The sequence below is a fragment of the Helianthus annuus genome, chromosome 11, assembly GCF_002127325.2.
Source record: "Helianthus annuus cultivar XRQ/B chromosome 11, HanXRQr2.0-SUNRISE, whole genome shotgun sequence".
Taxonomy (NCBI): Eukaryota; Viridiplantae; Streptophyta; class Magnoliopsida; order Asterales; family Asteraceae; genus Helianthus; species Helianthus annuus.
In genome coordinates this window covers 4,051,200-4,116,699 of record NC_035443.2, presented here as the reverse complement: position 1 = coordinate 4,116,699, position 65,500 = coordinate 4,051,200, and the positions used below count along the sequence as shown (strand labels likewise).

At 36.1% G+C, this 65,500-nt stretch overlaps 3 protein-coding genes and 1 long non-coding RNA gene across 7 annotated transcripts; 2 read left to right on the top strand and 2 right to left on the bottom strand.

Moving 5' to 3' along the window:
* Positions 1 to 12,114: 12,114 nt before the first annotated feature.
* LOC110889237 (E3 ubiquitin-protein ligase CIP8) lies at positions 12,115 to 13,619 on the bottom strand. The gene has a single exon (XM_022136742.2). The coding sequence runs from the start codon at positions 13,475 to 13,477 to the stop codon at positions 12,278 to 12,280; it is 1,200 nt and encodes a 399-aa protein (XP_021992434.1). The 5' UTR covers positions 13,478 to 13,619; the 3' UTR covers positions 12,115 to 12,277.
* A 398-nt stretch (positions 13,620 to 14,017) lies between these two features.
* On the top strand, positions 14,018 to 19,316 carry LOC110889238 (putative indole-3-acetic acid-amido synthetase GH3.9). Of its 4 annotated transcripts, none has more exons than XM_035979499.1 (10): positions 14,018 to 14,566; positions 14,712 to 14,829; positions 15,334 to 15,397; positions 15,470 to 15,667; positions 15,782 to 16,003; positions 16,287 to 16,430; positions 16,603 to 17,217; positions 17,317 to 17,384; positions 17,458 to 17,801; positions 18,639 to 19,237. In XM_035979499.1, exons 4-7 carry the CDS (start codon positions 15,548 to 15,550, stop codon positions 16,780 to 16,782), a joined length of 666 nt encoding a protein of 221 aa, XP_035835392.1. In that variant the 5' UTR covers positions 14,018 to 14,566; positions 14,712 to 14,829; positions 15,334 to 15,397; positions 15,470 to 15,547; the 3' UTR covers positions 16,783 to 17,217; positions 17,317 to 17,384; positions 17,458 to 17,801; positions 18,639 to 19,237. The 4 variants fall into 4 exon arrangements, with proteins under 4 accessions (XP_035835392.1, XP_035835391.1, XP_021992435.1 ...); XM_035979498.1 differs by having other exon boundaries at positions 14,019 to 14,566; positions 15,466 to 15,667; XM_022136743.2 differs by lacking the exons at positions 14,018 to 14,566; positions 14,712 to 14,829; positions 15,334 to 15,397; ... (1 more) ...; positions 15,782 to 16,003; positions 16,287 to 16,430 and adding an exon at positions 18,259 to 18,533 and having other exon boundaries at positions 16,792 to 17,217; positions 18,639 to 19,316.
* Positions 19,317 to 44,346: 25,030 nt separating this feature from the next.
* On the bottom strand, positions 44,347 to 45,280 carry LOC110887573 (NAC domain-containing protein JA2). The gene is made up of 3 exons (XM_022135152.1): positions 45,085 to 45,280; positions 44,732 to 45,003; positions 44,347 to 44,562 (listed from the first exon to the last, which is right to left on the bottom strand). Exons 1-3 carry the CDS (start codon positions 45,278 to 45,280, stop codon positions 44,347 to 44,349), a joined length of 684 nt encoding a protein of 227 aa, XP_021990844.1.
* A 3,880-nt stretch (positions 45,281 to 49,160) lies between these two features.
* On the top strand, positions 49,161 to 50,424 carry LOC110891637. The gene is made up of 2 exons (XR_002565440.1): positions 49,161 to 49,311; positions 50,270 to 50,424. It is a non-coding gene; the product is annotated as an uncharacterized LOC110891637 (long non-coding RNA).
* The last annotated feature ends 15,076 nt before the right edge of the window (positions 50,425 to 65,500 follow it).

Here is a 65,500-nt window from a genome sequence, read left to right as displayed (position 1 = left end):
TATGGGGTTTAGACACGATAACAATAAGTTGAACTTGAAACGATATACGATATAAACAACGATGAAAACAAAAGTACAATTGCCCAAAAATCTATTATTTATAAGTTGTTCACATGTGTACGTTGTACGGATTATTTTTCCAGGACCATGTCTACCAGCTCTGACACAGATTCAGCGGGTCAAGCCTCAGACGCCGACTACATACCACTTGACGATCCTGTTCCACCCGTCATACTCATTTCTGATGATGAGGTTTCCGACGACGAATGGATGGACGTTGATTTCCAGCCATTCGCCCTCCCATATCCCGATCCAGTCGATATCCCACATGTGGATGACGTTCTTGCTATCCCTCACTTCCACGACATGATCATATACGGCCACCCTGAGGGTGAGCACGTTGTAGCGTTTATTCCTATACAGCTCGCTGTAGTAGGTCCGGAGGATGGTGATGTCATTCCTCCTGTTGTTGATCCTATCCTTGATGATGATGAGGAGGACATCGTCATTCCAGTCGTTCAGGTCGAGCACATAGATGATGATCTCGGCATTGGTATTGATTTCGATATTGCTATACTGGAGGTTGCTCATCCCGAGGCCACTACCATTGAGATCTCATCCTCAGCTCCTGCTTCACCTCTGACACCATCTCCGATTCACTCGCCTAATACAGTGTTACCTCCACCTTCGGAGGCGTTGCCTTTCCATGTCGATCCCATTTTACCTACTACACTTCCAGATTTCCATCCGATCATTCCTCCTGTTGTTGGACCATCTCATTACTCACTGGGTGGTACATCTATGCCAGATGAGCATCTACCCCCACATCCATTTGTTGGATCTTTTGCTACCTCTGTTACATCGACTGTCAGTTCTCACTATGACTCGTATGCTACCGGGCCATCTCACACTGCTACCGGGGTATTCTTCGAAGACCTCATTTCCTATGGTTGGAGATCCATATCATGTCACTACATCTATGCATAGTACCATTACTTATCCATCCCCGTACTTTTCAGATTTTCATACACAGCCACCACCGGGCATGGGCCCGTTTGATCCATACCATCCGAATCATTTGCCTCCATCCACTACTGAGTTTAGACTCACATCAGTCGAGATCCAGCTCGGCATTGTTTTCGGTCGTCTTAGTGAGCTTAATACTCAGCTGCCTGTTTCCCGAGCACCTACGAGTGCCGCTCCATCATCATCCACATTGCCACCATTACATACATCATCCCCTCCTCCTCCACCACCACCATTACCGATGTCACCACCACCACCATCTCCACTAGCACCGTCATTTCCACCACACCATGCCACACCTCCGTCTATTGAGAGGCGCATTACCGCCATAGAGGAGGAGATGGCTTTCTTTCGAGGGGTCATTGGTGTGTCTTGACCTCCACCCCCACCTCCACTCTAGACATGGTCTGTAGTCGCATTATGAGGTAGGTACCCGTAACAGGTTAGAAGACTTTTGGAAGATGTTTTTGAAGATATATATATAAATCAACTTGAAGACGACGAAGAACTATGTGAAGAAAAATCTATTTTGTTTTTATATTGTCTATGGCATGGATTTTGGAGTAATGTAACTCCTAACTATATTTTTGTTTCTTCACAAATATTTTGTATCAAGTTGACAACTATATATATATATATGTATGGATGTGGCATCTCTTCTTTTTATGCTTTGTTATTGTTGGATTTGTTTATATGGTGACGATTTCGGTATTGATGTTTTGCGCGAGATGTGATCGATTTATCCTATTTTTATGTATGTGTGTATTGTGATGGTGTATTTCATTCGATTTGAGCCCATGAACGACAATATTTATTTTAAATATTTGTCTAATTTCTTCTATATGATTTTTCATATGAAGATCATGGCGCCAAAAAGGAGGAACATAAGTAACCTTCAAAATCCTTTACCCGCGACCCAAGCTGAGCTTGATGCCTTATTAAACCAACGCATTGCTGATGCGATTGCACAACACGAGGCAACACGTGCAAATCAAAATGATGGGCCAAGAGTTCAAGCCCCACCAGTAGCCCAAAATCCTGCTAACGGTTGGTTACTCATAACCTTGCAAAGGAATTCTCATTAATATTTATTTGCAAAATATATATTTTTGACAATTTGAGAACCAACATTTCAGCAATGTTTTAAAAACCGGTTCAAACCGGCTGGTTGTACCGGTTAAACCATCCGGTAAAACCGGTTAAACCGCCTGGTACACCCGATTGAACCTCCCGATACACCCGGTTAAACCGTTTTTGAGCCAAATCCGGTACGGTATAAAAACCGGATTTTAAAACATTGCATTTCAGGATGCACGTATAAACAATTTCTTGATTGCAAACCATTGAATTTTGATGACACGGGTGGTGCCGTAGCATTCGTCCAATGGACGGAGAAAATGGATTCCGTGATTCGTACGAGCAACTGTACCCCAAATCAAACTATGCTATATGTATCGGGTATGTTCATGTCTGAAGCTTTGTCATGGTGGAACCTACAAGTAAAAATTTTAGGAGACGCAGTAGCTTACGCCATCACGTGGGATAGACTGAAGGAGATGATGAGAGAGAAATATTGTTCGAGGGCGGAGTTGCAAATGTTAGAAACGGAGTTTTGGAATTTAACGATGGACGGACCAGATATCTACGGGTACAGCCAACGATTCCACGACCTTTCATGAGTATGGTCACGTCTTCACATCCTACGACGGTCACTGAGGCCATCATAATCTCCGTTAGCCTAACCGAAGAAGCCAAGAGAATGAACAAATTTGACAAGAAAGTCACCGAGAAAACAAAGGATAAACAAGTGGAATCCACACCACATGATAACAAACGGAATTTTTTTCAATTCAAGAAAGGATCCCAATCAAGCAATAAGAAAAAGGAGAACCCCCCAAAGAGAACTGGTAAAGCATTTGTGGCAGCAGCAGAGATGGAAACGAAAGGATATGTGGGGAATGCCCTAAGTGTAACCGATGTGGTTATCATCACACTGGTAGTTGCCAAACTATCAAATGTGACAAGTGCGGGAAGATGGGTCACCGCATAGAAAAATGTTGGGGTAACAACAAGGTGGTTAAGAAGAAAGGAGGCAGCTGTAACGATAACGAACGAGGGAAAAATCAAGGTTGTTTTAATTGTGGAGATATGGGACACTTCAGGAAGGACTGTCCCAAAGAAAACAAAGGCCGCGGACGAGCCTTTGTGGTTGGAGCTAAAGAGGCGCGACAGGATCCCAAAGTAATTACCGGTACGTTCCTTGTCAACGATCATTTCGCATCTATTTTGTTTGATACCGATGCAGATTTTAGTTTTATATCTTTAGAATTTAAAGATATGCTTAGACTAAAGTCAACTAAACTAGATATTCCATTCACTATCGAATTAGCGAATGGAAAAGTGATTGAATCCGATAAAATTGTTAAAAGGATGTTCCTTAGAACTAGGAGGACGAAAATTCAAAATTGACCTAATGCCCGTTCAACTAGGTAGTTTTGATATTGTAATTGGAATGGATTGGCTATCCATCAATCAAGCCGAAGTCGTATGTTACGACAAGATCATTCGAATTCCCCTTCCTAATAACGAAACACTTCTTGTTCACGGTGAGAAAAACGAAATGCCTTTACGAATTATTTCCTGTATGAAAGCCCGAAAGTGCCTACGAAAAGGATGTATAGCATTCTTAGCGCACATAGTTGACAAAAAGGCCAAGGAGCAAAAACTTGAGAAAATCCCGGTAGTGAAGGAATTCTCTGAAGTCTTTCCAGAAGACTTGCCGGGAGTACCTCCACAACGACAAGTCGAATTCCGAATAGACTTAATTCCAGGTGCCGCACATGTGGCAAAGTCTTCATACCGATTAGCTCCTTCGGAAATGCAAGAATTGTCGACGCAACTTCAGGAGTTATTGGACAAAGGTTTCATCAGACCAAGCTACTCACCCTGGGGAGCTCTAGTGTTATTCGTGAAGAAGAAGGATGGAAGTTTTAGGATGTGCATAGATTATCAGGAATTGAATAAACTCACAATCAAGAATCGGTATCCATTACCGAGGATTGACGACTTATCCGATCAACTTCAAGGATCGAGTTATTATTCGAAGATTGATTTGAGATCAGGATACCATCAACTCATAGTTCAAGAAGAAAGTGTTCCAAAAACGGCATTTCGAACTCGCTACGGTCATTACGAGTTCCTTGTTATGCCTTTTGGCTTAACAAATGCACCAGCGGTGTTCATGGTACTTTTGTTGACAAATTATGATGAATATTGATACTTGATGATGTTTTATGTTGAAATAGATTGAACACAAGTTTTGTATAAACTTAGGAAAAATCCATATTTCAAACAAAACTATGGCAAAATTTTTATAAATTTTGTTATGTTCAAAAAGTTGTTAAACAAGGAAATTTGTAACTATGGAACTATTTGAAGTCTTTAAAACATGGTTAAACGGATTCTTGGACAAGGTTATGAACTCATGTTTTATAAAAGATTTCTAAACGAAAAGTGACAAGTATATATTTTAGGTAAAATACATACTTTCAAAAAGATTCATCAAGTATCATAAGTATATATTTTTTGGTATGTATAATATGTATTTAGTTCATGAAGGAATAAATACAAAAATTATACACATCCACAAAAATTACAAAAATATATATAAGCACTTTGAAAATGAAACAAAATGTCCATCCTTGGACATAAACATACAATCGGACAAATTCAGACACTTTGGACAGTACGGACACTTTGACATCTTTGGATAAAATAAAATGGCACAAACGAAATAAACAATATAAATGAGACGGACGACACGAACGGGACAAACGACACGAGTAAACCAAGTCGACACGTAGTAAACGATCATTACGAAATACGAGCCGTCACACACTCTAAAAAGCTTATGCATTAAAAAGAATTCATATATGGCATAAGTAATAATTTTTATAAAAACTAGATTTTTAAAAAATACAAGTATTATTATTATTTATGACTAGCCCAAATCTTTTAATTCAAAAGGAGTCCATAAATTAAAATTGGGCTAAAGTCCATTTTTCATAAATAAAATTGGGCTAGGCCCACTTTTACAAAATATTGGACTAAAATCTATTTTTAGTCAAAATTATGCTAAAGCCTTTTCTACAAAAATTCTTGGACTAAAAACCCAATTTTTATAAACTATTATGGACTAGATCCATTTTTAGAAAATAGTTTGGGCTAGGCCCATTTTACATAACTTATTTGGGCTAAGTCGACTTATAAACTAAATTGGGCTAGGCCCACTTTTATAAAAGTATTTTGGGCTAGGCCCAATCCTACAAATCAATTTGGGCTTGACCTACTTTAAACAAAGTCACTTGAGCTAGGCTCATATACACTAAACATACAAAATGGACTTAAAATTCTAATACATAAGGTTTAAGCCCATTCAAACATAGGGGAAGGTTCATTTGAGAAGAAAACTAAATTAAGAAGAAAAAGAACAAAGGGTAGAAATGTAAAATATTAAATAATTTTTCTCTCGACTCATTTATTATTATCTTTGACTAATTAATTGGTCATAAAGACTATCATCCTCCACACTTAACTTTTTGCTTACACACGTCAAAATTTATCCTACACGTTTTGAAATTTATCCTACCCAGCCCGTAATTCATCCTACACACCTTGTAATTTATCCTATACTTTAATTTATATATTTTTTCTTTTTTTTAAAATATGTTTTTTTGAAAATAAGTTACAAATTTAATGTAGTTAGCTAATAAAAATAAAACTACCAATTAATGATCCATTTAAGTTTACCAATATACCCTTACACTAATATTAAATACAAAAATTAAATGAACTAAAATGAAACATTCTTATTGGTTGAAATTTCTTTTTTTTATTCTTACAAAAAGTTTCTTCTCATTTGAACTCTCCACTTCAAACATAAACTATATATATATATATACAACACAAACAAAGAAAACAAACGATTACAAGGAACTAAAAACAAAATTCAAGATGAATTACTTATACGAAAAACAAACACAAACCTAAGTGTCTAACGAGATTAGAACACTTGTAGGTCGAGAAACAAACGACGAACCCGGAATCGAATAGAGATTTGCACGGAACGCAAATTTGTGAGTTCATGTTTCCCCTTTTACTTTGAATGTTTATAGTTTTAAACTTTCGGGGATGTATACATGTTACAAATAGTATGATGATACGATGAAACTATTTTGATCATATGCGAATATGTGTTTAAAATAAAGGGACCATTAATGAATAAACAAGTACCGAGTAACAAACGAATAGATCTATTTGGGTTTCGGCAAGCCCCACTCTTAACGACAACGATAACCGCGATCGTTAAGAGTGCCTTTGTGTCCAAACTAGTGTCATTGACACACACGATAAATTGCCAAGGTTTGGTTGCCTCCTATTCTGGCATACATATTAGTGTCCTTGCAAAACACTAATGATCACACGATTTTCATCATACTATACAAAACGGATTTTACTACTTCAAATGTTTTGGAGACTCATTTGATGCAAAAACTAAATAACATGAATTCACTTAACTTTTGTTGACGTTTTCAAAACTAACATGTATTACAGGAGATTAGTGGACGGCTTTGGAAAAATATGTTCGTGTTGTTATCAAGAACGCAAGCTTTTGATATATCATCCGTTTTCAGTTATCATGTTATGTGGAACTATTTTGAACTTTGAACAATGTGGTTAAAGTTGTAGTTATTTTAATTCCGAACAAGATGTTTGTATTGTAAATTATGGTCTCAAAACGAATGTATGGATGAACATCTTTTATGTCTTAAATATGTTGTTTACTCGATTGATTGTAATGATTGCCGCTCTGGCCACACCTCGCGACACGCTTCCGCATAAACCGAAAATCGGGGTGTGACACTACCCCCACCTACAGTTACCTCACCTGCATTTGTTGACCCCATTCTACCTGATTTACCTCATTTCACTACTGGGCCTGCACATTACACCTTGAGTAGTGCTCCCCAGTACATTGGCCAGCCATCTTCATATTCTTTTATGGGTTCTTTTCCACTTCGGTGACACCGACTTTTGGTCCCTTTCAGGACCCGTACGCTGCTGGACCCTCACATACTACCCCCGGTCACCCTATGACGGAGTATCCTTCACATGTCCCATTTTCTACTGTTGGAGATTTGTTTCACTCCACACCATCCCTACATAGCACAGTTACCTATCCTTCTCCATACTTCACAGGTTCTCACTCTCAGCCACCTCCGGGCATGAGCCCGTCTGACCCTTACCACCCGAGCCACATGTCGCTCACTACTACAGAGTATAGGCTCACTTCCACCGAGATTCAGCTCAGTATTTTGTTTGATCGTTTCCGTGAGTTTAGGGCTCAGATGACTACTCCATAGGCACCTCAGATTGCTCCCCCGTCATCCTCCTCACAACCACCTTTATCATCACCTCCGCCACCACAACCTGTACCGACATCTTCATCACTACCATCATTAACTATACTATCACCCACATCATCTCATGTCACCTCTCCATGACTCCATCTATCGAGAGGCGTCTTAGTGCCATCGAGGAGGAGATGGCGTATTTTCACGGTGTTATTCGCGCGTCCTCACCCCCACCTCCACCATCAGTTTAGTAGTGGTATGTAGTCATGTTTTTGAGGGTTAGACCCGTGACATGTTTGTAGCAGGTTATTAGAAGATCGAAGATATATATAGGTCAACTTGAAGACTAGAGAAACAATGCAAAGAAAAATATCTACTTTTGTTTGTATTGTATAAAACTTGTATGACGGAGTGGTGAAACTCTGATTATTTTTGTTTTCCGCAAAAATGGATGTAACAAGTTGACAAAATATATATATATATATATATATATATATATATATATATATATAAAAGTTGGTATCTTTTCTTTATTATGCATTGTTATTGTTTGATATGTACATGTTGTGATGATTATAGTATGGATGCTTTACTTGGTAGATGATTTGATTTATTATATCCTTATATATATGTATTATATAATGATATATTCTATTAAGTTTGAGTCCATGAATGACAATATTTCCTTCAAATATTTTTCTAATCACTTCTATATTTTATATATATGAAGATCATGGTACCAAAGCGAAGAGATGTGCATCAAATTCAAAACCCTTTACCTACATCACGAGTCTAACTCGATGCTCTGTTGAATCAGCGAGTCGCTGACGCGATCGCTCAACATGAAGCAAACAGTAACAATCGAGATCGTGAAGCTAGAGTTCCAACCCCACCAAGAGCTCAGAATCCTGTAAACGGTTGGTTATTCATAACCTTACAAAGGAATTTTAATTAGTATTTATTTGGCAAAAATATATATTTTTGACAATTTTTTAGGATGAATATTTCAGGGTGTACGTACAAGCAATTCCTAGATTGCAAGCCACTAAACTTTGATAGCACTGGCGGTGCCATGGCTTACAAAGGAATTTTAATTAGTATTTATTTGCCAAAAATATATATTTTTGACAATTTTTGAGGATGAATACTTGAGGGTGTACATACAAGCAATTCCTAGATTGTAAGCCACTAAACTTTGATGGCACTGGCGGTGCCATGGCTTACGTACGTTGGACTGAAAAGATGGACTCTGTGATCCGTATGAGTAAGTGTTCACCCAATCAGACAGTTATGTATGTTTCGGGATTGTTCGTTAACAAAGTTCTTTCATGGTGGAATCTTTAAGTACAGACATTAGGAGATGCAGTTGCTTATGCTATTTCATTGGAAAGATTGAAAGAGATGATGCAAGCAAAGTGTTCAAGGGCAGAACTACAGAGACTAGACACAGAATTTTGGAATTTGACAATGGTTGGTGCTGACATCTGTTGGTGCATACTGAAAACGATCCTACAACATCTATGGCTATACTCAACGCTTCCATGATCTCTCACGGGTTGTCCCATACATGGTGACCGCCGAGTTCAAAAGAGTTGAACGATATATCTGGGGTTTAGCCCCTGCGATCAGGAGTATGGTCATGTCATCGCATCCGGCTACCATCACTGAAGCTGTGACGCTTGCTGTGAGTCTTACCGAACAGGCGGTAAGGATGAATAAGAGAAAACAAAGGAGACATGTGGAGTCTTCTTCGAAAGACAACAAGCGAAAATTTTCACATTTTAAGAAAGGATCAGGGTCAAACAACAAGAAAAAAGAAAACCTCGCAGCGAAAAAGGGGAAAGCATTTGTAGCTACTACTGAAACTGGACCGAAGGGATATGCTGGAAACGCACCAAAATGCAACAAGTGTGGATACCATCACTATGGTGGATGTCGAACCACCAAGTGTGATAAGTGCGGAAAGTTGGGACACCGCACTGAAAATTGTTGGGAAACAATAAAGGAAATAAGAATAGAGATAAGAAAGAGGGCGGTAGCGGAAATGGAAACGAAAAGGGAAAAAACAAAGGTTGTTATGGATGTGGAGATTTTGGGCATTTCAAGAAAGATTGCCCAAAAGAAGTTCAAGGCCATGGTCATGGCTAGCAAAGAAAGATATTGCCCTTAGCGTGGTGGTATATAGTCATTTAACTGTAATGCTTCCTGTAATGACTCTGGTTCCATGGTACACATTTCCAACTCTTTAGAGAGATTCCATACAAGAAGTAAATTGGCAAAACAAGCCGTTAAATTAGGAAGTTGTATAATCCTCAACGTAGACCAAGGGGGTGTTTGGGATTGCGTTTTCAACCTGATTATTTGATTATTGTGTTTTGAAATCGCAAAAAATCTATTTTGAGTGTTTGGTAAAAAATTAATAAAAAGTGATTTTTTATGTTTTGTAGAGTTCAAAACGTGATAATCCATAAGTAGGTCACCCCTTGCTGCAGGAAAACGTGATAATCCAAAAACTGATTTTTTACGTTTTCACTTATTTATTTTTTTGAAATATATATACTTGCCAAACACTCAAATAGTTGATTATCTGATTATTGCGATATCAAACAACATAATCAAATCCAAACAATGTTGATTATCTGATTATTGTGATATCAAACAACATAATCAAATCCAAACACTATCTTTCTGCAGCACGTTTTGATACAGCTAATTATCTGATTCTGATTATTCAAAACGCATAATCTATTTTCAAAACTCAACCCCAAACACCCCCTTAAAATTTGACTGAAAGTCTGAAACATATATGTATCAAGTATTACTAGAAACTAATTTCTATTTCAACATAAAATGAATATAGATATGTATTTTTATTAAAAATAATAAATAGTTTTAAGTCATATACTTTAGGTTGTGGCCTATCAAAACAAAACCTCTACAGAATACAGATTATGCTTAGATCATAAATATTTAGAATCATTATTACCTTATACTGTAGCCGACAGGAAAAAGAAAATACAGGGACTTCACTTAAACAGTAGCATCAAATATCAGGTCATTTTTTTTTTTTTTTGAACGGCCAACAAACTCAATCCCGAGCACTCTCGGGGCACCCACTTGACAAACGGAGTACTCCGAGAGTAACCCGAGTCCACCACCAATTCCGGGGAAAACCCTGTAACCCACCCGCCCGTAGGCACGACGGTGAAATTACCGGTAAAACCCGTTTGGCTCAAGGATCCAACCCAGGTTTCCCTGGGTCTCCTATCATTGCCCACCAATGCCTCACTCTGCACCAAGTGGGAGTCGAACCTTCATCTCTCAAGAGAAATGCAAGCCCTCCACCACTTGATCTAGAGATCATTGACATCAGGTCATATTGTACTTTCAAAACTTGATTTTCCTAATTTTGGAAAGTGCATTTGTGAACCATTTCAGTGATGGTTATTCGTATTATATGTATTTATATTTATCCATGAGAAATCTAAATCTTTGGAAACTTTTTGGAAACCGTTAGGGTCAAATTTGAGAATGAACTAGACCATTACACAAAGGTTGTCAGATCGAAGGGAGCACTACGTGTGACAGTTGATGATAGTGAATCAGTATACTATGCCTGGAACTTCTTAGCAAAATAGTGTGTAGCTGGAAGGCACAAACATTACTTGATAGATATCGTATATGCTATGTTGGCTAACTGTAATATAAGCTCCTTGATTATTGTGGAGCAAAGCACGGACTCGATTATTGAACTACTTTAAAGTATGAGAATTTACGACTGAAGCCATGTCAGTATGTCACTCATCGGGTCAAGTTATTCTACAAAGGCTTCTAATTGTAAGAAGTGTAAGAAGGATTTATTGAGTGACAAGTGTCCAATGACCTAAAACTAAACCCACTACATCACCACTAAAAACCTAAACACCCACCCCCACCCCACCCCCCCCCCCCCCGCCGGCAAAAAAAACAAAAAAAAAACTATACCTCACCAAAAAACCCTCAAAAAACCTAAACCCCCCCCCCCCCCACCCCCCAAAAACCTAAAAAAAAACCTAACCCCCCCCCCAAAAAAAAAAAAAACCTAAAAAAACCTAACCCCCCAAAAACCTAAAAAAAAAAAAACTAAAAAAAAGTAAACACCCACCCCCACCCAAAAACCTAAACCCCCACCCCTCACCCCCTCGGCAACAAATTTTTTTTTTTAGGGTGGGTGATGTGGGGGGGGGGGGGGTTAGGTTTTTGGTGGTGGTGGATGTTTAAGGTTTTTTTTTTTTTTTTTAGTGGGGTTTTTTTGTGTAGTGGGTTTTTTTAGGTTATTGGACACTTGTCACTCTATAAATCCTTCTTACACTTCTTACAATTAGGATCCTTTGTATTTGATCCTAATCCGTCACTCATCATCTTTCATTTATCCTTCTGAGTATTGTAAACGAGCTCAATATGAAATCAACAAGAAATCCTACACTAAATTCCATGCCTAAAGTCTTTACCATGTTAGTCATGTCATTCACCTCAACTCAATAATATTATAGTACAACTCGTCTCACTAACATGGTAGATACTGCCAAATACAATGAATGTTTATGGATGTTTATGTTAATGCCCACACAACCTAACCTCACTTCTCTTTGTACTCTATTATCTTCATCTGATAAATCAGGAGAGAATAAAGATAGCATAGCTAAAAATCATAAATCTAATTTATTATAAATATACATAATCATATGAAACCAATAATCAAACAGAGTAAACAAGTATTTACAACAAACAGAACACAAGAAACCAGCACTCAAACTTCTGAAGCAAAACATCAATGAGAAATGCATACGTACCACGCGTTAATCAGCACCACCTGAACTCGATGAACAACCACGATCAGCTGCTGCTGCAGCAACCGTCACGGATCGCTTCTTCCTATCCTCTTCATACTCAGGATCATCAGTAGGCAACTCAAACCTACAAACCGGACACGAATTCTTCGCATCCAACCAACAAACTATACACTCACCATGATACATATGCCCACACTCCAACTGCTTCACAACTTTTCCTTCACAATTAAACACTCTATCTTTACAAATAGCACAAGTCTCCATATCACTCGACTTCACCTCAACTGTTAACAAACCTTCAACCGCCGATTTCGCAGCAGGCGGAGCGCCTCTCCTCCCACCGCTATCACTCTCCGCTAGCGTTTGCAATAACGCTTCGTATCCAGCTGCATCAACATAATCTCCAGGATTTCCAACGTATACATCATCTTCTCCAGCCACTTGTAACCTAAATTCAACCGATTGATCCTCCAGTCCCATTAGAATCTCCGCCCAATCCAAAATCCGATTCCGACGGCTCGCAGCTCGGCTCGCAAAGTCTCGGAGCCGTAAACGGAGTACGTCACGCCGTTCTCGTTGAATCAAATCATCCTCATCGTAATTATTATAGCTATAATCATCATCATCATTATCTTCTTCTTCGTTCTCGTTTTGATTATCAGTAGCTTCTTCATCATCATCATCCTCATCATCATTATTATTATTAATATCATCATATTCTTCATCATTATTATTACTATTATTATTATTATCATCAAATTGAGCCCTAACTTGACCTACTTGTACCAGATCCGCTTCGTCACCGTCGCGTTCGATGACGTCACCGTTGTTCCAGCGATCCAGCTCGATTCGAACATAATCGTTGTCAACGGGAGGACGATCAGAAAGAGGCGGAGGAGGAGGAGGAGGCGGTTCGTCATCCTCACGCGCCGCCATAGCGATTAACCTGAGAATATGAAGAAACTCGTTACCAAAAGCCGGAGTCTCATTTTCAGTTTCTTCATCGTTAAGTTGCCGATCGTGAGAAGAAACTGCGATCGACTCAACGAATCCGTTTTTGCACTCGAAACAGATGACGTCAGGGTGATCAGCTAGGGTTTCAACAGGCACGCGTTTGTTGCACTGGTAGCACCAGTATTGTGTTGGATCTGGAGTGATGGATGCAGCCGGCGGTGGAGATGACGGTGCTGGCGAGATTCCGGCCATTGCCGCCGTGGGATAAGAAGAGGAATTTTGGTGAGTGGTGGCAGCAAATGGTTTTGTATGGTGGGAAGATCCGGGTGAGTGTGAATCGTTGGATGGAGTTTGGGATTGTGAGTCATTGGGTGTGATCTAGCCGTTGGTTTAGGTCACTTTTTGTATCGATGGACTCTAGGTACCAACCTTTTTTATTATTTTTATTAAGGAAAAAGGTTCCAACTTTTTTTATTATTTTATTAAGGAAAATGATGATTAAACAATAATGGTGTGTAAATTAATTACATCTATAACACTACCTTTTGTTGCTTAATTTTTTTTCTTTTGAAAATAGTATATCTATACTTTTATAGGAGAAATCTCAGTGACATAAGAAAAGCTGATGTGTCAACATGAGAGCATATCCAACAAGGCTTTTCTTATCTCATTATTACATCATAAAGCCTAATATTAAAAGACTTTAAAATTCAAAGGTGACTCACATTCACCTTTTCAAAGGTCTGCCATCAAACCACTGCCATCAATAAGAAAAGCCTCTGATGAATAAACCACTGATGAAGATGAATAACCACATTCACCTTTTCAAAGGGCAAACCACTAATAAATAAACCTCTGACGATTCAAAATTCAAAACCTCTGACGATTCAAAATCCTAGCTCCATAATCAAAATTCAAAATTCAAATCATAGTATAAAAACTTCTTTATAATTTCTCAAAGCTTCAAAATTCAAAAACCTATTTCAATCTCTCTCTCTACTCTCTCTCCATTCTGGTTCATCCAACCGACTCATCAGTGGTCGATTCAACCACAATCAACAGTGTTAAACACATCGAAACCTACGTCGATTCTTCGGCATCCACAATCAATTTCACCGTCAATAACCGCTCATTCACGTCCCTATTACAAGATCCGGTCAATCAAATGGATGAATTCAGCATATTAGCTAAGGATTTCGGCTTCCGACCACAAGGAAAATCCGCTCCGATGAAATCAACCAGCGGCGATCTCCGAAGCCGGCCTACATCATCGTGCAGAATCATTATATTGTCCTCAACAATATTGATAAATCGAAGAGCACAAAATCTCCATCTCAACAGGTTTGTTTTTCTTAAACACGCATTTGGAATATGATTTTCCTTCTGTTCATGTTTATTTGTCTATACTTTATAGCATCTATAGACAAATCACACAAACATGTCAATATACAGAGTCAACAGAGTGATCAGTTTGATGATTTGTTAGGGAATTTAGGGCGAACGGAGAAGGCGAAACCGAGTAGGAATTGGAGTGATAAGAGTTCAAGAGGTTTGGATGAGTTGATTCCTAGATTTGGAAGTAACAATCTTGTGTCCAGTATCAGGTACTTTATTTTAACCACGGTTTAGTTGTTCATATGTTTAGAAAATAAATACTTATGAACAAAGTCGTTTATCGGTTTATGCATATTAAATAATTTGTCTATCTTGAGCATGATGTGCAGAATCATTAATATTGTCCAGCATTTTCTGTACTTGCAGGTTGGTTCTTTCAATTTCGTAAAATTTTCAGAGCATTTAATCGGTGAAACTTATTAGTGTTTGTGATTATCTATTTTTTGTACATTATTTGTTGGGGATAATTATGTCGGTTGATTGATTGGAAAGAAGAATCGTGTTCAATCTGATCGTGTCATGTTTGGTAACTTACTAAATGTGTTGAAAGTACTCTTAATTATGCTTATTGTTTCAAAACTGAAATCTAATTGTGAGTGGGTTTGTGCAATGCATCGGTTTGAATCTATGCCCCTAATTGTTAGGGCTTTTATCAGTTAGATTGAAGTAGTTGTGTGAAAAGTTGAGCTCCCGAGCCTTTGATATCATTTTAGTTACTTCGGGAGCTGTTGGAGCTGGTCGCCAAAGGCTTAAATACAGGAAAATGATCAACAGCAGGTACTTATCTATTTTTTATGATATCTGGAAATTTATTTATTACATAATTGTTGACCTCTGTTTGTTAGTTAGTTTAAGCGTTCGATATGGAGGGATCAAGACACCACGGGAGTAGCAAGGACATGATTTTATGATATAGCACATGGACTGATGCTGAAAGAAGCCATTAATTCTGTTATTCTTCCGGTCATGGATGATTTAATTAATGCGATATACTCTATGGCGAAAGCTAATGCTCACATTCCAATGCTTTCTCGGACTCATGGACAAGTAAAGTCTGTTTTTTTTTGTAACGATGAATTAAAATTTAAAACCGCAACTGTTTTATATTTAACACTTATATGTTTGAACGAGTAACTCAATTTTTTATTTTGTTATATGTAGCCAGCCTCACCTACAACTTTGGGAAAAGAAATGGTAATATTTGCTGAGAGGTTAAACAGAGAAAGGCGAGATATTCCACAAGTTGAGATATTGGGAAAGTTTGCGGGTGCAGTTGGTAACTATAATGCACATGTTGCGGCATATCCTGATGTAAATTGGCCACATGTTGCATATCAGTTTGTAAATTCTCTTGGATTAAGCTTTAATCCACACGTGACCCAGGTATGTTTTTTAATTTATGTTATAAAGTTGATGTAACAACTGACGAATATCAAGAACCATATTGGTGATGCAGATTGAATGTCACAACTACATGGCTAAACTCTTTCATTCATTCATTAGGTTCAATAACATTTTACTAGATTTCGATAAAGACATATGTGGTTATATATCTGTGGGCTACTTCAAGTAGGTTCACTTTCAAGTTTAATTTTGTTATAGTTTTCAAAAGTAATTAATTCTTAGCGTTTGCTATTGGATCTTGACGATGTAAATATTTGTGTAGGTAACGAAGGCTGGTGAAATTGGGTCATCGACAATGCCTCACAAAGTCAACCCCACTAACTTTGAAAACAATGAAGGCAATCTTGGGATAGCTAATGCGATTCTAGACCATTTAAGCATGAAATTACCTATTTCACGTTGGCAGGTATTTGCATACGTTTTCTCCTTTTAATTACAAGTATATGAACCTAAAGCTTGTGACTTAATTACTATAACAATTGCAGCGTGACTTAACCGATTCTACTGTTCTGAGAAACATCGGTGTCGGTTTGGGCTATTCACTTAAAAATTTATATTTTATTTTGGATTTGTTACAGGTAGTCGAAGTTGTTAGCAGAGACTGCATCATTGTTGCTGATGATTCTCTTCCGTTTGGTAGTCCAGCAGCTGAGAGACGTGTTAATATCTCGAGTATCAGGTGTCCCAAACTGGGAAATCCGAGAAGAGACGAAAAATTTGCTCTGTATGCTCGTGAAGCAAGAGGAAACAATGGTTGAAACCCACTGTTGGGTTTATTGGGTTAAGACAGTATTTTGTGGAGAAAACAGTGGTTAAAACCCACTGTTGGGTTAAAACTGTGGTTTGAAACCACTGTTCGGCCAAAACAGTGTTTTGTGGAGAAAACAGTGGTTGTAACCACTGTTGGTTTTAACCCAACAGTGGTTTCAACCACTGTCGGTTTTAACCCAACAGTGGTTTCAACCACTGTTGGTTTTAACCACTATTTTCTTCAGTGTTTTGTGGAGAAAACAGTGGTTGTAACCACTGTTGGTTTTACCACTGCTGGTTTTAACCCAATAGTGGTTTCAACCACTGTTTTCTCCACAAAACACTGTTTTGGTCAAACAGTGGTTTCAAACCATGGTTTTAACCCAACAGCGGCAATACGTGAGGAAGAGAGTCGATTGGCTGAAGAACGGAAGAAAGTTAAGGTCGGTTAAATTAGCTATGTTTTTTTATTGAATTTATGATTCTTTTTTGTGTGTATATATTTATGAGTTATGTTGTGTTGAAAATGAAAACACGGTTAGAAAAACGTAAACAAGAGGATGAGCTGAAGAAGGTGATGTAACAGGAACATCATCTGGAGCGTATTAAGGTTAGTCATCTGCAAGTCCTGCATCTACCTTATTATCTAATTATGAATTTTAATTTTGAACTTGTGGCGACAGGAACATTGGAATAGTGGGTCAAAGCGGAAAGATTCAGCAATACCGTCTGATTGTTGTTCATATTTCGATGCACATGCAATCGATGTATAGTAGGTTGATTGTGTCGACGTTCCTGGATAATCTAAAGGATCTTCAGAAATCGTTTCGAACATAAATTAGTTCTGAAATAGTGCCATAAATATTTCTGAAAGAAAATCGAGTGATGAAGATTGAATCTATAAAACGAAAGCCAAGATAAATAGATTTTGAACCAGCACCAGATATCGTTTCTGGAAGCAAATCGAGATTCGGAATCAATTAAAGCAAAAGCACTTTTATCTTCTTGAATGCATGTTTCTACAAAGGTCAGTTGGATGTGATTAAATCAATTTTTTGCACTTTTTTTAATTTTTTTTAAGAAAATAACTTCAATTTATGTTAAAATTGAGTTGACAGAGTTAATAGGTGATGCTTAGTTACATGATTGTTTGTGAAACTTGTGCCATTGTTTCTTTGTTGTGTCACACATTGCAAGTTTGAGTTTGTGCGATTTTGTATATTCGTTGAAAGGGTTTATATATAGTGACTCTATTTATATTATAAGGATTGTAATTTAATCTTCATTGGAACTTTACTCTAACTATTGAAAATATAATGATGAACTTTAATAGTCCTTTCTATTAGAATGATGAACTTTAATAGTCCTTTCTATTAGAATGAAAATATAATCTTCACTGGAACCTTTATGAATTATCAAATTGAAGATATAAGTTATGGGTTCCAGTTCTATTAGTGATTCTTTTAAACTGTGTTCCTATACAGATTCTTTGCGCATAGTTGGAGATGAAATTAACCTAAACTGAATCTAAAATTCTGCAGAGTATGAACGGGTAATAATCACTTTAGGCCATAAGACAATTCGAATAATTTAAATAAACTTATTATTTAAGAATAAAAACAACGACAAGGGCCCTGGATTTTTTGATTCGCTTTAGGCCTCCTAATTGGTTCGGCCGGTCCTGGCTAATGCCAACCATTGCAGAAGATCTTGACCGTCGAACTTTCGTCTATAATATGATCATGCCAATAATCAACCAGTTAAGTTAATATATTAGTTACTCTTTTCTTTAATTCTGATCCTTCTTATTATTTTCATTCTCTTCTATCAAGTAAGTAACAAAGTAAGTGTACACTTATGACAGGTATGTGACAGGACTTGATGAAGGTAAGGCCATGTTTCTATACTTTGTAAAGGCGGAGATGTCAACTCCTTGTGGCTTACCAGCCCGTACAGTTCTCACCAGTTATTACAAAAGCAAGCATTTTAAGGGTCGTTCACATGACCGTTACAATGATCAAACAAGCCCAGATGAAGCCATTCTCTGTGATGACAACAACCAAAGCATGTACTGCCAGCTGTTATCCGGGATGATCCACCGCCAGCAAGTTCTACGCCTTGGAGCCGTATTTGCATCAACTTTGCTACGTGCAATCTCCTTTCTTGAACGCAACTGGGTTAGTCTATGCAATGATATCCGTACAGGCAAACTAAGCCCGGTGATTACGGATTCGGGTTGCCGCTTAGCCATGTCATCCATCCTCAAATCGGCTGACCCTCGTCTTGCAGATGAGATTGAGAATATTTGTAGTCGACGATCATGGAAAGGGATAGTGTGTAATCTTTGGCCTAAGGCTAAATATATAGAGGCAGTGGTTACAGGATCTATGTCCCAGTACATACCAGCTCTTAACTTATTTCGAGCTATGTTCACAAGTAATGTTAAAAAGTCAAGCTTATATACTTATGCATGGTTTTCTAAGAAACGACCCGTGTTTGCACACGCGTCTTACCGCTAGTCTACTATAATAAAAGAAACCAACTTTTGCACACGTGTCATTCATTGAAGGTATACTCAAATCTATATTTATCTTATATTAACTAAATAAATTATAAATTAATATTAAATCTTATCATACTTTAAATAAATATTATCTTCAAATCTAAATTGTTAATTTAAGATATTTTTAATTAAATGTTATCCTAATTTATTAAAAATGTAACTTTTTTTATTATTTGGTATACAAAATTATATTTATTCAACTCGTGTAAAACACGGAGTTTTTAAAAATATTTTTTTTATTATTTACTATTCAAAGTTACATTTATATAACCCGTGTAATACACGGAATTTTTAAAGATATAATTTTTATCATTTACTATGTCAAATTAGATTTATTTAACACGTGTAATACACGAGGTTTTTTAAGGATATAATTTTTTTATTATTTGGTAGATTTTTCAACCCGACTATACACTTGTTTTTTAAAGATACGACGTTTTTAGTATTTAATATACAAAATTACATTTATTTAATGTGTGTAATACACATGGTTTTTAAATATATAACTCTTTTTTTATATCTATTAAACACGTGTAATATACGGGGTTTTTAAGGATGTAATTTTATTATTTGGTAGATTTATTCAATCTGATTATACACTTGTTTTTTAAAGATACAATGTTTTTAGTATTTAGTATACAAAATTACATTTATTTAATCTGTGCAATACACATGGTTTTTAACGATATAATTTTTCTAATTATTTGATATATAAAATTACATTTATTTAACCCGTACAATATACGTGGTTCATAAAGATATAACTTTTTATTATTTAATATATAAAATTACATTTATTCAACCCGTGTAATACACGCGGTTCTAACCTAGTACTTTATTAAAACAACCTTCGACCCAAACGGGTAAAAGGCCAAGCAAAACAACACCCCCGACACAAACGGGCAAAGGTCCAACACTTACAACATATACATAGGATATTTACACAACTTCTTCCAACTAATATATTTACATGACATTCTATTTCTAACTCACCCAAAACCTCTCGACTTGATCTCTGCAATAATATCTTGATGACTTTTCTTGATTTGATTGAAGACCAAATCGTTCCTCCTTTTCCAAATACACCAACACGAAATTATAATCAGACCCAGGATAATCTTTTTCATTTTCTTCCCATCCTGTATAGAGTTATGAGAATCCAATAAATATTTGAACTCGAAAGCGAAGATCGGAGGAATGTTGCACCACGCACTAATCGCCGCCCACACCCTAATAGCCACCGAACAAGCAGTGAAAAGATGCTCCACCGTTTCCTCATACTCATCGCATAAAAGGCACATGACCGAATTAATATCCATGTTCCTTTTTCTCAAATTAACTTTAGTAGCAAGCCTATCCAAATTACCTCTTCACGCCATTTGCACCATTCGAAATTTGGGAGATGGCTATTTCCCCTGTCCTTGATTATCACCTTTTTCACTTTGTTCACCGAGAAACCTTCCTTACTATCATCATTCCATATCCACGTATCCTTTTCATTGGACAATCTTACCCCATTGATAACGTCTTGACATTCCTGCCATTCCTTAAGCTCAGAAGCAAACACGGGTTGTCTAACCCAACTCCAAGTAAAGCCACACATTCCTTGATCCTTATCAATCTTGCTCGCGATCCTGGAAGATTTACACAATTCCAAAGAAAACAGATGTGGCCATCTTTCCATGAAAGGAAGATCGCCCAACCATGTGTCAATCCAAAAACGTATTTCCAACCCATTCCCCACCTTACCCGATATTAATCGATTTAGACCTTTCCCATTTATTTTCACTCTAGAAATCAGTTTCACTATGTTATTCCAACACCCCGCATATTTACCATTAAGCGGCAGAAAGCTTCTTTGGTTGTTTTTACTGTGACACGCTTCCACCACTTTTCTCCACAGATTTTGATTTTCGACCCTATACCTCCAACCCCACTTAAAAATGAGGGCCTCATTGACTTCTTTAAGTCTGTTAATACCCAAAACCCCTTCTTTCTTGGGCCAAGTAACCCAGTCCCAAGCCACCCAGTTCATTTTATTATTATCGTTAGAGTCCACCCAAAGAAACTTTCTCATTTTAGTTTCAAAAATTTTTATAATACCGATTAGGGCTTTATATAAAGAAAAGTAGTAAATAGGTAAGCTCTCTGGGACAGAATTAATCAAAGTAAGCCTCCCCCCTATAGACATAGTTTTAGCTTTCCAAATCGACAACTTTTTCTCAAAAATCTCAACAATCGGGTCCCAGTTGCTAATTCTATTCATATTGGCCCCCACCGTGATGCCCAGATAGGATATCGTGAAGTTTGAATGTTATCATTTTTACACCCAATCTCTTCAGCCATATTCTTGATATCACCATTTTCCACACCCAACCCATATAAGGTGGATTTTTGAAGATTTATTTTTAAACCAGAACATAAGTAAAAAATTCTAAGGCATCTAGCCACATTCTTAACATTACTCCTATCCCACTCTCCCAAAATGAGGGCGTTGATGTGTGTTGGTGTGTATATATTTTTATGTATATTTTTAGCCCTTTTTAACACTTTAGTTAAGTTTTAAATTTATAAAACAAGATATTTTACTAACACTAAACACACATATGGGCAAGTGCACCCATCGTGAGCGTAGTATAGCGTTGGTAAGATACCGAGGTCGTCCAAGGACACAAGAGCTTTTAATACCGGTTTATCCTCAACGTCTAATCAAATCAAAATTTTAGAAAAAGGTTTTAACATGAAAATGAAAACTAAAAATGCTGAAAATAAAAATAAAAATAGAAAACAGATAGACAAGATGAATCACTTGGATCCGACTCGCCTTTAGTGTAACCTTTGATGTTTTCGGCACTTTTGCACTTTTTAAGAGATTATCTTAGTTATATTAGTAGGCCCCTCTTTTGAAGGTGACGTTACCCTCAACCCAGTAGTTTGAGTCAGCAAGGATACAATCCTAAAGGGTTGGATTATTGAAAGATAATTAATTAAGTTATTAATGCGTAATGTGGTAGGCCCCTCTTTTGAAGGTGACGTTACCCTCGGCTAAGTGGTTTGAGTCAGCAGGGATACAATCCCAAGCAGCCGGGTTAATGTATTAATAGTAGTTTACATATGAGGGGATCAAGCCATTCGCACCCCCGCTATGCAATAACAGTGGGTATTGAAGGAGGTCCTAGTAAGCTTGACCCAGGTCCTTGCAGGATCTATACACTGAACAAGGCAAGAACCTTACCAAACCATTCCCTTAACCCCCGACCAGGTAGCCAACATATCTCCATATAGACTATGGGGATATGAATGGTGTAAATCTTTTATTTTATATAGACAGTAAAATAACGCCAAGACACCACGGACAAATGATAAGGAAGTTTCACCTTCAACATAAGAAACTAGTTATTAAAGTCATTAATACGAAACCAAATAAAAAGTGTGAAAAGATTAAAAAACAAAAGTATTACACTAAATGCCTGTCTTCACCAAGTGATGTAAGAGACTTAGGCAAACATGGCCTTTGATTGTCAAGAACTCTTACTATCAATCTTGGATCCCGAGACTACTACACACACTCTATGATGGATGATGGATGGTGGTGGTGGATGTGGGTGTTGTGATGGTGGTGGAGAGTGGGTGAAGTGGGAGAGAGGTGGTTTGTCAAGAGATACCTTTGAAGTGAACCAAGCACCCTATTTATAGCCTGCACAGAAGCCCGGACACGGCCCCGTGTCCATCCGCTTTCTCTTTCTTCATTTAATGCAGTTTATCTATATTAGTTGACCACGCCCCGTGTCTGCTGGGCACGGCTCCGTGTGCAGAAGCGTATCTGTACTATCAAGATTTGCTTGGATTATGTGAATCTTAGCGTTGACCATGGCCGTGTGGAGCTGGGCACGCCCCCGTGTTGGGAAATAGAAGCTTTTACAACTTTGTTTTTTCTGCAGACACTTGGGCACGCCCCCGTGTCCACTGGGCACGGAGCGTGTTCAGCCTTCTGATGTCTTGTTTTTGCTTGGGAAGATGCTGTCGAGGGGTCGGGCATGCCACGTTTATTCCTTTCTTGTATTTATGTTAGATTTAGCTGTATTTTTGCTTCTTTTGTTCATTTGAGCTCATTTAATCCTGAAAATACAAAAGGAAGACAAAAGCACACTTTTTCCAACATTAGTACTAAAAAGGGTTAGTTTTATGTCTTATTTGATGTAATTTATATGTTGCATTTTACACACATCAGTGTTATCTACATACAAAAGATGAGAAACGACCAGACCATTATTAGAAGTTTGAATACTTTTGAATAAACCTTCAAGCTCAAAATATGCTAGACAAGGCTTCCATAACCAATAGGAACAGAAACGGAGATAGCGGATCTCCCTGTCTGATCCCTCTGGGACAGCTAAATTCAAAGGTAGGGGACCCATTCACCAAAAGCACGGATCTATCCGAGGCTAAAAATACCTTCAACCCATTTACACTGAATACTAGGAAAACCCATTTGTCCCATGATGTCCAAGATAAAATACAACTCACGTTGTCATAAGCTTTTTCGAAATCCTATACGAAGGAGATACATTAGTTACATTTATATATGAAAAATCAAGATCTGGTGCTCACGCAAGGTCTTCCAAAAGTGGAACAGGTGTTAGAAGTGCATTCGATTGATTCAATATCCATGAATCTTGAAAAGAGGATTGAGGTTTGGAACAAATGTATAACAAGAATTCTTGGAATTCCTTGGGCATTCTTTATTGGTGCTAAGCTAACTATAGTGCAAAGTCGTATCTCTTTGGTTAATAAGGTCCAAAAGGTTTATCGATCCCAAGGGGTGCAGATACATAATAGACATATAGAAATTATTGTATGTCAAATAACATCAAAAGTGTTGGTTTCAGAAAATGAAATGTCTAATATTTGTTTGCCTGGATAACTAATTGGATTGTTGCGAGCGGAACGAATGGGGCGCGCTTTGGAAGAAGCGATCTGTTACCAAGCCGTCTTACTGGGAATAACAAGAGCATTCATGAATACTCAAAGTTTCATATCCGAAGGGAGTATTCAAGAAACCGCTCGAGTTTTAGCAAAAGCATCTCTCCTAGGGCGTATCGATTGGTTGAAAGGCCTAAAAGAAAATGTTGTTCTAGGGGGGATGATACCTGTTGGTAGCAGCTTCAAAACACCTTCAAGCAATTTTTTAAATACTGGTATGAACTGGTCGGTTATATCGGTTAAACCGGATATCGGACACGTGTCCGGTACGATAAAGGCCGGTAAAACCCGAATACGGTATGTCTTATGTACCAGCGGTAAATCCGGTTCTACCAGTTCAAACCGTTGAACCGGATTGGATTATCTTAAAATTTGATTTTTTAGATTTAATAAAATACGATATAAAAGTAATATTGACATTCCATATTTCCACTAATTAACAAAATGCCTTCCATTTTAATATTCCATCATTGTTGAAATTGTTGCTCATCTCGTCCAATATAATATTGTTTATAACTAATAAAAATTCTCTGAAAATGCTTAATATTTTACAAGAAAATAGTTTTTTTTTAAATAAAACCATGAACAATTACATAAATCCTAATAGAGATTGGATTATTTTTTGAAATGAATTTGTATATTTTGAAATTATAGGGTTAACTAGTAACCCGGTTGAACCAGCCGGTACAACCCGGTTCAACCGGTTAAACCATTTTAAAGTCAAACCCGGTATGACTTAAAAACCGGTTTTTAAAACATTGCCTTCAAGCGAACCTAACAACATTGCCTTTGAACTCAAAAAAATCTATTATATGGGGGAAATGAAAGATATTTTGTTCTACCATAGAAAATGATTTGATTCTTGCCTTTCAAAGAATTTCCATGATACACAAGAACAATCATTTTTTTTAGAATTTTTAGGATTTCATGATACCTAAGAGCAGATTTGCCCCTTTCTTTTATCTTTTACTTTCTTTTATCTTTTGAAAGGATTCATTGTTTTTCGGTGCAGTCATTTGATTTGGTAATAGTAATAAAAAAAAATAACAAATAAAAAAGAACAATGGCTTGGGTTGTGTATCTACGCCAATCTATGGTAGAAGAGAAGGTTCCATCAGAAAAATTATTTATTTCAGTGTACCTCTTTGCTTTTTTCGAGTCCTATTTAATGTAAAACTCATATTCACAAAATTTGAACATGTCTTGATTCAATTACAGTGTCATTTACCTTAATACTATTAGTATTGATCAACGCATGACATAATTCTAAAATAACATCATAGCCTAAATCTCGAGGACGAGATTTAGAACAAGGTGGAGAGAATGTATCATTTCCATATATATATATATATATATATATAGGGATGGATCATGAGAAAACTAGTTAAATGAGAAAACCAAAAAATTAACTAAAAAAGCCCAAAAAACATACCAAATTTTTTTTATTATCTACAAAAAATCGCAGGTTTTTATATTTGGAAAAAAAATTCAAAAAAAAAAATAAAAAAAAATATATTTTTTGTTGTATTGCACATGTGCACTATTACGGATATAGTGCACATGTGTAGTACACATATAATCACATATATTGCACATGTGCAATACAACAAATTTTTTTTTTTGAATTTTTTTTATGTATAAAAACTAGCGATTTTTTGTTAAAAAATTGTAAAAAAAATTGTATGTTTTTTAGCTTTTTTTAGTTAGTTTTCTAGTTTTCTCATTTATATGTAGTTTTCTCATGATTCTCTCCCTATATATATATATATATATATATATATATATAGGGAGCCGCTAGAATGAGAACCACCTCGAGTTGTAAGAACAGCGAGAACTACACCCCACGGAGCGCCGTTCGCCGCGATTTTTTTTTTACAAGTAGATGTGTGCATTATAAACACGGCCGTAAAAAATCACGACGAACGGCGCTCCGTGGGGTGTACTTTTTTACACCTCAAGTTTGGTGAAAAAAAAAGAAAAAAGAAAAAAAATTAAAAAACACCAAACTTGAGGTGTAAAAAAGTACACCCCACGGAGCGCCGTTCGCCGTGATTTTTTACGGCCGTGTTTATAATGCACACATCTACTTGTAAAAAAAAAATCGCGGCGAACGGCGCTCCGTGGGGTGTAGTTCTCGCGGTTCTTACAACTCGGGGTGGTTCTCATTCTAGCAGCCCCCTATATATATATATATATATATATATATATATATATATATATATATATATATATATATATTAAAATAAAATATATAAAACTTATATTATTAAACAGGTAGATTACGAGTAAGTTGACTGTTAGAAATATGAGGTATCTAGACGAACATATGAACCGTTTAATAATTAATAATAAAATACATTATAATTGACGTTACTCCGTTTTTAACAAAACTTAGGTCAAAATGTAGATAAAAATATGCTCGTTCTAATGATATATGCATCGTTTTATAAAACGTCATATTTTAGAAGTTATAAACGATAAATGAGTGAAGCAGCTGAATTAATTATAATAACAAAATAATAATAACTAAACTTAACATATGAAATAAATGTTGTGTACGTGGAATGATCAGAAGGAATCATTAAAGGTGCTAAACAAGTTTTTCTATCAACTATAAATAAGCGCAGAGGGTGAGCTTTTCATTTGCTCACACTCTCTCGCCCTCTCTGCTATTATATATATATATATATATCCATTTTTAGTATTACACCCATAATCCTATAAAGTTTTGCCCCGTTGTAAGTGTTTTAACCCTGATCACCGATTCGATACCATGTCTAATCGATCCTGAACCCAGCAATGGATGTCAAGATGTTGCCTGAATAAGGCAACACTTTGTTAACTACGTTGGGGTTTTGATCTCGTGATGTATCGATAAAGTTTGAGTTGGGTTATTTCACTAACAAGTGTGCATTATAGATTTTATTAGGAACTCAAGAATTATACCAAGAAATATACTAGGAGGCTTTTAGTTAAACCCTAAAGTCTACAAAGTGAGTCATTCTCCTTTTTTATCACATTATTGTGATACATTTTTGCTTAAAATGCTTTGCAAAACCCTAAATGTTTTTAGTTATACTTACAGTGATTAATTCTTTGTATTCTATAATTACTGCCGGTATGTGGGGTTTTGTATACATTACTTGATAAAATTCACAATTGGACGAAAGTTAGCCAATGAATTATATGACCACCGTCATGACAACACTGCCACCGTGTGACAAATACTGGTTGAATTTTTGGTAGATATAAACGTTGTAATCTCCTTCTTGATACTGTAAAATATAACAATGTGTGTTTTTATAAAATAGAATGAACTCACCAGTATTTTTCACTGATAAAATGTTTTCAAACGCGTTTAAGGTAACTTACTGTGAATGTAATAAAAGCCAACTATGGAGCACTGAATACTTAAATAAAGTGGCTATAATTACCTGAATAAAAGAAGAAATTTATGTTTTATCAATTAGCATTTATCCCTATAAAAACATTTGATTGTAACATGAGTTTTGTCTCATATGTTTAATATTAAAAAGTTTGGTGTTTTACAAACTCTGAAATTATTTTCTAACTACGATTCTGATGAAAAATTTTCCACTGCGTATTTAATAAACACTGGTACCACTTGACTGGTTCACGACTCCTGCTCCTAAGATAGGGTCCGGTGCTATAACAGTGGTGGACTTTTTTTTTGTTAAAAATAATTTTCATATATAATAGGTGTGTAACATCATTTTATACTAGACAACGCATATTACATAATAATGTAACAGAGTTGTAATATTTTAAGGAAAATTCTACTTGGGGCTATAATTATTGACATGTAAGTTTGATAATTATCTAATAATTAATAATATTTTAAATAAATTCATTCATCAATATATCTTTTATTGCAAACTTAGTTCTAGCCCAACTTCATTACATTTTAACCCATTATTAAATTTCAATTTATTAAATTCCAATCATCAGAGTAAATTACATAAGGATAGCGGGTAGACGAGCAACAAACTGCGCCGCCATCCCTTTCTTAATAGAAAACCCTAATCTACTAAAAACAAAGTCTCGCCCCTGAGGGGTCGAAAAGTTGCTGTGGACCACACGCTGAACTCTAGACAAGAACCGAACTGCCTCCGGCGCCAAGGAGCCGAACGTGTCAAACGCCAGTGGGACAAATGCATGTTGATTATCCTCACAAGCTTTCGCGTGCTTTTCCACCTTCTTTGACTCTTCTTTCAGTACCGCTTGCCCCGCCACAAACCCATTTTCCCGGAACCCGGCTAGTGGGGATACACCTGTGAGATCGACACAAGCATGTTTCCCGCCCTCCCAACCAAAAACTAGCACGTCAGCTGGGCGTAGGGTGGATCTCCCCTCTGACGGGTCTGTAAGAAAATTAACCGGTGCCTCTTTTTTCGCCGAGATCCCTGTTCGTCTGAGAATATCCATTAACGCGTCTCGCACAAAGTCATGGCGATACTTAAACCCCGGCAACTCTCTACAGTGTAACGCATGCTCCCCGTATTTATCCAGGCATGCTTTACGGCAGACTGGGCAAGTTTCATCATTCGGGAACATGGGGATCATCAAACGGTACTTAAGGATTGACCGGTACTCCACCGCTGACATACGTTGACCCAAACTTTCAATAGGAATAACAGTTAAGAAATCCTGAGCGTGAGGCCTCTGTAGGCATTCAATGACGGATTTTTGGCGGGGTGACAAATGGAGATCTTCTCCCAAACTTTGTGCGATTCGACAACAAAGGGCATTCGCCAAAGTTTTCTGTGGCTTTTTGGGGGCGGTGTCCTTGTTAGAGAAACCGCCGAGATCAAAGTCAGGTAGAGATTCATGCAAGCGTTCCAAGGCGCTGGCATAATCCGGATCAGTGTTAGCAACCCCACTGTTACGTAAGATGTGGTCCTGCAACTCCCAAGATTGAGACCTGGAAGCCACAAAGGCATAGGCAGCCACATCCCGGGCCGAGAGAAGGCCCAACCCACCAAGCCTCATTGGCAAGGTCACGATTCACCACTGTAGATCACCAAAAATAGGACCCCCACATACGACAATGTCTTCTATTGCCTCCCGAAGACCTTTATCAAAACATGAAACAACATCATCCACAAAGGGGGGCTGGCAAGTTCGCAAACCAAATAGCAACTTTGCAACCCCCATACAAGATCTAAGCAAGAGGAGTTCGCTTTGAGGATCCCGCAACAAGGGAAGGTGTCCCATAATGTCAACAGCACGCATTACCCTCTTAGCCGCTAGACCAATAATAAAACTGACATCGCGGCTGACTGCCCCTCGTAGCAGTTTGACACCTTTCTCCGGCCTCCCAATCTCACTAGGGAAAAGCCCTAGTCGGATCTATTAAATTTATAATATCGCTCGACTAAGATGTATTATGTAGTAGTAAACATGTGTGTAACATCATTTTATACTAAACAACGCATAGGTTACATAATGTGACATGTTTAATTTTTTAAGGAAAAATCTACTTGGTGTTATCTTTATTAACAATTTAACATGTAAGTTTAGTTATTATCTAATAATTTATCATATCTAATACTAATAAAAAAGTATGTTTAATACTATATGGTATTCTTATACTAAAACAAGAGCCTACTTAATGTCACATGGCATTCTCTCATTCAAATTGTTAATATTATTGTTAATTAATTAATACAAAACAATAAAAAAATACTTAACAACTTAATACTAACAAATATTTTATCGTTTACTTAGATAATGATTATTTATTTTGACTTATCTAAAATATATAGTTAGTTATTAGTAACCACTCTACCTATAATAAACAATTTCAAATAATATCAATGTGACAAAATCTTCTTATTCTTTAAAAGAATTTTTTACTATATGTTTAAAACATTTATTAAATAAATTATAATTTTATATTATAATAATAAAAATGGTAAAGAATAGTTTAATCTGATATTTGAAAACCGGTTTACCTCCATGCTTTGAAAACACTTTTAATGTTATTAGACCCGTGTAATAAACGGGTTTAAGGATAGAATATCTTCATAATAATTTAGATGCAAGTCTATACTCACCGGATGTCCTAAATGGAGTTATATTTTTAGGCTTGCCAAACCATTGATAATTACCAAAGGTCAGTGTTCCAGTGACGTTATCAAGAAATATTGATCGAAAGAATGGTTTATGTAATGGAACTCGACTACAGATCCTATCACTGGTGATCAGGTTATTGAGGCACTCATATTATCTGGAAGTAAATATTGGCACTTGAACGTTTATCCCTATATTTCGTTTAATACCGCCAAATAGAAGGATTCCGTTTAAATTGAAAAGAAGAAAATTTTCACTCGCCCTATATTTTGTCATGACGATAAATAAAAGTATAGGACAATTTCATTGTAAAGTTGGTTTGTTTCTAAACTCGGTTTTTACACATAACCAATTGTTGCATCATCTACTGTTAAAAAATCACTTATGTAAATTTTTGAAGAGAATATAAGTTTAAATCCTTAAACCCGGGTAGTACACGGGTCTAATAATCTAGTTTTAAATAAATTCAAATATACAACTTCATTTAATACTTAATATAACTTTTATTGCAAACTTAGTTCTAGCCCAACTTCATTAAATTTCAATTCATTAAATTGGTATTTTATTAAAGTTGAATCTATTTTTTTTGAACGGAAAGTTGAATCTATTAAATTAAAAATTTTGCTCGTCTAAGATGCATTATATAGTAGTAAGTATAGATTATTTATTACAAGTAAAATAATCTAAGCATCTTGGTTGGTTTGGGATTGTGTGATTTTAGGTACACACCACCAAGCTTCTATTTCATACATCAAAATTAGGGCTGTAAACGAACCGAACGTTCAACGAACAGTTCGTGAACCGTTCGGCGGGAAGTTCGTTTGTGTTCGTTCTTTTAATAAACGAACGAACACGAACAAGGAATTTCGTTCGATTTAGTTAAATGAACGAACATGAACAAAGGTCTCGTTCGTTCAATTGTGTTCGTGAACGTTCGGTAAGGTGTTCGTTAACGTGTTGGTGAACATTCGTTCATTTGCGTTCGTTTATGTTCGCATGTTTGTGTTTTAATGAAAGATTTTTGTACTTTCACATATTTTATCTATACTTTTTATATTATTAAACTTATATTTATTTTATTACCATAAGAATTAAACTTGGAAAACCCTCTTTCACCTTGTATATGCACAATTTCTCTTTCATTTCTTATTAGCTACATTGATGAATACGATCGACCCCCGTTCCACAATAAGGAATTCACGTTCTAGTGCTACTCTCTGGGCCATCCACCTTTATTCTTCGTCGCATTCGTCAAATTTATTTGTGTTTGTGAACCGTTCGTGAACACGCTCATTTCCTTAATGAACCAAGACGAACATAAAATCTCGTTCGGTAACTGTTCATGAACCGTTCATGAACATATTTATTTCCTTAACGAACGAACACGAACAAGGTCTTGTTCGTGTTCGTTCGGTTCGTTTACAGCCCTAATCAAAATTTAAAACATTACGTGATTATTTTGCATGGTAATATTACTAACATAGGGTGAGCTACTGTAAAAAAGACTTTTTATGAGAAGAAATAAGAATTCACATCTATACATCATTTTTTTGGACTTATGTATGATGTTTTGAGTTGTTTTGACAAGAAAAATATCAAACATAACAATTTAAAACACAATACAATGTATTATAGGCATGAAATTTAAAACACAACTAAAACACACTACTTAACGTTCTTGGCATGGTGTTTTAAGTTTTAAGCTTAGAATTCATTGCATTATATCTTAAATTGTCATGTTTGATGTTTGTTTTTGCCAAAACAACCTAAAAATCATGTCTAAGTCCAAAACATAATGACAACATGTCAATTTCTATGACTTCTTACACTTCTAACAAATAATATACTTTTACAAGAACCTAAGACTATTAGCACATTGTAGAATAAATACATGCGAGTTAATGATTTAAGTCACAAATGAAAGAATGATTAACAATTAAATGATAGAAAATTCATGATTGTTATAATTATACACACATCACGTTTTTTTGACAGCAAAATTCCTCATTTTGAGCCACCCAAGACTCCAACTCCCACTACTAGGTTGGGAGGAGCACATCTTTACCACTCCAATGTCCCATTCTTAAAGCATTCACATCCTTCACTCTATATTACTTTCCATCTCCAAAAAATAAGGAAAACAATATAGTTTTACGCATTTAGCTTCCACATCTTATTTTTCATTTTACTATACATCTCTAAAATATATAGTTGAAAGTAATCATAACATAAAATAATAAAATAAGTGTTTTGTAAGTAAAAATAGATATAAATAGAAAATGGATGTGAAACTATTTCAAAATATAAATAATATATAAAGAAAATCGTGATTTTAAGTTGGCAAATTGGATTTAAATAATCACAACTCACTGTTATTGGCCAATAATAATCCCAACTCATTTAATCACCAATAATAATCCAAACTATTCACTTTTGTTTGTAAAATACTCCCAGTTAAAAAAACACTAACTAGGTTAAAAAATTGCTGATGTGGCAGGTGACGTGGCAGTTGATGTGGCATTTTTTTTGATGACGTGGCAGCTGGCATGGCTGTCTACGTGGCAACTGATGTGGCAGGTGACGTGGCATGCCACATCAGCAATTTTTTAACCTAGTTAGTGTTTTTTTAACTGAGAGTATTTTACAAACAAAAGTGAATAATTCAGATTATTATTGATGATTAAATAAGTTGGGATTATTATTGGCCAATAACAATGAGTTGAAATTATTTAAATCCAATTTGCCTTTTAAGTTAAATGATATAAATAGAGATGAAGAATGAGATGTGAGTGTTCTTACAAATCTATTCTAGAAGAAGTTATCGTCTAGTAAAAAAATAAGAGTGAATTGCAAGTTTTGTCCTTTATCTTTAGGCCATTTTGCAAGTTTTGTCCTTTATGTTTAAATTTGACGAGTTTTGTCCTTTATGTTTAAAAATCAAGCACGTTTTACCCTTTGGGCCTTAAAAATCAAGCACGTTTTGTCCTTTATGTTTAAAAATCAAGCACGTTTTGTCCTTTATGTTTAAAAAATCAAGCACGTTTTGTCCTTAAAAATCAAGCACGTTTTGCCCCAAAGGGTAAAACGTGCTTGATTTTCAAACATAAAGGACAAAACTCGTCAAATTTAAATATAAAGGACAAAACTTGCAAAATGACCTAAAGATAAAGGACAAAACTTACAATTCACTCAAAAAAATAATATATATTACATCATTTATTGAAAGAGAGGGGGGAGAGAAAGAGATAAAAAGATAAAAATACCCTTCTCATTTCTCAAAGGGGCATGTGATGGATTTGATTTTTAAAATAAAATGTTGTTGCCCATGGCATTATAGCCTAGTGGCATTTTGGTGGTGGGATAAGGCTTATGATCAATAGGTCATGGGTTCGATTCCCACAAGGGGGGGTTTTCCCAGATTTATTGGGTTTCCTCCTGAATTGGTGTATAGGCATTATTGCCTAGTGGAGATGGATATGATCGAGTGGTTCCGCTAGTGGCACGATGATACTCTAGTGGTCCGTCAGTGATCCAAATTTGCCGTTCAAAAAAATAAAATAAAATAAAATAAAATAAAATGTTGTTTAACAAAGAGATTAAATCCGTAATAAATAAATTGTTGTAAGCGGCATGTGATGAGTGTCCATTTTCGTGTGGGACCAATTTCAAAAATCCAAGAAACCATAAGTGTGATATACGTGATTTACTATAAATAGAATGTAATATCGGTTTGATATGTGAAAAGTGAATAATATAATCTTAAAATTTAATTTTTAAGATTATAATGTCTCATGGGATTCTTTACTTTAATCTTAAAATTTTTATTTATATTTTATTTTAATTTAATTTTTTTAATAACTAATACATAAATATCAGTTATCTTTATCCGCATTTTAATAAATATTTTTTAATCTCTTCTCCAATTTAATTTAAAAAAAAAATCTAGAGTTAAATGTCATTTTAGTCTTTGTGGTTTGGGCCATTTTGACAGTTTAGTCCAAAGGTTTGAAATGTTGTCATTTTAGTCGAAATAGTTTCAAGCGTTGCCATTTTAGTCCACTGGGTTAACTCCGTGCATTTTTATGTTAGCTAGAATGGTAATTCGATCATTTTATATTTATATGGTCGAATTACCCTTCTAGTTAACAGAATAAAGAGATGGAGTTAACACAGTGAACTAAAATGGCAACGTTTAAAACTATTTGGACTAAAATGACAACATTTCAAACCTTTGGACTAAACTGAAAAAATGGCCCAAATTACAGGGACTAAAATGACATTTAACTCACGAATCTAGATAAGGGTCGAGTTGAAAGAGAATAATCTTTCTTATTGTACCTTTCAAGAAAGTGGCCGGTATGTGTATGTCACATGATAGTTTGGTCTCTCTTTGTTAGGTCAAACCAATGTAAAGACCTACGTATATATCTAGATATATAAAAAACACTGAGGCCGGTTATTGTACAAATTGGCTTAACGTACGATACACACGAGATGCAATATCAATGTGCGATTTTGGTTTTGAACATGTGATTTTGGTTTTTGTAAAACAACATGCTACTTCTTTACAAGATGCGAAATTTGTATTTTTTTAATATGCGATTTTGCTTTTTTTCAACATGTAAGATTTCCCTTTCTAGGCTTATAACGTACGAACTTGCCATAACGTACATTCGTACGTTAAAGCAAAATGTACAATACACTTTCACAAAAACAATTTACCCTAAAAATTAGTCAAACTTTCTAATAGCATTAAGTTTTAAATATTATTCTTAATTTTAATCATGTTAAAAGACTTATCATCATCCTATAACAAAAACATTATAATAAATTATTAATTTGAATATCTAAATAGCAACTGCTAATTTTTTTAACGACCAACAAATTAATTCTGAGCATTTTTGAGGTACCCACTGGACAAACGGAGTACTCCGAGAGTAACCCGAGTCGTCCACCACCAATTCCGGGGAAAACCGATAACCCACCCGCCCGTAGGCACAATGGTAAAATTACCGGTAAAACTCGTTTGGCTCAAGGATAGAACCAGGTTTCCCTGGGTCTCCTATCCTTGCCCACCAGTGTCTCACTCCTTTTATGCACCAAATGAGAATTGAACTTGAGTCTTTAAAGAAGAACTCAAGTCCTCCTACCACTTGAGTCTCCTACTTAAAGAGGATGTTTTAACTATAATCCTATTTTTTAAACGTATATTTTATGTATCGTATGTTTTTAAATACATAATATTTTCTATACTAGGAATATATTCGTATCCTATCTTATTATCCTTATTTTCTTTTCGGGGTAACTTTATAGAATAGTGACAAAGTTTTAAAAGTGTTCCAATTAGTTTACTCAAGTTTCAAAAGTGTTTCAATCAAGTTACTCAATATTCATTTTTCATTCAAATTAAGGAGTTTTTTTTTATTCATTTCATAGGTAACCATGGTGATGTGTAATTTTGTTACGTTTTTCCCTTTTATCTGATGCTGACGTCAAGTGATGACGTGGATTTTAACCTTTTTTTTAATTTTTAATGTAATTAAAGTGTTTTCATTTTTAATAAATATAATTTCATATATTAAAATAACCCGACCCCAACATATTATGCTTCATTTTTTTATACATGGAAAAAGGACATGACTCGATTTGAATGTTAAGTTATCTAATTGGGACAAAAACAATACGAGTGACATATTTAGTACACTTTTAAAACTTGGTTACGTACTATTCTGTGACATTTTTCTTTTTCTAAAATAGTATCTATATTAAGGGTAAGGATAGTGTAAAAAGGGCCTAAAGTGTGAGAAGTGTAAGAAGTGTATTATAACACTATATATAATACTATATAACACCATATAAATACCGTATAACAATATGTAACACCATATAATATCATATAACACTATGTAACACTATATGTCATTATATAACAAATATAACACTATAGGTTGTCTGATAACATGTCTATGATAGATGTATAGTGTTATATTTGTTATATAATGATATATAGTGTTACATAGTGTTATATAGTATTATATGTTGTTACATATTGTTATACGGTGTTTATATGGTGTTATATAGTATTATATATAGTGTTATAATACACTTCTTACACTTCTCACACTTTGAGCACTTTTTACAGGATCCTCTACCTCTATATTAAAGTATTTATTATATCATTAATATTATAGTAGAGTTTAATTATAATTCATTTTCCATAACCTCATAACTTATCATTTATGTTTAAAAACACTTACAGTCTTATGATAATTATTTTTATTTTTTAGTGTTAATTTTTAAACCATATATACATACTATGATGGATTATAGTAACTCAAAAGAGAAGTGAAAACCTAGGAAACAATATATGGATAGCTAAACATGTAACTTTCTTTTTATTTCAAATTTTATGTAATATAAATATAAATCATTTGACTGATAATAATTATATACAAATTTATAATTTACATTTTTCTGATTATATGTTATACATGATAATTGGATTTTAATAATCGAGACAACAACCCATAAACCACTAATAATCCATATTGTTAATGTGAACAGTGACACTCATGACATTTACTTCTGTTACCTAGGGAAATCTCACTCTAAAGGAATGGTAACTCTCATGTCCCTAACTTTCAATTATGTACTTTGAAAACAATATACAGCATTTAATTTGGATATTGTTTATTAAGGGCTGAGATAAAGAGTTTTTTATTATATTGGTATTGCCCTTAGAAACAAAAGTGTAAGTTAGAAATTTATCTAATTACATTGCAAGTATCTATTACTATTGACCAATGGATAATAACTTAGATTACTGAAATCTAAGTTGCACGCCAGGTGTTCGATGAAATGTCGAGAAGAAAAACCATTTGTTTTAAGGCTGAATATCAGTTGTTTACTACAACTGATTGAATAATCAGCTATTTCAAATAGTTTCCTTTGGGGTTTTAGATGTGATAAAGATGTAGATGTCGGATTTGGAACACCGAAAATAGATTAGGACTCATTTTGTTTCTGTTTCGAAAGCCCGCAATGGATTGAGTGCGGTGTACCTTAAAGGGAGGTGGGGCAACTTGTCGTTGCCCCCGCTAACCCATTACTTTTCGTTATTTATTTCCCAAGCTCAGCGCGAATTTTCCTTAAACTTCGTTTGTATTTTGAATTGTTGATGCCCGGGTCTGGAGTGGGGGTTTTGTCTGGGGCTTTGACTGTTTGTGGGGCTCCAACCGAGGAGGGGGTTGTTGGTTCCTCAAGGGGTGTCTGGTTGTGCCCTTTTAAAAGCTTCCATTGTTGCCCTGATGGACAAGCAGGGGCTAAGGGGTTCCCGAGGTTGGTAGCCCATATCAAGCGGCTTCATTTGTCTTCAGATGACAAGAAATGGGTCATGCGGGATGCCGTAGCTGCGGATAGGGATTTGTTTGTTTCAGTTGGTGAGGCTCTTAAGGTCTCTGGCCAATGGTTATGTGGGGAGTGTATGTGTTTACATGCTCTCAGTCGAGGGTGCCACCATGCAGATGGGGTGGCACGGTTCAAGTTGGTTACGGGAAATGCAGAGGAGTTTATGGTGGGGATTCCTACGTTACATGTTGGAAAGGAGATTATTTCTTTTGGAGGTATGGGGGTGGACGTGACTCTACTTGATCGTGTCTTCTCTCTTCCCATCAAAACAGTTAAGAGCATCCCTCATAGTTGTCGAATGGCCTTTTCCCAGGCTTTAACGGCATCTTTGTGCAAGGTGGTGGCTACGCCAGAGTCTGTTGAGGCGTGGGTGAGACTTTTGTTGTTACCACGTTGCACGTTGCGGATTTTCAGGCCTTCTAACCGTCAGGAGCGCAGGTCGGGGAACAGGAAGTCCTTACAATGTCTTAGTATCCAGCGGGCCCTGGCAGCGTGGGGCAATGGGGATGGTTTTGCTGAACTCATCCTATCACTTTTTGCCGAACCATCAGAGGTGGTTACGCGCCCTAATGATCCTCCCCATGGGTCTAATAATTCTAGGGCGGGCACCAACGTTAAGCAATGTTTACGAAAAGTTGCAGATGGTCATTTCACTGCGGCGGTGAAAGTTTTATGTTCTTCGGGGGTTGCACCTCTTGGTGAGAATACTATGAAAGCGTTGGTGGCTAAACATCCTGTCCTACCCCCTCCGGTTATGCCTGGGTCCTTACTATCGGAGCCACCCCTTATTGTGGATGTTGATAACGTTCTTGGGTGCATTAAATCTTTCCCCAAAGGGACCTCTTGTGGGAGGGATGGGTTGAGGGCACAACACATTTTGGATGCCCTTTGTGGAGAGGGGTCAGTGATCGCTTGCGGGCTGCTTAAGGCTATTTCTGAGGTGGTCAACTTGTGCTTGGGTGGGAGGTGCCCTAGGGTCTTGGCGGAGTTTGTTGCTTCTGCGCCCCTCACGCCCTTACTAAAACCGGACAACGGGATTAGGCCTATTGCCGTGGGCGCAATTTGGAGGAGGTTAGTTTCTAAGGCGGCTATGAGGGGGGTTGGGAAGGAGATGGCTAAATATCTTGGTGATTTTCAATTTGGGGTGGGTATTCCTAGCGGGGCTGAGGCTGTGCTCCATAGTGCAAACAGGTTCTTAAACATGTTCCACTCGGATGGGTCGTTGGCCATGATTACTGTTGATTTCTCTAATGCTTTCAACCTGGTGGATAGAACCGCCCTTTTGTCAGAAGTTCGGACCCGATGCCCGTCCATTTCCTTATGGGTGGATTTTCTATATGGACAACCGGCCAGATTATATGTCGGAGATGACCATATTTGGTCCACCACTGGGGTTCAGCAGGGAGACCCCTTGGGGCCTCTTCTCTTTGCCTTAGTTTTGCATCCCCTCATTCATCAGATACGAGATAGATGCAAGTTACTCTTCCATGCTTGGTACTTGGATGATGGTACGATTATAGGAGATGCTAAAGAGGTGGCTAAAGCTTTAGAAATCATCAGGACTAAGGGGCCTTGTTTGGGGCTTCAACTTAACGTTAAGAAAACAGAAGTTTTTTGGCCATCGTGCAATGGAGTTAAGGCGCAAAAGGGTTTGTTTCCTAGTGGGATTGGAAGGCCGGTGTCGGGTGTCAAACTCCTCGGGGGCGCTGTTAGTCGGGATGCGGGTTTTATTAGTAGGTTGGCCGTGAAAAGGGCATCTTGTGCAGTGGATCTGATGAGCTATCTTCCACATCTGCGGGACCCTCAATGCGAGCTTCTCTTGCTGCGCTCTTGCATGGGTGTTGCTAAGTTGTTGTTCGGCCTCAGAACGTGCCAACCCACGTTTGTTGGGGAGGCTGTTTCGGTTTTTGACAAAGGCCTTCGGAGAGCTATTGAGGATATTGTGGTTTGCGGGGGTCCGTTTTTTGGGGACCTTCAATGGAGGCTTGCATCCCTTCCGACCCGTTTTGGGGGTTTGGGTTTATGTTCGGCTGAGGATGTATCTACGTATGCTTTCGTGGCATCGAGGGCGCAATCTTGGAGTTTGCAGGACCACATTCTTCGGGACTGTGGTATTGCTGGGTTAGATTCTGATTATGTGTGTGCGTTGGATTGCATGCACATGTCCCTTCCGGATTTCGATATTGGCGGTTTCTCTAATAAGGACACCGCCCCCCCTAAAGCCCAAAATGCTTTGGCGAGTGCCCTATTTAGTAGAACTGTCCAGAGTTTGGGAGAGAAGTTTAGTCTATCCCCTCGTCAGAAAGCCGTGTTCGATTGTCTCCGGGCTCCTCATGCTCAAGATTTTCTGACAGTCATCCCCATTGAAGGACTAGGCCAACACATGTCGGCAGTGGAATACCGGGCAATCCTTAAGTACCGACTAATGATCCCTCTGTTTCCGGTTGATGAGCCCTGCCCAGTTTGCCGCAAGGTTTGTTTAGATACTTTTGGCGAGCATGCGATTCATTGTAAGGAGTTGCCTGGTTTTAAATACAGGCATGATTTGGTAAGGGATCTTTTGTTTGATATTTTAAAGCGGGCAGGGATTTCAGCAAAAAAGGAGGCTCCGGTGAACTTTCTGACGGATCCGCTTGATGGGAGGTCTACTCTTCGACCAGCTGATATTCTTGTGTTTGGGTGGGCCAGGGGAAAACACGCTTGTGTGGACCTTACAGGAGTGTCCCCTCTTGTTGGGCTCAGGGATAATGGGTTTGTTGCTGGCCAAGCTGCGTTGAAGGCGGAATCAAGCAAGGTCGCTAAACATGAGAAGGCTTGTTTAGAGAATCAACATGTGTTTATCCCATTCGCTTTTGATACATTTGGTTCCCTAGCCTCAGAGGCTGTGGAATTCCTAAACAGGGTTCAACGGGTTGTGAATAGTAATCTCTCAACCTTTAAGGGTCGTTTCGTCTTTAGCAGGATTGGTTTTGCAATTCAAAAGGGGGTTGCGGCGCAGCTTGTTTCCCGTTTACCTGCCACTTGTTTGTAATTTGTTACTTTGGCATTTTAATGAAAATTTTTATTAAAAAAAAAAAAAAACTTTCTATACTAATAAAAAAAAAAATTTGCATTTTACAGAGTTATTAAAGAACATAAAGACTTAAATTTCTCCGGAAATTAGTTGGATAGTGAGGTTAGAGGGTGTGCTTTAAAACCCTAGGGGCTTTATTATGTCACGTAAGGGTCACGTAGGCGACATATAAGCAGGAGGCTTTATCGCTAACCTACACGGTGTAGAATAACGCCCCTTATAAAGCCCCTTTTTAACTATATTAAAAAAAGATAAATAAAAAAATCTGATTGGTTTACATTAGGTTGGGCCCCTTAATTTCGTCTCTCGCACGCGCTACTTCTTTGGCGGAAGCCAAGGATGGCGCCCCCTTTAACGGAGGCGGGGTGGTTTAACTAGATGGGGGCACTAAAGTTCATGAGGTGGCGAGGGCGCCAAACCACACCCCCTGGCCTGAATACACAAGCGTCACCACTTTCACCGATCAAACATTTATATATATATATATATATATATATATAGAAAAAGTATATCGTACATTACGGCTTAACGTACTTCACGTACGACAACGTGCGTGATTTGTTCTATAACATGCGTGATTAACGTTTTCAATATACATGATTATTGTGTTTCAACATGCGTGATTTTGGATTTTTGAGTTATAACGTGCGTGATTTTAAAATGAACGTGCGTAATTACCTGTCGTACGTGATGTACGTTAAGCCATAATGTACGTTAACCTTCCTCTATATATATATATATATATATATATATATATATATATATATATATATATATAGGGTAGGGTTCCAGCGTGAACAACCTCCCAAGAGTGAACTGCGTGAACAAATATGGACCCTTGATTTCCTTTTTAGTTGTTAAGAGTAGGATTGTAATTATATAAAAAATTAGATTTAAATCATTATTTTAATAATTGAATTAAGTTACATCTTTCCTAATTTAAATTCATTATCCACATTATGTTTATTTATTAATAAGATAATTATCAAAACAAACAACAAATCACCAGATTTCAATTTTAATTTTTATTTCAGATTTCATCAACAGAATTCAAATTTTGATTTTTAAGATCCACGTAACCTTTATATTTCAACGGTATACACATGTGTACTTGGATATAAATAGAACAGTACACATGTGTACTCAGCATCGTACATATGTGTACAGTAATTCACAGGTGTACATCAACATTCAATACAAAAAAAATTCTGAGATATCACAAAAGCAGACGATATACACATGTGTACATCGCATTAAAAAGATGGCAAAATCAAAATACACATGTGTACATCGCATTTAAACAAATAATTATTTTAATAATTGAATTAAGTTACATATTTCCTAATCCTTGATTTGATTTGTGAGAGATTTATGCAATCAATTTAAGAGGATAATTAATTACTTGATTTGTGAGAGATTTATGCAATCAATTTAAGATTGAAATTACACATATACCCTTTTTGTATTTAATTAAATGGAAAAAATTAACCAAATAATTACCATCATGCCACTCACTTTAATCTCAAGATCATAAAAATCAAGGGCCCAGATCAGTTCACGCAGTTCACTCTTGGGATTTTGTTCACGTTTGAACCTAATCCTGTATATATATATATATATGTATATATATATATATATATATATCTGTTATTAGAGTGGGGATCCTACGGAAAGTGTGTTTTTCCTAGAAAGTCTAGGAAATGATCTGGGCCATCCAATGGGTGTGTTTAATGGTTGAGATCATCTTGGTGACATTTTGATAATATGTGTTTCTTAAAAATAGGATTATTTAATTAATCAGGGGTAGATACGTCATTTAGCTTGTTTTCAATATGGAAATAATTGTCATTCCATAACCACCCCACGTTTCTTGCGATTTTTTCTCTCTCTCTCTCTCTCTCTCTTCCTTCTATCCTTCATGAAGAAACACATCAAGAAAACACATTGTATTAATCTGCTTGCTAATCTGCTTGCTGTTAAAACACAGTGTCAAGAAATCCTCTAGCATTACCAGCATGGATGGTAAAACACAGCGTATGAATCTGCTTGCTGTTAAAACACAACTGTATGAATCTGAATGCTAAAACACAACTGGATGAATCTGCTTGCTGTTAAAACACAACTGTATGAATCTGAATGCTAAAACACAACTATATGAATCTGCTTGCTATTAAAACATAACTGTATGAATATGCTTGTTGTTAAAACACAACTGTATGAATCTGAATGCTAAAACACAACTGTATGAATCTGCTTGTTGTTAAAACACAACTGTATGAATCTGAATGTTAAAACGCAACTGTATGAATCTGCTTGCTGTTAAAACACAACTGTATGAATCTGAATGCTAAAACACAACTGTATGAATCTGCTTGCTGTTAAAACACAACGTCAAGAACATTCTGGTGGTTTCCAGACATAATTAAAAATCGATACAGACCAGATAATAGTAAACAGAAAAAGAAGTGTATTTGCCATATCTGCAATCAAGAATTGTGTTTGAAACCATAACTATCTCTCACGTAAAAAATGATTTACGAATAAAGTTGATCAAGATTGTGAAAGGAACGAATGAGAATTTGATTGATATTTACATCTGGTAGTAATTCGCAAATCATGGAGAATTAGTTACCATAAAATCGTGCATAGTTAGTTAATGAGATATAAATTCCAAAATTAAAATAAAATGTGAAATTACACAATTGCCCTTTTAATTAAATCCTTCAATGCCACATGTCACGTTCTGATTGCTTCCTAGACTTTCTAGGAAAATAAGGCTTTCTACCCAACTCCTACTCTCTGTTATTATATTCTCTATATATTATTATGTTATGGGTTGGATTTTTTTTGAACGGTGAGAATATTTAACTTCTTGTGAGAAAGATCTTATACCTTCCTAAACAGAGGGCCCTAACCCCACTCTGGCCGGACTATGTTGTTTTAACCGGGCTCACGCTGGCATTAGAGTTTGGCTAATGTCGTTCCCCGGGAAACCACACCATCCACTGCCAGAGGCAGGGGCTTGCGCCGCCACAAGAGAGAATCTCTCTGGTGTAACGTACGGTGGACAAAACCCGGGGTGGCTCAGGCTCGAACTATTGACCTAGGTTCTGGGAGAACTAGCCTTCATTGCCTTTAATTAGATTTTAATGTTATTGGGTTGGCTTTAATCATATTTTAAAGGTAATTTATATTCGTTTCACATTGGGTCTTAATTTCGTCAAGATTATAAACTGAAAACACATTTATAATTATATATATATATATAAACAGAAAAAAACGATTGTACCACACACATATATATATATATATATATCCCACCAAACTCTTAACATTTATATCCTACCCCCAAAGACACGCCTATTTATATTTAACCCCCTATATTTATTTAACATTCCTTTTTCGGTTTCATGTTCACGGTCTATAACCCGAGCTGCCCTGTTAAGGCGGGTACTAGATAGCAAAAGAATCTGTTGCATTGAAAAAACTTGATGAAATTAGATAATCAGAGTTCTCCATCATCTGAGTTCGGATTCCGGTTTGAACTTCATCGCTTGGTGACCCCTGCAACTTAACATACTTCATCTGCTCGGTGCTAGGACTACCAAAAATCATAGTCTCAATGCTTGAATTCTTCTTGTAGATCCGACAAAGCACCCAATCATCCAACTGAAAAAAAAACATAAAAAGTGAGTGGCAGCTTGACTATAAAAAGAATAATAAATGATGAACAATAAATGTGTGTCATCATGTCACCATCCTAAGAAATAAATATTTTTATAGAAAATATTTATATAAAAAGTACGCTCGCTCTAGGACACGAAAAGGTCGATCCTACCCTAGAGCCAGTGTTATCCTTTGTTGAAGACTCGGATAACCTATACTCATGCATGATCCAGTTGGTTTTGGACCCTTTTGGAGCTTTACCGACGTAGAACACCAACACCTTCTTCATTCCAAGCTTCTGGTTCCCCGACATGATCACCTTATCAGTTCCGCTGGCCTTCCAGTAACCCGACCCGACGACTCGATTCGGTTTAGTCCCATTCGGGTACTTTCGATCTCTCGGGCTAAAAAAGTACCATTCTTTCTCTCCAAACATCGCCTTACCTGCCATTAATCAACCAATCACATCAAAAATGTAATTAAAATGCAACAAATACAACTGTAATGCATAGTCAAAACATTTACTCGGTAATTCCCACGGATTAAACTTATACAAGTCAACATCTGTGATCATCAGATGTCGAAAATTGTCATCGGCGACTTTCGGATATAGATACCAAACCATAAGCTCCTCGTCAGTCGGGTTAAATCGGAATCCCGGTGGTAAATGCAGTTGATTCACCGGATCAGTTAACGGCATCGACACAAACATTTTTTCCATTAATTTACAAGTGATGAGAATAAGAAAGAGTTGTGAACACAAATAATTTTTTTACAAATGGTAAGAAACAAGTAGGTATTTATAGAAGTTGTGGAAGGGTGTTAATGACAAATATAACCCGAGATGCCAATTTTATCCACAAGTGTCATCATCATACTCACTAAATCACACCAACAGCAAAGCTAAGGTATAGTCTAAGGAGGGTAAGATGTAGACAACCTTACCTCTACCCCGTAGAAATAGAGAGGTTGCTTGGCTCGATAGTAGTTTTGCATCAAGCCTTGGACATAGGCACATAACACTAAGCAATTAAGACAAAGGCCGATTAGTGCATGTACGCCCTTGTCTTTCGGCTATCAATGCCACCACATGATGCATGATTAACCATCCTCTTCTTTTAACGTTATTTTCACGAAATTAATAAAATGACGTTAAAATTAGTACACTTTCACTTTTGCCCCCGTGCACCCATACATATATACGTTATATGCACATGCCGCAAGCGGGGCGATCTTATCCACAAGTGTCAAGGCTACAAATTCATAAAACAAAATCATATTTTGTATTTGTGTAATGATATTTTCACCCTACACGTGGAGGTTCTTGTTAAAATGGGATATCATATCGTCTTAATATCTCGCGTCTTAATATTGTCTTAATATCTTCTTAATATAGCGTTGAATCTACCTTTTTGTCCAAAAGAGTTGTATTTTAATATTTTATAGATATAATAATAACAACAACAACAATAATAATAATAATAATAATAATAATAATAATAATAATAATAATAATAATAATAATAATAATAATAATAATAATAGAACTAATAGGGTGGTGGTCCATTGGCAATTGCAAAGCCTTTAAAACACATAGGTTGAGTAGGGGGGGATCTTGGGTTCATGTCCTACAGACTACTGAGATTAAAAGAAATTAGTCGTTAATGTTAATAATAATAATAATAATAATAATAATAATAATAATAATAATAATAATAAAATAGATAATTAATTAATAGTGCAACTTCTTAAACTTCAATCCATTAAATTGGTAGTTGAACTAGTGCTTTGTGTTAAATTTGTCATAACATATACTATGAATTACAATTTTTCCCATCTAAAATGCATTATATATAGGGTTATGTAAAATGATAACTCCTACGAGTTGTGAGAACTTAGAGAACTCGGCCTTATAAAAGGTTTTTTAAAAAAAAAAATTTGTTGATTTACATCACCCGTAAAAATCCCTTACAATGGGTGTAAACGCTAATGTCTACAGCTTTTCAAAGCATTGTAAAAAAGGCTGAAAACGCCACCTAAAATTTGTTTACAACTGTTTTGTAACATTCTAATCTACGTGTGTGCAAAAAATGGTGGAAAACTCGCACGGGAAGTCGGAGTTCTCTAAGTTCTGACAACTCAAGGGGGTTTTCTCTTAATCTTGATCCTATATAAATGATGTAATGTAAAATACATCTCTTATCAATGTACACTTTGTATAATTATCGAGTTGTTTAGTGTCATTTTTGTTAGGTTTTTGTATACTACTAAGTCATTGATGTTTTGCAGGGCTCCAGAGGTAAAAGGAAGCTAAAACGAGAAAATATGAAGAAAACCATGCCTTCAGATGGATTGTACATGACCGAGTGGATCATGAGAATAAAAATCGGAGAAATATACCCTGTCACGTTACGGGACAGGAATGGGAAGACTCCTTGCGTCACACGATCGGAGCAAGTCAACGAATTAGTCAAACACCCTCTAGTGTCGCGCGAGAGGGGAAGCAATGCCCGTCACGACGTACGACGGGCTTGAATTCGCAGAAAACGAGTTTGGGTTTGGGGTTTTAAGTTTATAACCTAATTATCAATCATAATCGGCTGGCGAGGATCAAGGATGAATTAAGAACTGCTCTAAGGTGGTTTTGGGAGATCAAGAGCTAAAGGTGGAAGCTTTAGAGCATGGGATCGAAGACTTTTTTATCATCTGGATTCTTTGTTTCTTCGTTTCATCGTTACAAACCATGTCTTGTGAACATGTTTTGCTTATTATCCTTGTTTTTAAGACAACTATGCTGGACCTAACATTGTACGCTGCCTAGGTTGATGATTACCATGTTTTAATACTTTGTTTTATCGGATTATGGATAATTTGTGGATTTAATATATAAAGTAAAGAACTTTGGTTTTAAGGATTAGATGTATATGCGTATTTAACTTCATTCAAAATTTATCACATGTTTCACTTGCGTTTTTATGGATGTCGTTCATGTATAAATTCAAGTTAGGTCGTGGACTGTGTGTTAGCAATTAGTTTACAGTTAAGTGTGCATGTTTTCCGTAGGAACTGTGATTGAGTCTTGAATAGGATTAGGTATTCTACCAATCTTGATAGTTGTGAAGTAAGAGGTTGTTGGCTTGTCTTTAGTGTTAGATTGCCAGGGTTAGATAATTTGTGAGAAGATCCCCTTAGTTTCCCTTCACTATTTGCTTATCGAGTCTAATCAAGAATTCATAGTTACCTATGACTTTCGCGCTGTGAGGGAGATTGTCTAGAGGGCACTTTCTTATTACAGTAGGAAAGCCCATGAGGGAATCCTCTAAATCGGTAGTGTAACAACTTTTAGGTTCCCGCATGTTTCTTCTCGAGAAGGGTCGATGAAACACCCCAAAATTTAATTATATACATTTATATATATTATTAGCGTATTGATATGTATACTACAAGTACTAACTAGGAGGTTGAACCTAGTTAGGATGTAAACTAAGGTGATGTTTGTTTTTTGGGCAAAAGCTCTTCTGAGCACTTATGTCTGCGTCGCGCAGATGCGCGCAGACATAAGGGTCCCGCAGTTTGTTTGTTTTCTTGAAGATCTGCAGAGCTTTTACCTCTGCCTCACCTCTTCCCCAAGTAGATCCTTCCCCATGTATTCAAACCTCTGCCAACCTCTTCTCCCTCTCTCCCTCTTCAAAACATCCATCTGCTCCAAAACCCTAGCTCCACCTCCACCTCCACCTCCACCTCCGCCACCACCTCCACCTCCACCCCCGACACAACCTCCATCTGTTTTTAATCACTTTACACAACCCATTCCTGATTAAACTTTTACAGTCAAGCCATATACAAAACCCCATTTCAACAATTCAACTAATCGACAATCAAGTGTGCATTTTCATTTCGCAAACAACCAAATAGTTGGCCATAATTATCAGTTAAACACCACTAATGCAGTTCGTGCCAGATTAATCACCATCGTCGCCGCTGCAGACGTCGACGCTCCCGTCTGCCGCCGCCGCAGCTCACCGCTGAATGGTGTCACCGCCGCCACTGTGGCCCGCGGTAACTAACAGCCACCGCCATCGCCTCCACTGCCGTCCTTTCTCTCTCCTCTCACTTTGTCTCTTGCTGTTGTGCCGCCGTACGCTACCACCTTCCGGTGGTGGCCTGCCGTTTAATGTTGAGGAACGGAGGTGAGGGTGCTGGGGTTTTACAAGGTTAGGTAGGTTTATAAGGTGAAGAGGGGAATGTCTGCCGGAGGTCGATCGGCGCCGGAGAACGGCCCTGGTCGTCAGAATCTTCTGTTTGCATAGGAGAGAGAGAACTGTTGTGTGTGTGTGTATGTTGTGTGTTGTGTGTGTGAAGTGGTTTTTGTAGAAAAAAAAACAAACCCTCTTCTCCTTGCAGACTGTAGACATTTGGTCCACGTCTTCTCCTGCAGATGCCTGCAGATGTGGTCCGCAGATTGCAGACCTTTTACCTCTGAAAAAACAAAAAACACCTAAAACTTTAACTTAAAGGATAGGTTTTAGTCCTTTTAAAATAAGAGTTCATACTTGAGGGACCAAATAGGAAAGAAGGAAGGGGAAAGCCCTTATCTTCACAAAATCAGTATGTGTGTGGGTGTCGCCTGGAGCAAGAGAAAGAAAGGGGAAAGCCCTTATCTTCACAAAATCAGGAAATTAGAAGGGAAATCATGGCCAAATCCACTGCACGAACTCTTAAAATCGATCATCTAAACTAGTCTATCAAGAGGTAAGTTGAATTTTATGATTCGGTGAACTTTCATAAGAGGGTTATGATTAATCTATGAAATTGAAAAATTTAGTATGAACATTGAATAGGATCATTATGTGGAAGATGAATTATGCTTGAATTTTGATTATATTAATGAATCAAAGTGAAACCCACTTATAATAGTAGTATGAAGAAGAATGATAATCATGTAGGTGCAAATTAGTGGAACATTTGTTGGATGAATTTTGATATAGAATGAAAGATTGTGTGAGTTTAGTTGGTTGATGATTCATGATATGAACTAGTGAGAATATGCATAGGATACTTGTACATTATGCCTTGCTAGTGGTACGCACACTAAGTGTTTGATGAAATTGCTTGAAAGATAAATCATCAAATGTTTATGATAGTTTATTGCTAGAAATTATTCATTTAAAATGAATGTACAAGATAATGAATGATCCTTCGATGAAAGACTCGTGTTTGAATGTTCAAGTATAAAAAGCGAAGTGTGAAATTTGCTAAGTGTAGGTGTGAAAGAAGAAGGATCCAGCGACAAGAGGTTACAAGGTGCAAGTTATCGATGTAAGTTCATTCCGTTAGCTATAAGTAGCTCATTACGTAGATGTGCTTTTCGCATCGTAATTTGACAGATTATGTATATCTAGCAATCTTGACCTTTATAGTTTATGACCCAATGAATCAGTTAATTGAGTAAGAACATCGAATGAACGATTGGTTTAAAGTGTTATAACTAAGCGTGTTTTAGATGGGCATTCGTAAGTATGAAAAAGAACTAATGAATGGCATTCGTAAGTATGAAAAAGATAGGAGTTATAAGGTATATTCGTTTTAAGGAGTTTATGAAATTCGAGTGATAAATATAGAATGTCTATGATATATTTAAAGATTACACTTTTGAACTTCTAGCATCCTTACATAGTTATGTAACTAATGGCCATGTTTTTGATGATAGGTAAATCGTCTACTTAGATAGATGACAAGCTCGGAACAAACACACCGTCTCAAATGCTTTCGCGATAATGCTCGACTAAATGGGTCAAAAACTTTTGTAGAAAACTTTTATGTCATGTCTAGTGGGTGAATGTTAATTTTAAAAATTTCCGAAAACTTTTGTTGTACAAAGATCATCATGGTTATCTTAAAACTAGGATGTAAACTTTATTTACGTCGTTAGTATGGTTCATGTTTTGTTTTGTTTGTTTTTTTTTTTTGAAATTTTGTGGTCAATATTATAAGTTTTAAGTTTTGACCCGTTTCGTTGTCATGCTTGAATTTATTATGTTTTAAGTAAGATTTTAGGCGTTTACAGTCGAGGATCCTTTAGGTTATCCTTTAAGTTTAGTATTTTATGATCCCGGTTTCCACAATAGTTCTAAATTGATAGAACGTGTCATGCATGTGTAGGATTCTGAACTAGGTAGTGTTTTCTCATCATCTGATCCAGACCTTAGTCTTAGTTCGTGTCTTTGTTAGTTTTAGTGAGTAATTAAGTTAAGTTCAGTAGTTTGTTAGAAACCCCCCCCCCCCCCCAAAAAAAAAAAAACAAATTAGTTGAGTCATTTTAGTTAGTAGTAATCGAGTCTAATATTCGTAATTAGTAGAGTCTTGTGGGTTCGATACTCGGACTTACTTAAGCTTTACTACATTGACCGGTACATTTGCTAGTTGTGTAGTCTAGGTTTTAGAGAGTCTTAGTTTAATTAGACCCTATTTAGCATATATATATATATATATATATATATATATATATATATATAGAGAGAGAGAGAGAGAGAGAGAGTAGGAGTTCTGCGGAAAGTGTGTTTTTCCTAGAAAGTCTAGGAAGCGATCTGGGCCCTCCGATTGGTGTTTTTAATGGCATTTTCGTAATATCTGAGTTATATAATTAGAGACTTTTAATATAGTGAGGATATTTTGGTAATTGGAACATCTTAGTTCGTGTCTTTGTTAGTTTTAGTGAGTAATTAAGTTAAGTTCAGTAGTTTGTTAGAACCCCCCCCCCCAAAAAAAAAAAAAAACAAATTAGTTGAGTCATTTTAGTTAGTAGTAATCGAGTCTAATATTCATAATTAGTAGAGTCTTGTGGGTTCGATACTCGGACTTACTTAAGCTTTACTACATTGACCGGTACATTTGCTAGTTGTGTAGTCTAGGTTTTAGAGAGTCTTAGTTTAATTAGACCCTATTTAGCATATATATATATATATATATATATATATATATATATATATAGAGAGAGAGAGAGAGAGAGAGAGAGAGAGAGTAGGAGTTCTGCGGAAAGTGTGTTTTTCCTAGAAAGTCTAGGAAGCGATCTGGGCCCTCCGATTGGTGTTTTTAATGGCTTAGATCAAATGGATGGCATTTTCGTAATATCTGAGTTATATAATTAGAGACTTTTAATATAGTGAGGATATTTTGGGAATTGGAAGTGTTTTAAATCAATCAAGAAACTGCCATAACAATAACCAATCCCTAAAATCATGGGATTTCCCCTCTTTCTCTCTCTCTCTCTCTCTCTCTCTCTCTCTCTCCCCCTAACCGCAACCAAAGAAGAACCAGCCATATTTCCTACAAATATTCTTCTCCGATTGGTCATATATCGGTTCCTTCGAGGTATAAGCCGATCAAACAGTAGTCGGAATCGTTGGTCGGCCGGTGATGTTTCCCTATCGGTTGTTGTTTTTCATACTTGTTTCAAATTTTTTTATCTATCATTGAATCGGGTTCTTATTTTTAGTCAATGGACCTCAATGCTTGACATCTTAGAGTGGGCTCTAGATGTAATTGGGGTTACCTGATGGCAGTACCTACAGATGTAATTGTGTTTTAAAATGACATTTGAATATGTTGATGATGGCAGTGTGTTTTAAGGTTTATGTGTTTTACCATTTTAATGTTGATGATGATAGTGTGTTGAAGACGAAGACACTGGGTTGTGTTGAAGACGAAGACAGTGACAGTGTGTCCAGCAATCTGCTTGCTGTTAAAACACAATGTCAAGAAATATGCTTGCTGTTAAAACACAGTGTCAAGAATCCTCCAGCAATCTGCTTGCTGTTAAAACATAGTGTCAAGAATCCTCCAGCAATCTGCTTGCTGTTAAAACACAGCGTCAAGAAATCTGCTTGCTGTTAAAACACAGTGTCAAGGAAATCTGCTTGCTGTTAAAACACAATGTCAAGAAATCAGCTTGCTGTTAAAACACAGTGTCAAGAATCCTCCAGCAATCTGCTTGCTGTTAAAACACAGTGTTAAGAATCCTCTAGCAATCTACTTGCTGTTAAAACACAGCGTCAAGAAATCTGCTTGCTGTTAAAACACAGTGTCAAGGAAATCTGCTTGCTGTTAAAACACAATGTCAAGAAATCAGCTTGCTGTTAAAACACAGTGTCAAGAATCCTCCAGCAATCTGCTTGCTGTTAAAACACTGTGTCAAGAATCCTCCAGCAATCTGCTTGCTGTTAAAACACAACGTCAAGAAATCTGCTTGCTGTTAAAACACCACGTCAAGAAATCTGCTTGCTGTTAAAACACATTGTCAAGAAACACAGCGTCTTGTATGATTTAAATTGAAACTGTCAATTTGATTTAAATGGAATATTTAGTTTCCATAATTTTGTGGTTAGTTAGTTATTCTAATAAAATAATCCATAATTAAAATAATATTCAAATTACACAATTGCCCTTTTAGTTAAAATCCTTCAATGCCACATGTCGCGCTCTTATTGCTTCCTAGACTTTCTAGGAAAAACACACTTTCCGCAGGAACCCTACTCTATATATATATATATATATATGTGTGTGTGTGTGTGTGTGTGTGTGTGTGTGTTCTGGTTCCTGTAAAAATGATGAAGTTTGTGAGAAATATTATGGAGACCACACATGGCGTTATTTAATTTTATGGGTTTAGGGTAATAAGGTAATTAACTTCAAAAACCAATTTAATTATAAAATAGATTGTAACCGCTGTAGGAGTAATTTTAGGAGATAATTCTTTTTTTACGTATAAATAACCGATCATGGTGTTTTAACATTTGGAATGTTTTTTTTGTTATTTTGCAGGTATAAAACACCATATAGATTCCAAAAACACCACGACTTGAATCGTAATACAGTTGTAGGAGTAATTTTAGGAGATAATTCTTTTTTTACGTATAAATAACCGATCATGGTGTTTTAACATTTGGAATGTTTTTTTGTTATTTTGCAGGTATAAAACACCATATAGATTCCAAAAACACCACGACTTGAATCGTAATACAGTCATGGTATTTTAACATCTGGAATGATTGCATTGCTATTCAAACCATGGTGTTTTAGCACCATTTGGGGATGATTGTATTGCTATTCTAGATGTTAAAACACCATGACTTCAATAGCAATACAATCATTCCAGATGTTAAAACACCATGAATTGAATCACAATAAAATATTTCCAGATTTCAGATGTTAAAACACTATGACTTGAATCATAATACAATGTTTCTAAATGTTTAAAACATCACGCCTTGAATCACAATACAATTAAAACACCATTGTATGAATATATACAAAACACAATAGACTAAAACATTCGATTAACACATAATTTTTTTCTTATAAGTATAGCAATATGGTGCTCATATTAAAGATAAAATGTAACGCTCCGCTTTTTTGTAACTTTCCTTAATTAGAAAGCTTGTTTTGTATTTCTATTTTTGGAAGCTTGTATTCCTTGTAATCGTCTTTCATTGTACCGTTGTAAAATCCGAGACTTTAATAGTAATAAAATTCATTATTTCATACAAATTATACATTACTTATTCGTGCATGCTTATACGTTTTAATTCATTGAACATTGATACCATATTCGTGATTCTTGGGAACGTGTGTTAAACTTGCAAATACATGTCATACATACACAACTTATACGCTTTTCATTCATGTTTATACACCATTGAACATTCATGATACTTGTTCGTGATTCACATACTTATATTATGCTTAATGATAGGTTTATATACTTAAAATCACATTATAATGCACTTTACATCTTACAACATCACATACATGAAACATAAGGGACTAAAATTGTCAAAAATCAACAAAGTTACACGACCTGAGCTTCTCGCGCCCCGTGACCGTCCCACCTCTCCCCTGTAGCACCCCGCTAGAGAGTCTGATCCGTAGAATGTTGTTCGCAGCTCATGGATTGGTCACTTGTGTGTTTCTTTTGGTTGCAACTACCTCTTAATTACACTTAACTCAAAACCCTAAAGCTCAACTATAAAACCAACCTCTTCCCCACTCTTTTACCACTTTACAAACACTAATCTCACTCTCAAAACACTCTAAAATAGCTGAAAATCAGATTCAAGGCAGATTCATAAAAGTTACATAAGTGAGTTCATACTCACTTCTCTTCCATTTTCTTCACTACTTCTTCCTTTACAAAGCTTGGAACACCTCTAGGAGTGTTTCCACAGGTTTTCCATGGAAAACCAAGGTGGAAGATCACCATTTTGAGGTCCAAACTTTCTATTTTGGAAGAAATCTTTATAAACTTTCTTCAAACTTGTGTTTTCCTCAAACAAACTTGTGTTGTCATGCCATTAATCAAGTCCATGATTAGTGACCCTAACCAAGGTTGTTTCACACAAATTCGGAGGTGTTAATTGTCTCCAAACTTTCTGTTTTGTAAGGGTTTTTAACCCGGAAGCGTTGGAACCATCCAAGCTTGCTCTTGTAACAAGACTTATGCTTTGGTATGAGTGTGATTACTTGGAAGCCTTGGCTATCCTACTTTCAATCCACCACCTCACTTGATGATTTCCCCTTGAGAAGTATGTACGTTTCCTTCCACTTCATTCATGACCATCCGAGTTGTCCTTGTGACAACTTGTGCATTGGTGAATCTTACGAAAGAGGTTAAAGGACGGTTATCCTCCCACCTCCATGCATGACTTCTATGAAATTCCATGATAAACATGTTGGACATACTACATACTATATAAAATATATTAAATATATACATAACCGAACCCTTGATAATAATCAAATGATTATTTGTCATGGTAATAACTATGTTGTCAAAGGAGCAATGCGCACTTAAGGCGCATATGTCTCGCCCGGAGCCTAGGCGCAAGGCGCTTAAAAAGCGAGGGTTTTTTATACGAGGCACATGGTATAAAAATACCATTTTTAGATGTATTAGACACGTTTTAGGCTTGTTTAGGGTTAGTTTAATAATAGGCATTAACAATTATTACATTAATACTATTATACAAATATAATAAAAAATCTAATTTATACATATAATTCATTAAGAAAAATAAAAAGCTGTTAAAAATAAGAAATTTAAAGTTAATATTTTCTATCCATACAAAAACCAACTTAAGACACAATGGTTTATCAAAGGGTTACCACTGTTCCAACATACTACACACGGAAATTAACCGACACAAACTAACCGACACACCATTACAACATACTACACACGGAAACTGAAGTGTCAGGTCATTTTTTTATAAGCACCCCTTCACCAAAGTTTGCAACGCAACCCTTCACCAAAATCCCCAAAGTTATAAATACCGGATGATGAATTGAGTAACCTATTCTTAATTTTGCAAAGTGACGGTTATCACATACGAGACTGTTTGATAATGCCCTCTGTGGTTTCAATTTCGGCCTTCAAAACTGACGCCATCATAAACCATTAAATTTGATTGCTGTTGTGTCTGTTCTGTCGAATCCTGCTCCCGGCTACCGGTGATACAATCCTGATTCTTTTGAACCCATCTTTTTGTTGATGTTTGTTATTTCTAAAAGGTAATACACCGCCCCCACATCCGGATTTGTGATGGTGAGAAAAATGGGTGCTGCTAGAAAGCGGCGACAACCACGGGGAAGGGATCAAGTCGGCGGTGGCGAGGATGAACCGAAAGAGATATAGAGATGGGGATTCTCAACCAATACTATGAACACTTCCGGTTTTAAGATATAGAGATGGTGGTTTTGTACTACAGGAGAGAGGAGAAATTTTTCATCACTGATACCATAATAAAAATTATATGTTCCATTGATTTGAAACAAAAACACTAAAGATTATCAGTTCCATTGATTGGATGGTGGTGATGTGGTGATGGTGGACATGGTTCGGTGGTTGTGCTGTGGTGACGGTGGTTTGTTGGTGGTGTAGACGTGTAGTACTAATTTCTTCGAGGCCTTTGATGCCAACTTTAGGTATTTGCGTGTTTAAGAAACTGAAAGTTTGAATAATGGAGATGTAAGTTTATTTGGATGGTGGCATTTAGATGATACAGATTGTATATGATGGTGGTATTTGATGAGTTGTTTGGTGCTCACCCACTGTTTTACCATGAATCTTTCACCCACTGTTTTACCATTCTCCCTAATATTATTATTTACATACAATGCCAAAAAATAGATAAATATATTACCATTCTCTTATACATATATTTTACCATTCCCCAAAACAAGTGACACTTATAAAAGTATTTCTATATATTTATGCTTAGCTTCGGGATCTCTCTGGAAGCAGTCTCTGTATTCTCATCGATACGGGTAAGGTTTGCCTATATCCCACCCTCCCCAAACCCTACCATTAACTTTGCTAATTGCGGGATTTACTGGGTATAGTTGTTGTTGTATGTTTCATTGACAAACTTTAATAGTCTTTATAATATGAGAGACAAATTAAGATAACCAACATCGACATTCATCTTTATACTTCTTGATCAATTTAAATCCTTTGAGGCATTTGGGTTTTTTGTCCTGTAGTGAGTGCCCGTTGCATAACGAACCAATATTATTGTTTTGACTTAGTCATTCTTTTCATAAAAAAAGTTTTACGTAACAGTCCACAACACACATCTGTGATTCAATGTTTTAACGTTTATTTTTTCTTTGGTTTTAACCATCCCGCTGCAACGCGCGGGTTCACATCCACTCGTTAATAATATTACCAAAATAGATTATTATTGATAGGTTTATAGCATAAGGAATCGTGGATACATATATCTCAATAGCAAACATAAAGGAAAGCCCAAAAAAAGTCAAATATTACAATATGAAAGAAGCCCAATAAAACTTAATACACAAACAACAAAACCCTAAAAGGGTGTCTGCCAATTAAAATGACCGCCGCTTTTGCAAGATAGAAAAAAGAAGGAACATGAGAAGATTGAAGACGCAGGGTATGATTGTTGCAGTTCAACAGGTTCGTCACCTCTCTTGTTCTTCTTCAGCGCGCCTGACATGTTTAAAACCAACGTTTTTCTCCCTTGCGCCTGACTCTGGGCGCTCGCCTGAGTAGGGTTTTTACAAAAAAAGTACAGATTCACGCCTAAGCCACCACAAGGCGCTATAGCCTCGCCTCGCTGCGCCTGAGCGCCTAGGCGCGCCTAACGCGCTTTTGACAACATAGGGTAATAAGCTATATTGTCTAGGACCTAAATCTCTCGTTACGATTCTAATGGGTATCTTAACCCATGAAATCACATCAACCCATACGGGACACATAGTGTCAAAAACGAGTGTTTAAGTCTAGATAACTATTTTCTCATATACATACTTTTTTGTACTATAAATTCCGAATCCGAATCCTCCGTTATCATCTTAATACTCACACACCTATGTTTCCTCGTGTAGGAGAACTCGGTGTTCCATCCTCAAACAATCAACTCTTCATGGAATTACCAAGTGGAAGCTTGCAAAACCGTGAGTACACTTGACCCATTTTCTTTTTACACACTTTGGGTTGTAACATGTTAACTTACAAAATACACAAACACACACAAACATACTTTATTTTCTCAATCTGTTATACATGCTTATTGTTATGCTTAGGTTCATCCTAGATACATACATGCTTCTTGTCATTAACTTAGCTAGCCCAACTTAACATATATAGCACTATAGGAGTAGCACGCCACCCGTCAGGGTATTGTTAAGCTTATATTATACATAAACAGTCTCGTTCACTTTTGTGGCGAGGGATGCACATAATTCTCGTGGACACCCGGGTTTGACACTTAGTATTGCATGATAGATAATTTTGTATACAAATTTGCCATGTGGATTCGAGCAATTCTTTTTATACTTATCCTATGTATTTACAAACTTGTGTACTCGCCAATGCTTTTGCGTTGAACCTTTATTTTTAACATGTTATAGGTTGATGATGATGCTCATGACGAATCTAGTAGGAATGACTTAGAAACACGCTCGAAATACTAGATTTGATTATTTTGTTATGTTGAACTTGTTGTATTGTCTTTTGATGTTGTAATTTGAATTTCTTGTAATGTATTTGACAATTTACTATCATGAATGAAATTGGTTTTGAATTTAAATATTGTCACATAATGTTGTGAAATCTTTGAACAATCTCGTTCGTCTCACTCCGATGTTTCTGCCATCGGTTGGGGTGTGACATAAAAAGGCTAGTTATTATGGTGTAGTTGTTTTTTAAAGCTACGTACAAAAATTTCCACCGGGGGGTCGGAAGTCATCGAACCTAAAAGTATATACCTAACAAAAAAATTTATAAAACCGGGGGTTCGAAAATGTATATACCTAAAAAATCTATACGAAAGGTACATACATACATAACACTGCTTGCATGTGCATTGAGGTTGATGACAGATTCTTTATTTAAACAATACAATATAAAAGATACTATTACCCCTAATCTAGCCAAATTAGTCAAAGAAATATAATATAACTGACATTTTAAGCCCTTTTTTATTTCAACCATTAACTACAAAATCTAAGGGTTTAAAACACTTCTTACACTTCTAACAAAAAACCCTATTTTTACAATAACCCCACCCTATATATAGGGTAAATTACACTTTTCGTCCTTTATGTTTGTATTGGATTGCATGGATGTCCTTTAACTTCAATAATTACAATCATAATCATTTATTTGTAAAAACCATTATACTGTACACCCTTTAGCACTAATCTGGTTAAAATTTTCAGTTAAGTCTATTCACTTAAGGGTATTCAGTTCATTTTATGCTTTTATTTAAAATGTTTCTTAATAAATAAAACCAAAAAATATTACATATGTACATCATTATCTTCCCCAATTCCCCAACCCTAGAACAAATCATCCTACCACCACCAAATTAGGTTTAAAATCCCCAAATCATCACAATCAAATCCTATCATCACCAAATTAGGTCAAAATCCTCAAATCATCACAAACAAATGCAAAACCCTCATTTGCCACCACCACCACCATTTCCACCGTCTTTCACCATGGACTTAATCGACGACTCAACCCATGAAGTTAAAGAACACTGAATTTGGAAAGATGGGGAGCTGGAGCCAGGTGTAGCTAAAGACATCATAGTTATACGTAAATTAAGTTTTTTGTTAATGGGTGGTAGGGAGCATTGAATTTGGAAAGATGGGGAGCCAGAGCCAGGTGTCAGAAAGGGTATGGTGGTGTAGTGGATACTTTTTAAAGAGGTGGATAGTGGGAGTAGGATGACGGTGTTCTAGGGTTGGAGAATTGAAGAAGATGATGTTGTATATATGTATTTTCTTATTTATTACGAAACATTTTAAATAAAAGCATGAAATGACCAGAATACCCTTAAGTAAATACACTTGACTGAAAATTTTAACCAGGCTAGTGCTAAAGGACGTAGAGTGTAATGGTTTATACAAATAAAGGATTGTGACTATAATTCTTGAAGTTAAAGGACATCCATTGTAATTCAATACAAATATAAATGACGAAAAGTGTAATTTACCCTATAATATACATACACACACGTGAACCAAGAACGACGTTGTTATTATTAGAGCATTCACAATAACTCCACCATATCTCCACTATTTTTAAAGTTTAAGGTAAATGTCTTAAAAATCATCTTTTTTTAATTCCACATGAAAACCACCAAATGTATACCCTATTTTTATAATTTGAAAAATTGTTACAGTATTCATCTTCCATCAAATTACTGTGAGTGTATAAAAACGAGGAACAAAATAAAATAAGTGTTTGTAAGTAAGATAAGTGAAGAAACACTGGTTAATTGACCGGAATCAACTAAACCAGGGGGTTCGGTTCTGCATAAAAGGGTTGGTTTCTCCTCATTCGGTTCGTGGGTGATAGATCTTCTTCTCTTCACAGTAACTGCAAAACAACCACCGTTAGACTCGCCAAGGGGAGAATGGGGGTTCTCTTCGTGACCACCCTCCGGTGTGAGAATAAATACAGGTTTATGAAGAAGAAGAAGAAGAAGAAGTGTAAGTGAAGTGAATGTAACTTGAAAATTATACCTGAATTATCCTTCTATTATAGCCGAAGTTTGGGCGGGAAAACTTGTTGATGAAATATTGACGGAAAGTGTTAATTCCGTAGGCGGTTATTTTCCCCTCCGTTAATCATTTAACGAATGTGAGAGCACACGGATCGCGATCTTTGATCAGCGGTTGGGGTATTGCCATGTGGAAAGTGGGTAAATGAAGATCGCTCTTCGATTTAGTGCCATCGTCGTGACTTTAAGAGAGCCTGGGATGACGACACGTGGCCAGACGGTTATAACCGTCTGGTGATGCATGATAGAGCCTTCTGGAAGATTACAGCTGTAATCCTGTGTGGCTCCTTACTGTATGGTATCAGTGAAGTAAATAATACCCAAGTCTGGGTATTATTTATGCGGGAGTGTATATCAGGATCTTTATCCTTATCTGTTATGGAGATTGGCGCAAGAATTCGTTAGCCTCCTTTTGGCGCGCAAGTGCTGCCTGTTGTTTTCTTCTTAAGTTTTCTTTGTAGGACCAGTGCGCGGCCGCGCGAGGTCTAAAGAAGGTTAGAAAGATGAGGTTGTGGTATGGTCCCAAGTACTCGAAGCGATGTTTTTGGGACCTTAACCCTTCAATAAGGATAAAAATAGTGGATGAGGTGTGGAATGTTTTTTAAAATGAAAGATAAATTTTATAGAGTGTGATTTTCAGTTAAATTATATGGTAGAATATGATGGAGCACTAATGTGTTGGTTGTTGATGGTGATGATTGAAGTTAGGATTATTAAGATCCAATAATTAGGTTTGTGCCACATAAGCACCCACATCAGCCAATAACTAGTTTTATGGCACGTAAGCTGTCACGTCAGCAAAAAAACTAACTGGGTTATAAACCAGTTAGAAAATGATAGATGGGAGCCAAATTCTAAAAAGTTGGGATTGTCATAAGTAATTTTTTTAAGTTGGGATTAATGCCGGCAAATGAGTGAAAGTTACGATTATTAAAAACCAATAACCCTATTCTTTATGTTATTTTTGTTAATATAATTTTAGTAGAATCGTGACTCATGTCCTACAACATCTTAGTCTTAGTCTTGTTACGTATTTTTTTATTTAACTAATATATGAAGGTATACAATATTATATTTTTAAATAATTTCATAAGAACTGTGAAGGCCTTCTATTTAACAAAGACGTAAAAAATATGTAGTATTTAATTAAAGAGTAAATTACTTTTTGAGTCTTTGTGTTTTAGTGATTTTAACCACTTGAGTCCAAATCAAAAAGTTTAACGCCCTGAGTCCCTAGCCATTTATTTTATAACGTTTTGAGTCCAATTTTGTTTATTTTATAACGATTTGAGTCCAAAAAATTGGACTCAAAAGGTTAAAATTTGGACTCAAAAGGACTCAAATGGTTAAAGAAAATGCTTATAGGGACTCAGGTCGTTAAACTTTTTGCTTTTGGACTCAACTAGTTAAAACTACTAAAACACAGGGACTCAAAAAGTAATTTACCCTTAATTAAAATATTTCTGTCATTAGAAAGATCTCGATCATACGGTTGGAATGAACCTAAAATTATACATTTTTATTAACTCAATACTATTTATAAATTATATATAATCTAACTTATAATAAAAGACTCTAAATAATGTCACATGACATTCTTTCCTTTAACCTTATAAATTTTATTTTTATTTGTTTAATATATTTCTTTTAATAATAATAATTAATATATAGATATCACTTATCCTTATCTTTATCTAAGATTAACAAATAACTTCAATTAACGTCACATGAAATTTTCTCCTTTAATCTTTTAATAATATTATTAATATCTAAATCTAATATCTAATAAATTATTAATATCTCTTGAACTAATATGAAAAGAATTAATTCATAAATATTAAACTAATCAAAGAATAATAAATAAATTGAAATCATTGCGTGTATTATGCAGATAATAAATAAGTATTTAGCCATTAACTAGAGTTTACTCTATTAACATATAATATATAATAGTCTATTAAAGTTTTACAAAAAACAAAATTTTTAACTTTTTTTGTAATTCACGGTCTTGTACCTCATGTAAGGTTTTTTTTTTTTACTTTTAACCCAAAGCTTTTCATCCTTTTCAATTTAACGCCAACTTTTTTTTTATTTTCAATTTTGGTCCACCATACTTTTCATCTTTCCCAAGTTTTTCGTTTCGTTCTAAATTTTGTGAGTTAACACACCGCAACGTGCGTGTGGGGTTCAACATTTTTTCCCGTTTGACTGGTCCATCGCAACACATCTATTTTTCTTCGTTTGACAAGTTTGTCGCACCGCGCCGGTCCTAGATTGACTTAGTTATTTTTTCTATATTTTACGTCTTGGTGTTGATCCCAAATAGAGATACCCAAACTTAATATGGCAAGTGATTTCAATAAATGAGAAAATAATGTGCGGAACTAGAAATCAGACTTTCAAGAAACAAGATATAGAATTTTTCAAGTGTATTAAATGAATTTGTAAACACAAAGTTTTTAGATACTACAAAACGAATACTCAAAGAATTCTAAGTGAAGGGCAATGGAGTTTGTAGTGTGTGTATTGAATGCTAAGCACAACTCATTTAACCTTTGGGTAGCGTTTGGTATGAAGGAATAGAAGGTGGAATGGAATGGTTCATTCTCATGGAATGAAAAGAAACATGTTTGGTTATTATGGGGTAATGGAATGGAGCATTCCAAAGGAATGTAACTCCTTCCAAATATAACAATTTTCATTCCTTGGTAAGGGGATGTTTTTTTTATTCCTTCAAGGAATGGAATGAAATATAAATTTATTATTATTATTATTATTATTATTATATTTATGTTTATATTTATATTAATACTAATATTAATATATATAAAAAATGTAAGTATTAATTATTTTACCATTATTATTATTATTATTATTATTGAGGCAATTATATTTTTGTCGTTTTTAATACAACTGTATTTTGTTAGTTCTTTTTTTTTATCAAAATGTACAAAGTAGTGATTCATTCTATTCACATATGTGTAACCAAACATCACAATGGAATGGAATGATCCATTTCATTCCATTGTCCATTTCATTACCTCATCCATTCCATTACCCCATACCAAACAGACCCTTGGGGTTTGACATCTCTATTCATAGAGAGTTCAGATCTGAATAAACAATTGTTTATTCAGCACTTGCTCTGCACAAAAGGACCTTCTTGGCATATTCATTGAATTGGTTATCGCCAACGTGCCCCTTTTTGGGTTTGTGTCAGGCCTTATCTTGAAGACAAGTGGGCCTACCAGAATTTCTGGTGACTACTTACCAGAATTCTGATGAACAAGTTCATCAGATTTCTGGTGATCAGACTCTACCAGATTCTGATGATCAGACTTCATCAGAAAATTTCTGTCTGATTGTCTTCATTCTTTAGATCTTCTTCTGATTCTTAGTTGAAGATGTATCTTTCTTTTCTTCTTGTCAATATATTATTTTGGCACCTTCTTAGTAATACTCATTGACTGTATCTTCATCTGTTGATCAGGAAGATCATCTTTTTCTTCAATACTTATACTTAATGTTTCCTAACAATTTCCCTCTAAGTATTGTAAGAAAAATGAACTACCTCATGAACCGAAAAAAAAAAATTCAAACAGTGGAAACTTAAAATTTGCAAATTAAGTAAGTTACTTCTATTCTGAAAACAAATTACATGATGAAATAAAATTTAAACAAACATGTTCTTCAAAACAGCTTTGCCCTTTTGTGTACATCTCCAGCCTTCAATTTCTTCTTGTAAGAGATGTATTTCTTGCAGATATCATACATATCTTTGTACCAAGTTCTTGGTTGTATCCATTCTTCAATCATTTGTTCAGTTTCATGCCTTTGATTTTCTTTGTTCGTTCCAATCTTCTGAAGTTGTTCCTGTCTCTTGTTCATGCACTTCATAATAAACCTTAGTGTCTGATTTGAGTACTTACAGATATCAAAACTTCTGAATAGAGCCTTGTTCTTCTCAAAATCTCTGTAGAATACACTGTAGTTGTGTCTGTGTCTTATCATTGGTAGTTCAATGATGTCTCCAGATCTTGCATCTTCTATCAGCTCTGAGGGAATGCTTGTGTCTAGTGCCTTGAGATAGACCTTTTTGTTATGCACATAGTCATAGTTAATGCATAGATCAAAGTCAGAAAAAGCTACTCTTTCAAATAGCTTTATTCCAGCATTTGATATACTTTTCAAAGTTCTTCTGATAGCTTTTGTGTTTCCTTTTTCTTTTTCATAGTAATCCTTCAAGAACAGAATGTCCAGAGGATGCAATTTATCAGCAAGGTCTCCATCAGTCACTTTCTCTTCTACACCATTTTCTCTGAGAAGTATGTATCTGTTCTGCAGATAAGTTTCACCAACACCATCAGTTCCAATTTTCTCTTCATCCACTTTCATGATTCTTTTTATTGGGTTTTCATTGGTGTAGTGAATGCTCCTTGGACCTCTTTCTAACCTCTCTTCCCATATAGCCATTCTGTAAGGAGTTGGTGGCTTTTCGGGTACATCTTCCTGAGTCCAATAATATTTCTCCAGATTATATTCAGGGAATATCATAATATCCCTGTCAATCTCTCTAACCAAGACAGATTGAGTTTCAGAGATTTTTCTTTTGACAATCTGCGGTCTTCTTGAATCAGCTTCTTCTTCCCAGTCTTTCATTGCTTCTTGTGTCATTATCTTACTTATAACAGTATCACCAGAAAAATTTGGCTTTGGACCAGCTTGAGAAGTTTTGAGTTTCAAATTTGAGATAACTTGAGGTATGGAAGTTGCTAACCTTTTCAGCATTTCTTCTTTTGGAATTTCAGGATGTGAACCCATTACAGTGGTTCCAGTTTTAGTGATTG

Coding starts and splice junctions, on each gene's coding strand:
- LOC110887573 (XM_022135152.1), bottom strand. CDS start 45,280: ATGGAAAAAATGTTTGTGTCGATGCCGTTAACTGATCCGGTGAATCAA. Junction 45,004..45,084: donor TAATCCGTGGGAATTACCGA/GTAAATGTTTTG, acceptor GATTAATGGCAG/GTAAGGCGATGTTTGGAGAG. Junction 44,563..44,731: donor AGGATAACACTGGCTCTAGG/GTAGGATCGACC, acceptor TTTTTTTTTCAG/TTGGATGATTGGGTGCTTTG.
- LOC110889238 (XM_022136743.2), top strand. CDS start 18,463: ATGCCAACCATTGCAGAAGATCTTGACCGTCGAACTTTCGTCTATAAT. Junction 18,534..18,638: donor ATCATGCCAATAATCAACCA/GTTAAGTTAATA, acceptor CACTTATGACAG/GTATGTGACAGGACTTGATG.
- LOC110889237 (XM_022136742.2), bottom strand. CDS start 13,477: ATGGCCGGAATCTCGCCAGCACCGTCATCTCCACCGCCGGCTGCATCC.